Source organism: Capra hircus, chromosome 8, assembly GCF_001704415.2.
Source record: "Capra hircus breed San Clemente chromosome 8, ASM170441v1, whole genome shotgun sequence".
NCBI lineage: Eukaryota > Metazoa > Chordata > Mammalia > Artiodactyla > Bovidae > Capra > Capra hircus.
In genome coordinates, this window is record NC_030815.1 from 41,748,212 (window position 1) to 41,809,159 (window position 60,948).

The 60,948-nt window shown below is 40.4% G+C and overlaps 1 long non-coding RNA gene across 1 annotated transcript; it reads left to right on the plus strand.

Annotated features, from left to right (window-relative positions):
- On the plus strand, positions 49,782-60,269 carry LOC108636637. The gene is made up of 3 exons (XR_001918501.1): positions 49,782-49,879; positions 58,070-58,170; positions 59,311-60,269. It is a non-coding gene; the product is annotated as an uncharacterized LOC108636637 (long non-coding RNA).

Consider the following 60,948-nt stretch of genomic DNA (forward strand, 5'->3'; position numbering starts at 1 on the left):
AGCAGCGGATGGTGTATGGTTAAGGGTTTAGAGGCAAATGGCTTTCAAAGGTTTCCACTAAGCACTTTGAAAGCATATTTAACATATTATTGATATGACTGTTTGTGATTAGCATATGTATTTGGTCTTTACAGTCAGGCTTCTTCAGGATCACAAACAAGAAAGAAGAGGATAGACTGGTTTCAATTACACACCTTGGCTTCATAGAACTTTTTAATCTCAAATATTTGGGATTCTCCTCCTGTAGCCTAAAATTTTACTGTACAATATAGCTTGCTTTCCAAAAGAGCTAAGCACAGCCTGACAGTTATTACATGATTATTTAATAATTAGAGTTCTTTCAACCATAACCTGCTTTTTAAACATATTATGAACTATGATAAACATACAGAAAACTACACTAACCATGAAAATATATAGTTCAGTGATTAATCATGGGGCAAATATCTGTAAGCACATCAAGGTCAAGAAGTAAAATATCAACAGCAGCCCTTAGGGCCTCCTCTTGTCTCTTCCCAGTCATTCCTTTTTCCTCTCAAAAGGCGCCTATACTACGTGTGTGCTCAGTCATGTCCGACTCTTTGCAACCCCATGGACTGTGGCCCACCAGGCTCCTCTGTCGTGGGATTTTCCAGACAAGAATCCTGGAGTGGGTTGCCATTTTCTTCTCCAGGGGATCTTCCTGACCCAGGGATTGAACAAGTCTTCTGCATGGTGGATTCTTTACCAACTGCGCCACCTGGGAAGCACCAAAAGGCACCTACCTTGAAGAAATTTCACTTGGTATTCATTTTCATGTTTTGAGAAGATGGTTGTTGGTCTCACTGCTTCTTTAAAAGCAGTTTTCTTTGTACCCTGAAAGTGGAAGTGTTAGTTGCTCAGCCCTGTCCAACTCTTTGCAACCCCATGGACTATAGCTGACCAGGCTCCTCTGTTCATAGAATTCTCCAGGCAAGAATACTGGAGTGGGTTGCCATTCCCTTCTCCAGGGGATCTTCCTGATCTAGGGATTGAACTGGGGCTCCTACATGAGCCACCTACACTAACTGCATTTAAAATATCTCTTTGTTTTTGGTTTTCAGCAGTTTTACTGTGGTTTGGCTAGTAAAGCCTACGTGAGGACTTCTATACCCTATTTGGAATTTGTAGGACTTCTTGAATCCTCAATTTATTGTTTTTCATCATTTGGGAAAATTCTTAGCCACTGTTTCTTAATATGTTGTTTTTGACTCATTTATTGCTTTCCTTTCTCTCTAGGATTCCAGAAGTATATTGGAGCTTCTCAATATTTTCCTACCCTATTTGAAAAATATTTTCCAACTTTTTGCCTCTTTAAGTATTTTTCTTATGTCACTAGTTTTAGTTCATTAAGTCTGATTTCAGTTGTGCATAAATTGCTCTAAACTGAGCCACTGAGGTCTTCACTTCGGCTATTGTATTTTTCATTTCTAGAATTTCTACTTAGTTGCGCTTCAATTTGAAATGCCCTTTAAAAGTAAATGCTATTCTGTGCTGAATTCACAATCTGGCCTTTTATTTCCTTGAAAGAGTAAATATAGTTTTGTCTTTCTACTTTCAGTATTTCATTGCTGTTCATGACTTACCAAACTTTGATGAATGTCAGAAAGAGGATGTGATGTTTCCCTTGACAGTGGTGTTCAGTGTGTTCCTGATGTGGTGATGACAAAAGAGCCAACTAGGATTCTCTTTGGATTGATTCACAGAATTTTTTTCTTTTCATCATGGAAAAAAAAAAAATCACAATATATCCTGTAAAGTGGAGGAAAATATATGAGAACCCACAAAAATCCATCACCCAATTTCAATAGTTATCATCACTTAGCAACTATAGTTATCTTAAAATTCATGCCTGATAAGTCTAGTATCTGGATCTACTGTGAGTCTCTTTCCATCATCTGTTGGCTCTATGTTTCTTGTTCTTGTCTTCTTGCTGTTATTTTATTGGGTTTCAGAAGCTGTATCGAAAAATTATGTGTAGAAATAACTTGATGTGTAAGATAAGTTCTTTCTTTGGGGAAGACTTATGTTTTCTTCTACCACAGGGCTGGCAGCTCTTAAATTTGAAATCATCTTAATCCAATTTTGGGGATGAAGATGATTCAGAGCTCAACTTCAATAGCTGTAAGAGCCAGTCTCCTTCTGGTTTACTCTGTTAGGGTGACTTAGACTTTCTTGGGCTTGCTTGGTGGCTCAGATGGTAAAGAATCCACCTGCAATGCAGGAGACCTGGGTTTGATCCCTGAGTCAGGAAGATCCCCTGGAATAGGGAATGGCTATCCACGTCAGTATTTTTGCCTGGAGAATTCCATAGACAGAGGAGCCTGGCAGGCTACAGTCTATGAGGCGGAAAGTGTTGGACATGACTGAGGAACTAACACTTTTGTTTTAGACTCTCTTACCAAGCCTAAGACTACAACATTTGTGATTTTATCTCCATGAAGCTGCGGAACGGTACTGCATAGCCCTTTGGCTGCCTCTTCCTGAGTCAGTAAATTCTATCAGAGGAAAAATCCAAACACTGGATCGTTACTATCTTGCTCAGTATCCAGTGCTTCCAAGCAGAATGTGTATATGTATTGTGTGTATGTACATTAGTTATCCTCAGAAAGAAGATTGGTCCAAATCTCCTGATCTCCCATTGCTAAAAGCAAGACTACTCTATACACATCTTAACCTTTCATCCTGTAGTCTTTCATACTAATCATTTTAAAAGGGAAACTCAAGTTGTAATAAATGATGGTTCCTTATGGATTAATTGATTTCTGTATCTACCATAAGAATTTGTTAATCCCTGTTTCTTTAAGCTGCTTGTTTACTCTCTGATTCTTTTCTCATTCTGGTTTATGTCACAGATACACTCTCTTTTACTCTTTGGCCCCTAAGTAGGTACACTCAAGGCATGGTAGGAAATTGGGGGGTGAGAGTAAGACAGAGAAGTCAGAGTTTTCTTACCCCTCCTTTTGCTTCCTTCGGTGTCTCTGGCAGTAGCTGGGTCTTCTGCATGGTTCCAGCTCTTACTGAAAGGCTCTGGCTTCTGGGCTGTGGTAACACCTCCTCCCATCGTTTGCACCTCCCTCACCTCTCCCCCTCTCACCCCCTCCCCCCGGCCCCAACAGTGATAGGACTTCGAACTGTTGCTGACTTGTGGGCTGCCTTACAGTTTTTTGGCTTTTCAACCCTTCTACCACTGTGTAATCAGTGATACCACTAAATTTACCTCTAAATTCCATATAGTAATACCTGCTACTTTTAAGACCTAGTGCTGTTACTTTATCTGTCTGTAGGGCTTTGTTACAGTATGAAATATGTAATACGCAGTCCTTATCCTCAGGGAAGGAACAAAAGACAGGGAACAATGACGTACATGTGAAGAAATGACAGATGAACATGGATTAAGTGCCAACCTTGATGATTTACACAAGGCCAAAGCAACTCAAGGAAGAGTGAGACCCCTGGAATCTTTCATGGAGGTAAGTCAGATTGTTTGGTAGAATAGGATAGAAAAATTCTCCAGGTGGAGCTGAAATAAATCTCTGGGAAACAAAATTCTTGTTCAAAATATCCATGGAAAAGTAGCATTTGAAATTATTTTCCATTTAAACTAATGACACATATGAGTAGCTTGGTGATTCTTCTTTATGCTTTGAAGAATCTTTAAACTCTGAAAAGCTGATGCGATGGTGTTTTCAATCTCACTTTACACATTTGCTGTAACTTCAAGTTCATAAACTTGAGCTTCACTGAAAATTACCGTGTCATTCACTGCAAACAAGCTCTGTCATTCTGATTGAAAACTGAGGGATGAATGACAGTCGAAGAACTTTTGAGTAAATGCTATGTAGTTTTCCAGTGAATAAGGGTTCATGATGGGTGCGTGATGAAATGCTCTTTCCAAACCAGAATGTCATTGTAATTTTGGGTGGATTGAGGCATTGGAAATAAGCTGGGAGCTAGACGGTGTGGTGTGAAACCAGTTCTTTGGATGTGGATTGTTACTCTGGAGCTAATTTTTATTGTGTTGCCAGGCTGTGGTCAAGCCCAGTGCTGGGGGATGCACATGCCTCTTGTTTGGTTTATATGGTTGCTGTGTAGTCAGGGAAAAGAGCTTTGAATTTGGAGTCAGATCTAAGTTGGGGACCCACCTTTGATCCTGCTTGACTATTTGATCTTGGGAAAGCATTTAACTTCTTGAGTTCTGCCTTCCTTATCTACAAATTATTAAGAGTAATGAAATCTCACAGGAGACTGCTATAATAATTTAGGTGACACTGCTTAGGAAACTTACAAATGTAGCTGTTTCTTGCACAGACATTTAAGCTGCCCCATTGTGTCCAAGCTACTGTGCTTGGCCAAGTTAGAAAATTTGCTGGAGGAGAGATAGTAGGCACTTAATGGCATTTCCACACAGGGCCCTGTGCTTATAACACAGGCAAGGGAGAATCACATAATTTTCTTTCTTGCTTTTTCACTTTTAATTTTTCAGTTGCAGCTCCTAAAGTCCTAGCCTCTGGCTTAGAAAATATTTGCATTCATTGTACATAGTACCCACTTGATGCACCTGGCTCTGCATCCAAGGTGGAAGTTGAAATAAGTCAATGTTCTTCTTTATTTACTTTATAACTAAGCTCTATTTCCTTTCCTCTTTTATATCCAGGAATCATCATAATATATACACGGCATAAAATGTACATGAAATAACAAGTCATTACTTGCAAAGTACATTTTTTTCTTCTTCAGGGCCTTGTTAGCAACTGATAATCTTAAAATCTTATCTCCTAAGAAGGTTCCTCATCAAGTATTCCTTGTCCCCATTCTGTTAAGCATCTTCATCACTCATTATTAAATTACTAAAAAACAGAAAAAACCAACTCAAGGGAGTCCCAACTCCTACTGCAAACTAGTAGCTTTCCTTATCTAGAACAAATGCTAAATTGGTCAGAAATTACATTATTTACTCTCAGAATAATAGTCTTTTGCAGTTTATGCTTACCTTGTCACCCAACCACAGTAATAATATGTTTGACGTAAACTGCATACTAATTACTTTTATTATTCCAGAAGTTTCATTGGCAATAGTCCTCCCTTACCCTCAATTCTCCCAAACTCCCAAATGTCTAAAAATACCATCTTAACTATATCCCTAAAGACAATATAAATTCTACATATACAGTTTCTATTTGTTTCTCCATCTCACTCCCACCCTTGCCAAATCTTTCATCCATTCACACCAAAAATGCTAAAAGTCAGAAAGAATATCATCATGATTTCTCAAAGAGAACATGTCTCTGAACTTAGAGGGGCTTTGAGAATCTTTTCTTAACTCAGATTTGAGATAATTAAACATTTTCCCCGCCTTCCTTAAAAAAATAATAAATTACTATCAGTACAGATTTTTAACTTTATTAACCAGTTTTCAGCTATTAGCCTAGAAAAGAAATGTAAACACTGAACTTCGGAATGCCAAAATTTAACTTGGAATTTGAGAGTAGATGATGAAGACAGTTGAGCAGTCAAAACAAATGAAATAGCCTCCATGGATAACATTCAAACAAGCAAACTTTGGTCAAGTGGTTCATAGTAGATGAGAAGTGTTGTTGTTATTGTTTTGTTGCTTTGTCATGTTTGACTCTTTTGTGATCCTAGGGACTGCAGGCTGCCAGGCTCCTCTGCCCATGGGATTTCCCAAGCAAGAATACTGGAGTGGGTTTCCATTTCCTTCTCCAGGGCATCTTCCCGACCCAAAGATGGAACCTGCATCTCCTGCACTGGCAGGCGGGTTCTTTGCCACTGCACCACCAAGGAAGTCCAGGTTAGAAGTAGTGACTCAGAAGTGGAAATGTGGTTGCATTGTGTTTTAGTCAGTTTGAGCTGCCATAACAAAATACAATAGATGAGGTGACCTAAGCAAGGCATTTATTCCTCTCAATTCTGGAAGCTTGGAAGAAAAAGATCAAGGTACAGTCCAGTTTGGTTCCTAGCCCTCTTACTGGCTTGCAGAGTTAGCTTTTCAGTGGCCTTTTCTCAGAGCGTGCATGCGAGGAGAGAGAGAAAGTAAAAGTCTCTGCTGTGTTTTCTTATGGGGCTTCTCTGGTGGATCAGACAGTAAAGAATCCGCCTGCAATGCAAGGGACCCAGGTTTGATCCCTGGGTCGGGAGGATCCCCTGGAGAAGGAAATAGCTACCCACTCTTGTATTCTTGCCTGGAGAATTCTTGCCTAAAGAATTCCCCAGGAGCCTAGCAGGTTATAGTCCATGGGGTTGCAGAGAGTCGGACACGACTGAGTGAAGTGTTTTCTTAAAACGACACTAATCCCATTATGAAGGGCCCATCCTTATGACCTCATCTAAACCTATTATCCTTCCAAAGGCCCCATGTTCAAATGCCATAACACTGAGTGTTAGGATTTCAGCATAACAATTTTAGGGGGATAAAATTCAGTGCATAGCTTTCTGGAAAAGTCAGACATACTGGCAGTAGCCAAAACAGAAAGTAATTCTTTGATAGAGAGGGGCCAAAGGAAAACTATTGTAATAGTTCATTTTTCAGAGGGACCATTTAGTTCAAGAACATATCACTCTTTGGAGGTCAGTGGTTTCTGAGGCCTTCATGATTGCTCATGTTCATAGTAATGAATCTGATTCATTAAGAAAAGGATGAAATATTTTCAATGTCCTCTATTTAAGAGGGCACTGAACAGAGTGTAATCTATTTTAGAGTTATTTTTTTGTCAACATACTTAAAATATTTGTGGGTCTGTGGGCTGTAATCAATCCTGTGAAATATCCATTTACATGGAATGGTAGGGTTTCCAAAACCTGGTAAATCTCATGCAGCAATAAACAATAAGTACTTTTTAGGGTCAATCAGTAGGATACCATTTCCAAAGAACAATTTTCTTTTAAACTGAATTATGCAAGAGCTAACAAAATTTAGTGTTGATATTTTAGCTGTTGAAAATAATTCATCAAGTTCTTCACTACTTAGCACCAAGGTTGAAAAAATTTGTCATGGTGCTTTTTTATCCAAGCATGTCTACGCATGGCAAATATTACTGCCCTTTAATTTAAAGGTGGTAATAGAGATTGGGGGTTCTATAGAAGAGAGAACTTTATGTTTGACCACAATTCTTCACCTGGGCCAAGGAACAGTGATTTTTTGACTTGTCTGCCTTTGTCTTAGAGCCTTCTATCCTGTTAATGGTCGTTTTCTGGACTCTATTGTGACTGTGATAGCCAGGTTTCCCTTTTTACTGCCTGCCGTACAAGCAATCAGCATCCATCTCCGCAATGAGACGTATCTTGCCAAAAGCTGAGGATACTCGAAGTCCGTTGGCTGCAGTTCCCTGTATCAATCCCTGCAATAGAGGTGGCCTTGCCAATGGGACCATAATAACTGACATCACTTGGCAAGGCTTCCCATACTCTGGATGGTGTTTGGAAAGGTACAGTCAGCTTCTGCCTCTGTAATTCCCTTTTTATGTATGTTTTCATGTATAAAACCCCCATTTGGCTGATATATCCCTTCTTTAGCTATATTAAAACCTTTGAGGTCTGGTCTTATCTTGCTGGCAGTAGTACTGGGCTGTCTTGTTAAGGTGACACTGCAGATCTCAGTTTTGAGCCTTTATGTCCTGATTGTAGAGCTGATGCTTGGATGTAGTCTTACCCTTCTAGATCTGTGTTTTGAGGATGCCTCCACTGTAGCCCCCCAGATCGAAAGGTTCTGAATAACACTATATACCGGGTGCTTTATCTGCTGTCCACATCTAATCTGGAGAAAGAAATAGCAACCCACTCCAGGTTTCTTGCCTGGAAGATCCCATGGACAGAGGAGCCTGGCAGGCTATAGTCCATGAGGTCACAAAGAGCTGGACGTGACTGAGCGAATAAACGACAACAGCAACCTAGCGCTTTATCTGCTATCCACATCCAATCTATTAGCAAAGCCTAGTAGGTCCACCAAAAAAATACACCCCGATATTACTTCTCTTGCTTGCACGGCTGTCAGTCTAGCCCAAGCCTTGACTCTTATTCACCTAGACACTTCCATGGTCTCCTAACCAGTCTCCCTTCTTCCAACCTTGTCTATTGGGCTTTTTTAACACAGCAGCCACAGTGGTCCTTTAGAACACAGGTAGACTCATATCATTCTTCTGCTCAGATCATCCAGCTGCTTCCTATGCGAGAATAAAATCCAAATGTTGATTCACTGGGTACAAGGCTCTACCTGGTACAAGGCAACCTTCTTGACCTCATCTTCTACCATCTTGTCCTTGCTCACCCGTTTCACCTATGCTAGCCTCCAGATGCCCCCTTCAATATGTCAAGCACAGTCCTGCCTCAGGCCCTCTGCTCTTGCTGTATCCTTGGGGAGAGGGGTTGGAGGGAGGCCTGTTCTTTCCCCAAGTGTGTGTGTGTCTCCGTCTCTTGCTTCATTCTGAGGGCTATGCATATGTCCTCTTTCAAATGAGAACCTTTTACTCTATACTGTATTACTCCTTGTCTCTCCTTGCCCTACTCTTTTATTTGCTCTTTGATTTTTTTTGTCCAGTTCTCTCCACTAAAAGATATGCCACACTAGGGCTGGTTCACAGCTGACCCCTAGTTCCTAGAGCAGTGTCTAGCCACTACAGTGCCTTCAGTAAATATTTGTTGGCTAATTGACAGAATGATTCCTTATCTTATTGAATCCTCACGGCACTTCTTTTAGGGGTTAGGTGCCTGTATTCTGATTTTGTAAATAAACTGGAAAGGCAGGCGTAGTAACTTGTTTAGAGAATGTAGATACTGCAGAGCTGAGTGTTTTCTTTCTTTTGAACTTTTTATATTGTACTGGGGTATAGCTGATTAATAATTAATTATTAAGGATTAATTAATACTAGCTGACCTATTAGGTGAACTGCAAAGGACTCAGCCATACATATACATGTATCGATTACAGAGCTGAGTTTTGAATTTTGGTCCTCATGATGTGGAATTCAGTGTCAAACCCCATCTAGTGATGTCCTGGAAGTTATAGGGCAGTGTCAGTGAGTGCTGGAAGGTGGCCTTTCAGGACTTGGCTACTGGTTTTCAGCGGCAGCATAGAATCATTAGGTTATAACTGATTTTACAACTGATGATGAAATTTCTCAAGAAGCTAAATTGTGGCCCATCCATATATCTATCAATCAGGACTCCTCAGCCTCAACATAGAGGATGTGGATTTTATTTTCTGTTTTCTTGATATTCTGTTTTGAATTGACAGGTCAGAAACTTGATGACTGGTCACTGTGTTGTAGTAGTTATTATTCATTTCCTCATCCTTACCACAACAGATAACCTCATCCTTTTCCCAACAGATAGCCATAACAGGAGCTAGAGTATATGCAGACTTGAAGCCAGAAGACAGGAAGTTAACCAGATCAGAATCATTCATTCAAGGATCAGAGTCAAATAACCAGCTACAGGCCCAAGATACAGAAGGTTAGAAGTGATGTTTCCAAGATTTTCAACAGTAAGGTCTACTGATTGATGGATTTCTTCCCTGTCACATGAATGTCTAGAGATTGATATGTGTTAGACAAGGAGGACTCTAGAAATAACCAAGTGCCCATGGTTGCCTCTTGATGCTGCCTTTTAAACCAGGGCAAAGGCAAGGTCAGGAGCCAGACTGACCTGACAGGTGTGTGCCTATTGACCAAACTGCCCCAGCAGTTGGGAGTCGTGTGCTCCATGGCTGGTTGCCGGTCTGTGAATCAGTGGGGTTCATCTCTGAATGGATCATACTATCTCATAGGTTGATGCCATTTGGTTTTTGTTCTTTTGTAAATAAATCCTAAAGTCTTCTAGCCCCTGTTTTACTTTAAACAGCTGCAAACACAAGTCTGCTGAAACTCCAGGAAATAAATGACTTTACATAAGTATGTTTTTTAAAAAGTAAGGTACAATGGACTCAGCATGAGTCAGCATGTGGGAATATCGCTTAGGGGGCAAATGTGACTCTGGAACTTGAAAACAGGAACCTAGCAAGAAATCTTTTTTCCTACATACATCATTTTAACCATATATTTTTAGAACACCTATTATTAGCCAGGTAATGTGTTATATGCTGTGATACACAGATGCAAGGCCAGTCCTCAGGAAGGATCTAGTGACTTCACTGTGGGTCACTACGAGACTCGTATGAAGTTCCTATTTCTGTCAGATTTCAAGAATTATTAAAGGAGACATGAAAAATTGAGATCAATGAAAAAGAAATTGATTAATCTGAAAGTGATTTAATGAGCAATTAGAGGAAAGACACAGACAATATACCTTGCAGTTCATCTCCCTTCATGCTTAATGAGGGCTTGATGCAGTGAGAGAGAAGATACTGAGGTAGAATGGATGGAAAGAGCCTCTCTTCCTGACCCTAAAGCTATGAAAATGTTTACATATATATATAACGTATATATTGTGTGTTTGTGTATGTGTGTACACATATATACAGGTATACCTTGCTTTTGCACTTTATAGATATTTTTACAAGTTGAAGATTTCATGGCAACCCTGTGATGATTAAGTTTGTCAGAAACATTTTTTTAAACATTTGTTCACTTCACGTCTCTGTGTCACTTTTTGGTAATTCTTGCAATATTTCAAACTGTTTCATTAGCGTTCTGTTTGTTATGATCAGTGATCTTTCGTGTCACAATGTTGTACCATGAACCGTGTTCGTACAAGACAGGGAATGAAATTCATAAACGTTGTGAGTGTTCTGACTATACCGCTGACCAGTGTTCCCCCATCTCTCTCTCTCCTTGGACCTCCCTAGTCCCTGAGACTCCACAGTATTGAAACTAGGTCAATTAATAACCTTACAATGGCCTGTAAGTGTTAAGGAATAGCTTCACATCTCCCACTTTAAATCAAATGCTAAAGATGATTAAACTTAGTGAGAAAAGCATGTGGAAAGCTGAGACAGGTTAGAGGCTAGACCTCTTGTGCCAAGCAGTTAGCCAAGTTGTGAATGGAGAGGAAAAGTTCTTGGGAGAAATTGAAAGTGCTATTCCAGTGAAGACAGAAATGCTTAAAAAGATGAAATGGCCATATTGCTGGAATGGAGGCAATTTCAGTGCCCTGAATAGATCAAACCAGCCACAACATTCCCTTAAGCCAGAACCTAATTTGCAGCAAGGACCCAGCTCTCTTCTATGAAGGCTGATTCAGGTGAGGAAGCTGTGGAAGAAAAGTTTGAAGCTGGCAGAAGTCGGTTCATAAAGTTTAAGGAAAGGAGTCATCTCCATAACATTCAAGTGCCAGGCAAAGCAGCAAGTACTGATGTAGAAGCTGCAGAAGTTATCGAGAAGATCTAACTAAGATAATTCACAAAGGTAGCTACAATAAACAACAGATTTTCTAGATGAAACAGCCTTACATTGGAAGGAGATGCCACCTAGGACTTTCATAGCTAGAGAGGAGAGTCAATTCCTGGCTTCAAAGTTTCAAGGACAGACTGACCCTCTTGTTAGGGGCTAATGCAGCTGGTGCCTTGAAGTTGAAGCCAGTGCTCATGTATCATTCAAAAAATCCTATGACCCTTAAAAATTATGCTGAATCTACTGTGCCTTTGCCCTGTAAATGGAACAACAAAACCTGGTAGCACATCTGTTTACAACATGGTTTAAGCCTACTTTTGAGACCTACTACTTAGAAAAAATTATTCCTTTCAAAATATTACTGCTCATTATAGCACAGCTGCTCACCCAAGAGATCCAGTGGAGATATACAACGAGATTAGTGTTGTCTTCATGCTTGTTGAGACATTCCTTCTGCCCAATAAACAAGGAGTCATTTAGATTTTCAAGTCTCCTTATTTAAGAAATACAGTATTTCATAAGGCTATGACTGCCATAAATACTGATCCCTTTGGTGGATCTGGGCAAAGTCAATTGAAAATCTTCTGGAAAAGATTCACCATTCTAGATGCCATTATGCACATTTATGATTCATGCTGCTGCTGCTGCTAAGTCGCTTCAGTCGTGTCCGACTTTGTGCGACCCCATAGACGGCAGCCCACCAGGCTCCTCTGTCCATGGGATTCTCCAGGCAAGAGTACTGGAGTGGGGTGCCATTGCCTTCTCCTTATTGATTCATGGGAAGAAGTCAAAATATCAGCATTAACAGGATGAGACTTGTATCTCATTAACAGCAGTGAGACTTGATTTGAACCTTCATGGATGACTTGGAGAAGTTCTAGACTTTAATGGAGGAAGTAGCTGCAGATAGTGTGGAAAACAACAAGAGAACTTGAAGTGGAGCCTGAAGATGTGGCTGAATTGCTGCAATCTCATAGTGCTGCAAACTCACAGTAAAACTTTGGGGCTTCCCAGATGGCGCTAGTGGTAAAGAACCCATTTGCCAATGCAGGAGATGTAAGAGGTGCAGGTTCGATCCCTGGGTCTGAAAGATCCAATGAAAGAAACAGTACCCCACTCCAGTATTCTTGCCTGGGAAATCTCATGGATGGGGGAGCCTGGCAGGCTACAGTCCATTGGGTTGCAAAGGAGTCGGACAGGACTGAAGCAGTGCACACAAGCGTAGTAAAACTTGAATGGATGAAGAGCTGCTTCTTAAGGATGAACGAAAAAGTAGTTGCTTGAAACGGAATCTACTCCTGGTGAAGATGCTGTGAAGATGTTGTAATGATAAATTTTAGAATAGTGCATAACCATAGTTGATTAAGCAGTGGCAAGTCTTGAGAAGATTGTCTCCAATTGTGAAAGAAGTTCTACTGTGTGTAAAATGCTATCAGTCTTCCATGCCACAGAGAAACCATTCATAAAAAGACAAGTCAATCAATGAGGCAAACTTCATTGCTGTCCTACTTTGAGAAATTGGCACCATCACAGCAAATTTTTGCAACCACCACTCTGATCAGTGAGCAACCATCAGCATGGAAGCAAGACCCCCCACTAGCAAAAAGATTAGGGCTCCCTGAAGGCTCATATGATGGTTAGCATTTTTTAGCAATAAAGTGTTTTTAAATTAAGGTGTGTACTTTACATTTTTAGACATAACGCTATTATTGCACCCTGAATATAGTATAGTATCAACATAACTTTTATATGCACTGGGAAACCAAAAAATATCATGTGACTCACTTTGTTGGGATATACGCTTTATAGCTGTGGTCTGGAACCAAACCCGCAAGATCTCTGAGCTAAGCCCGTATTTGCGTGTCCCTTCACCACTCAAATTCATATGCTGAAACCCTAACCCCTAGTGCCTCAGAATGTGACTATATTTGGAGATAGGGCCTTTAAAGTAATTAAATTTGGTCATTGGGTTTGGCCCTAAATCATTAAGACTGGTATTCTTATAAGAAGAGACGATTAGGATGCAGACAGGCAGAGAGGAAAAACCACATGAAGACAAAAGAGAAGACAGCCATTTCTCTTGTAAGCCTAAGGGAGAGGCTCGCCTCAGAAGAAATCAGCCCTATCAATACCTTGATCTCAGACTTAGCCTCTAAAACTGTGAGCAAATACATCTCTGTTGGTGAAGTTATCTGGTCTGTGGTCCTTTGTTATGCCAGCCCCAGATAAATAACACAATGCACCAATTAAAAGGACTCCAGCCCTAGAGACTGTAAGAACTCAAAAACTGCATGTATGTACTAGGGCAAGCTTAGAAAGACATAGTATCAGGTGCAGGATCATGCCAGGCTTCTAAGAGCATTCATGGAATGGGAAATAATCCTGGCTGGATTCTCTAGCTCTGTGGATGTGAAGTGCTTTATGTCTTTACTAGCTCATTCACTCCGTGAGTCTGTTTTAAGTTCCTGCTATGTACCATGCATTGAACTAGGCGCGGGAAATACAGGATGGATGGGCACGAGAATCTGTCCGCAAGGAGTAGTTATGGCCAGTGCTACAGTGTGGCAAGTCTTCTGATGAATATTTGAACCTGGCGCCTAACCTTGCAGGGTGGTTGTTCCCTACACTTAGTCTTTTCCTTACTGATTCCTCCTTTTTTAAAATCCTCTTTTTTAAAATTGATCTCTGGTTCTCTTCTTTCTTTTTCTAAATAGATAAGTCTTAGATATCAGCTCAGGATTTGTAGTGGTTCAGTTAGGCTCCCAGGAAGTCAAGATGAGATGCAATAAATCAGACTTGGTGTTAACTCTGACCTGGAGTGTTATCATCTGTCTGACTCAATTCCAGAAGAGAGAACCACCTCCGGTGACTTCCTCCCCTGTATTTCAGGCTATAAATAGGTGCTGGGGCCCTGCCAAGTTGGGTCCCTGTGGCTCATGAGGGACTGTCAGTTCCTCACAAACATTACACAGCTGTGAAATGACTATACCACCCAAGGTGACTCATAAAATCTGCCCCCCTTAAAAAGGGAATATTAGAAATGTCACCTCCTGGCTATCACTGTAATGCAATTATGAGCTCTAGTTCTCAGCTGACTATCCAGAAGAGTCCTCACAGGAACCAAATAAGAAATCTGGGAAACCGAACACTTTGATTTGCCCAGGGCAGGTACTAGGAAGCAGTCAGGGTAGAAGTTTTAGAGGCTGACTCTAATCTAGGATTGTGATAAAATATAAATGATGTTTGATATCTGACTGTATTTAGTCTGAGTTCTCCAGAGAAACAGAAGTACAGAGAGAGAGAGAGAGAGAGAAGAGAAGATAGAAGAGAGAGAAAAGAGATTGATCAATTGACTGATTCTAAGGAACTGGCTTATATGATTATGGGGCTCACAAATCCACGAGGCAGACCAGCAGGCTGTAAACTCAGGCACTGTTTTTATGTTACAGTCTTAAGTAGAATTTCTCTTTTATAGGAAGTTTCAGTCTTTGCTCTTAAGGCCCTCCACTGATTAAGTGGGACCCACCCACAGGATGGAGAGTAATCTGCTTATTTAAATATTGCTTATTATGAATGTTAACCACATCTGCAAAATATCTTCTCAGTAACACCTAGGCCAGTGTTTGATCAAGTTGACACATAAAAGTGACTATCTTACTACTTTTAACTGATAGAAGTAATCTGAATTTTTGAGCGTGTTACTGAATTAGAACCTTAAGGTAACTAGTAATCACAAAAATTTACTGAACTTCATTTGTTTCTCTTTGAATGCTTTCAGTTTTGAGCCACTGTTTCACAAGGCAGGCAAGTCCATCTTTGGATTGAAGAATCAAAGCTACTCCATTTTGTAAGGTTCCGGGAAAAGAGCCTTTGGAAATCCCCTGACCTCACCCCACCACCTGCGAACCAATCAGAACCCTTGGCCAGCCCGGGGAAATTCGAGTCAAGCCGGGGAAAGGAGAACCAATCAGAACTCAACACCTAACCCTTCACCAGAAGGTGACCAATCAGACCCAGAGACTCCCATTTTTTGAAATTTTGGCACGATAATACCCTATATAAGCAATGTAACCCCTATAGCTGCTGCGTCGGTATCAGTGGGAGCCCCAGCTCAAGCTTGGTAATAAAAACTCTCTTGCTTTTGCATCGGATATCGGCTCCCTGGTGGTCATTGGGAGATTTCGCGACTTGGGCATAACATTTGGGAGTTCGTCCGGGATCTCCCACTGGCTCCACGGGAAGACCGATCCGGAGAGTCATCTGCAGCCGGTAAGCTTTTTTCTGTCTTTCTTTTCACTCCTGGTAGGGCCTGGTATCTGAGACCGGTATATGACTCAGGCAGACGTGCCGGAGAGTCACCGGTGGGGGTCGTTGGGAGACGTCCCCGACCCCGGCGTGGGGGGACGGAGTGCCCCTGTTCTCTGTAGATGATAGCGGGTTGCTCCCGCTGAACGGCCGGAGGCCGTCGTCATACGGTTTTACCTCCGGATTCCCGGAGGTGTATATCTCCTGTCTCTCTTTCTGTTTGTGTGGCTGTTCGTATTGTCTGTGTTAACTTACCAACATCTGACTGATCCAGGAATGATGGGGCAACACCATTCTAGCCCCACACCTCTATCCTTGGTTGCTGATAATTTTAAGGAGGTCAAGATGCGCGCTCATGACCTCAGTGTAGAAATTAAAAGGAATAAATTAATCACTTTTTGCAGCACAGAATGGCCGACCTTCCATGTAGGCTGGCCCTCAGAAGGCACCTCTGACTTGGGAACTTTACACCGAGTCCGAGATATCATCTTCTGACCACAGATCGGACACCCTGACCAAGTTCCCTTTGTCAGCACATGTGTCTCCTCGGACAATTCATTTCCAAGTGTTAGACAAGAGCCCAGTTTTGGGCCCTGGAAGGGGTCCCTCTTCCTGCAACAAATGGCGACTCTGGCGGGGACTCTTCTTCGCTGAGACTGACATCCTGACCACTCGGGGTACTCAGGGGCCAGCTTGCCTGCCAAAGGACCAGACCCAGTGGCCCAACTGGGACCCTTTTGTCCCTGGTCTCCTCCTGACGCGGACAACTGGCCAGAGTGCCCCGACTGGTAAGGAACAAGAGACTTTATTGATCTCTCTCCCCTTCCCTCTCTGTCTCCTCTCCTTAACCCTTCCTATCCTTCCCTGTTTTTCTAGTCCCCCGGTCCTGGACACAAGAATCTGGTCGAAGGGCCCTCAGCCTGAGCTGAGGATTGGAGACTGATCACCTCCTCTTGGCAGAGAACTCGAATTCTGGTTCTGATTTCTGGTAGGGCCGAGTTCCAGTCCTCCCTTCTCTGGAGGCCCAGGGAAAAGTCCCGTAACGCCTGGGTATCTGTAGGTGGCAGGAGATGTCTGTAAGGCCACCCCTTTTGCCCCCCCCTCCTGCCTCCTCTCCCTTCTTTTTCAACCTGGCTTCCTTTCCTTCCTTGAAATCTTTGATGTTAGTACTTGGATCTGAAGTTCTGTGTCTCTATAGGAGGTTTTCTGAGAGACTGTATTTTTGTATTTAATGGCTTCTCTGGTGGAGCTGAAGTTAAAGCGTCTGCCTGCAATTGGGAGACCTGGGGGTTCGATCCCTGGGTCGAGAAGATCCCCTGGAAAAGGAAATTTTGCTTTGTCTGGCAACCATGTGGTTTAGACCTGCCGCCATTTTGTTAAAACTTGATTTTCTTTCCCTGTGCCTTGAGACCAGGGCTCTCAGGAACACTTATCTAGACCATCTCTAACTCCTGACACTGAAAAAAAAAAAAAAAAGACTTAGAGCTAGGTCTCACACTGTGTCTGTCTAAATATGTCTTGGTAATATTTTTGTATATGATCTCTATTTATTTGGCTTAAAAAAGGTAAGCGCTTACAAACCAAGTAATTCTAAATTAAACAATAAATTCCAGGTTTATGTGAACTGGGAAATATTCAGTGTTAAATACCTGATATTAATGTTTGTTTGTTGACCTATTTAATATAAACATGTCTTAGAGTACTTTAAGTAAAATATTTTCATTGTACCTAGGTTTAATATGAGTTAAATATTATATCTGTTACAAGTTTGTCAACAAGAAAATTACCTCAAGTAAAAAAACCTTCTAAAAAATGTTAATGAGATATGAGCATTTAGATAAACTCTATTAAGAATAATTATGCTTTAGGAATGTCTGTCTGAAATAGTCTGTCCAAATTGGGGTAACTTGAATTGGGTTGTGCTAAACTAAGTGATGGAAGTTCACTGACTAGCTAGCTCATTTCCAAATAGAGTAAAATTTTGAAACATTTATTACTGAACATTAGTTTCCTCTTACAAAGAAGCTAAAGAAATTTGGGACTGTTAATGACTAAAAATAAGCTGGCGCAAAAACTTGAATTTGGCTTTTCTCTCTGTTAAAAGGACACACTTTCTTCGATGTTGAACTGCATTTGACAATAGATTTAAGTTCATTTGCTTCTTAAATGGTCTGTTCTGTATTTGCTTCTGAAATCCCATATTGTTACTTTCGCTGAGTGAATAGCTATTGTTTCACAGTGACCTATAGTCCCATCTGGCTGAGTGCTCGAAACCTTTCTGATATTTGTTGACAAAACTTCCTAAATCATTCTATGAAGCACTTTTGGCTTCTAGCTAACTTTGGGGTGCTTCAGAGGGCCCCTGAAGCATCCCAAAGAGAGATATTAAACTGTGTTTATTTGGTTGGTTAAATTACATTAAAAAAAGATTATCAAATGAGTAATAAATCTGCTCATATTATAATGTAGGGTAAAGTTACTAATACAGATATCCTAAAAATTATATGGAGTTTTTAACATTCTGATATGTCCTGGTATTTTAATGGAAAACCTGATGACTTCACAAAAGTTAGCAAAAGGACTAAATGAACCAGTGAATATGCTTATAACTTTTATGGTTTCTATCTGAAAAATTATGGGGTTGAATCTTATGTTTTCAGGGAGTAGCGGAAATCTTCCTCTCAAACTAATTATGACAATACTTTGGTAAAATTAAACGTTATAAACAAAACAATTATATTTTCTGTCTGACTCCTCCAAAAATTAAAAGTTCTTAGGTTTCCAGTAAGTTTATCAAATGAGTTAGGAAGGTTTTCTAATGGATACAAAATCTCAAGAAATTTTTGAGACCTTAAAAAGGGAAAAATTCACCTGGCTTTGTTATGCAAAATCTGTGATAAGCCTTTGGTGTGAGTTTCCCAGCCCTGTTTTATTTTAAAAGTTCAATCTGAGACTCTATAAATGTTTCAGGAAAATAAAAAGCCTATAATCAATTATGGTTATAGAAATCAGACCAAAATCAGTGAGAACAGACCTATTTTGCAAACAAACTAGCCTTAATTTGATTATATTTAATAAAAATAAGGGTAACTAAGGAAAAAAAATATTTCAAAATGTTAAATACCAGTTTGTTAATGGAGGTCTGCATCTAGTAAGACTCATCTCTTAGATAGTTCTTTGCTGTTATGTAATGTTAATGTAAAATTTAATTGAATTCTTGAAGAACACCCTAAGTTTGTTTCTGAAGCTTATCTCAGTAATCTATCTTTGGATGAAGATCAGATGCCTCATGACCTGCAACCAGGACTGGAAAAAGACATAATTTAAGGGACTGTCATCTCCAACATGGATGGAAGGACTTTTTTTTTTAATCAGGAGAAACTACACTACACCAGGATGAGAAGACGACGACATCAGAGGGAGACAGCTTCCCCAAGATGCTGGACCTGATTCGATGTTTTCTTGACTTCTTAGACCTTTGCATATAAGTCAAATGCTTTTCTGTCATAGGCCTGATCCTATGCTAGTTTCAAAATCAATCCAATTGTTGGGTTTGTGGCCAATAACCTGTGTCTAGTTCTGGGTTACCTTGGTAAATTTCTCTATTACCAGACTCTAACTGGTTGGCCCTGAGAAAATTTGCTTAAAAAATTAAATCATACTAAAGATAATCAGTCTAGTGACACTAGAAAACTGGGCTATGTTCCTTATAGATGGTGCCAATATATAATTTCCCTGGAAGATAAAGACTCTATAGGGCAGACTAAGTCAGATAACCTGAAGATATACTGGGCTACATCTAATGGAAGTTCTTAACATAAGTCTTACTTGTGACTTTACTAATACTGCTGGCTATGTTATTTGTATTTCACCTGTTTTACAAAATTGCTGTTTCTTACACTGTATGTGTGTGAGGCCTCTAATAGAATAATATATAGTCCCGTATGAGATCAATGATGGTAACAGTGTAACTCTAGATATGGCAAGAAGCAACAAGAAGAAATATTTTCCTGGACCAAAAAGCTAGTAAGACAGGTGGTCCAGAAAATTTTAGATACTGTTTTATGGCCTAGTCCAGTAACAGCACATTCAGTGGCCTGTTTACCTGAGAATGGACACTCTCAGCACCATGGGATAAAATGGTCATGAACTGCCCCCCTCATAATCATGATCAAGTTTATGAGCAAAAAGGGTCTCTGCCAACTGAAGACTGACACTCACCATCTGCATCTACAAAGATTAAACCATGGCCGCTGCAACTGCTGACTTTCAACGCCCCTGAAAAAGGAGTTCAGGGTGAAAATCAGGAATGAGGCACTCTGTGCTCTGGGAAAAACTGGCAGAACAGGCCTTCAGATAGTTAGATCTTTTCAGGAAAAGATTTTATGAGTCCCAATTCTTGCATCTTCTCATACCTAGAGAAACACTGACGTCATTGACAGTGAAATCTGCTTTGGCTATTAAGGAAAAGTTTACAATTAAAAGTCAAAATAGAGTAGCTATGGTTCAGATATCCTGCAAAATAACTAGGTGATGCTATGGGTGTACTTTCAGATTAGACCTTGTATTGCTAAACCCTTGAGTTTTCTGAGTCGTGTCAGGCTTGGATGCCACCATTTTCAAAACAATGTCTGCTGGAAGCTAGTAACCTTACTTTTTATAAAACTAGGCAACTGGCTACATGGCTACAAGTTTCCCTGAAGTGCCAGGTCCAGACTGGGTTTCAGACCTATTCTTCTAAAAAGAAATGAGATTAAGATTTTAATCATACAAGACTCAGATCTAAAACTTGGAACTCAGAAATACTTCCAATTCAGTGTCTATACTCCAAGCTGGGGCAGTCCTATGCCCCATTTTGACAGGAAGTTATCACAGTCATAGTTGCCTAGTTCCCTAAAATTAAAACTGAGCGAGACTCTGTAGGGCTCTGGAGTGCAGATCTGTTCTGTGTTCTCCATTTCTTATCTGTAAGATATAGACTTTGTTCAGCCTCCTTGGCCTTTGCTGAATTCCAAAGCATGGATTCAAACAATTGCTAATCAGGGAAGGGAGGGTCTACAAAAACAGAAACAATCAAAGGTTGGTACAGCCTCCAGACAGAGTCCCGGTTCCTACTCAAAGAAATATGCATAACAATGTCTTTGAGCCCCCATTCAGGTGGAAGATGGTAACTTCAGACTGAACACAAGATTCCTGGAGCACAGCTCTGTTGCCTCACCACCAACCCATCAGAAGGGGTCACAAAGCCTGCAACCCTCACCCCAAATGTTGCCTTCTGTTTCTGGGGACCAGAGCTGACCATCCTGTTAGGTCTCCTGTTTGGCCCTTGTCTATTTCATCTCTGAGAGGGGCCAACTAAATTGCTGTTACTACAAGGGTAGAAGCTTGTTTCAGATGTGGAAAACCCCAACTTAGATCAGGTAGAGAGAGACTTCTGCTCTATTAGGCAGGCCTACGCCCATGCACAGCAGGAAGAAGTTACAGAAGAAAGAGACCTCCGCCCCAATTCCCAAAAAGTATCTTGAATATGAAATCTCTCAGAGGGCCTATGTGCTGCGTTAGGGGAAGAACGTTGTTTTTATGTAAATCACTCAGGGGTAGTCAAGGAGTCCCTGGCCAAGATAAGAAAAGGACTGAGTCAAAAAAAAAAAAAAAAAAGAGAAATGTCTCAAAATTGGTTTAAATCCTGGTTCAACTCATCCCCCTGGTTCACAACTCTCATATCCTCCTTGGTGGGGCCCCTGATTATCTTGTTACTGCTACTCACCCTCAGGCCATGCTTACTAAACTAACTAGTGGCCTTCATTAAAAACTGCATCAACACAGTGCAGCTCATGGTACTCAGATCCCAACATGCGGCCCTACCAACGGTCCCCTTAGCAGGAGACAACATAGAGCTGACCTCAGACCCATGATTGGGTCTGTCCTGGATCCTAGAGAAGGGGGGGATGAAGAATCAAAGCTACTCCATTTTGTAAGGTTCCGGGAAAAGAGCCTTTGGAAATCCCCTGACCTCACCCCACCACCTGCGAACCAATCAGAACCCTTGGCCAGCCCGGGGAAATTCGAGTCAAGCCGGGGAAAGGAGAACCAATCAGAACTCAACACCTAACCCTTCACCAGAAGGTGACCAATCAGACCCAGAGACTCCCATGTTTTGAAATTTTCCCGCGATTGTACCGTGTATAAGCAATGTAACCCAGAGCTCAGGGCTCCTCCCTATAGCTGCTGAGTCGGTATCGGTGGGAGCCCCAGCTCGAGCTTGGTAATAAAAACTCTCTTGCTTTTGCATTGGATATCGGCTCCCTGGTGGTCATTGGGAGATTTCGCGACTTGGGCATAACAGGATCACTGTCACTGTTGACGAGCCCTTGCTTGAATTTATTTAGTCCCCATCCTGCTCCATGTAGCTGTTGTGCCTTAAGTGCAGTTCTACCCTCTGAAACAACACTGAAACAAGACAAAGACCAATTCATCTTATATCATATCCGAAGTGTGCTTTATATGGGATATTCATTTTGTGTGATGCTCAGCATGGGGATGGGGGTGTAGGGAAAGGTCTGTGGTCAAGTTAAGTTTGGGAAACATTGCTTAAAAGCTCTTCCTTTGGAAGATTTGTCATGACTCATTTGAAAGGCTTTGAAATTCTTCAGGAAGGAAACCAGCTAAATGTAACTTAGCGTTTCTCAGAAACCTGACCTTGGAAAACCCCTTTCTTCTTTTTAGCAACATCCTACAGAATATTCATGGAAAAGTTCTGCAAGATTCTCTGGCACTATCAGTGCCCAGCCTTTAATTTAGATGCTCTGTCCTCCGATTATTCTGCACCACCATTGTGTATCAAGGACAGGTTGTGGAACACACCACTCCAGTCCTTAGTGGCTTAATGTAATAGCCATTTATTATTTCCCCCGTGTTTATAGCTCACTGGATGATTTTGCTGACCTGGGCTGCTTGTGATTGATCTTAGCTGGACTTACTTATGCATCTGTGCTGTTAAGTAGAGGGTGATGGCTGGCCTAGCCTAGCCTTGGCTGGAATGACTCAGCTTTATTCCACAGGCCCCTCCTATCCTTCCAGCAGGCTAGCCTAGGATGTTCATTGTGGTGACAGAGTTGAAGAGAAGAAACGTGCAAGCATACAGTTATCCATGCATCAGGTTGCTAAAAACACTTGTTTGCATCAAGTTTGTGAAAATCCTGTTGGTCAAGTGATTTAGGCCAGCTCAAAGTGGCAGTGTGTTGCAGAGTTATAGGGCAAAGACAAGGATGTGTGTGGCCGTTAACTGGGGCTATTGGTTATATTCATTAATGTAGCTCTCAGATGCGAATCTGAGGAATGGTATGAAGACAGCTGAAGCAGAATTGCCAGGGTGAGCGTAGTGAAATTTCATGTCTTCAATCCCTATCCCTCAGAGATGATCAAGATGGGGCTGTTGTTGTTCAGGCACTTAGGTGTGTCTGACTCTGTGACCCCATGGACTGCAACATGCCAGGCTTCCCTATCCTTCACTATCTCCCAGAGTTTGTTCAGATTCATGTTCATTAAGTTGATGATGCCATCCAACCATCTCATTCTCTGTCACCACCTCTCCTCCTACCCCCAGTCTTTCCCAGTGAGTCAGCTGTTCACATCAGGTGCCTAAAGTATTGGAGCTTCAGCTTTAGCATTACTTCTTCCAGTGAATATTCAGGGTTGAATTCCTTTAGGATTGACTGGTTTGATTTCCTTCTTGTCCAAGAGACTCTCAAGAGTCTTCTCCAGCACCACAGTTTGAAAGCATCAGTTCTTTGGCACTCAGCCTTCTTTATGGTTCAACTCTCACACCCATACCTGACTATTGGAAAAACCATTGCTTTGACTAGATGGACGTTTTTGGGCAAAGTGATGTCTCTGCTTTTTAATATGCTGTCTAGATTTGTCATAGCTTTTCTTCCAAGGAGCAAGTGCTTTTGAGTTTCATGGCTGCAGTCATGGTCCGCAGTGATTTTGGAGCCCAAGAAAATAAAGTCTGTCACTGTTTCAATTGTTCCCCCATCTATTTGCCATGAAGAGATGGGACAAGATGCCATGATCATAGTTTTTTGCATGTTGAGTTTTAAGGCACTTTTTCTTTTTCTTTTTTTTGTTTGTTTGTTTACTGCATTTTGCTTTATTCATTTATTAGTTTTAACAGATTTTTTGGGGGGGAGGGAATCTTTGGGGTTTTCTGCATAAAAGATCGTGCTATCTACAAAAATAGATAGTTTACTTCTCCTTTGCCATTAGGATGCATTTTATTTCCTTCTCTTGCTTAATTGCTCTGACTATAACTTCTAGTACTAGTTTGAATGAATATGAAAAGAATGCGCAGACTTGCTTGCCCTTTTCCTGATCTTAGAGGAAAACATTTCATCTTCAACCACTGAGTATGATGTAAGGTGTGGACTTTTCACACGTGGACTTTATTATGTTGAAAGAATTTCCTCTGTACCTAGTTTGGTGAACATTTTTTTTTCTTTAATCACAAAATGGTATTAAATTTGTCAAGTACATGATTTTAATCAATTGAGATGACCAGGAGATTTTTCTCTTTCATTCCATTTGTGTGGTGTATTACATTGATTGTTTTTCATATGTTAAAGCATAGTTATAGCTTTCTTTTTTTCTTGTTGTATCATTGACTTTGATACCAGAGTAATTGTGACCTCATATAATGAGTTTGGAAGTATTTCCTCCTTTTCTATTTTTCTGAAGAGTTAGAAGGATTGTTGTAAATTCTTCTTTCAATATTTGGCAGAATTCTCCAGTGAACCACCTGTTTCTGGGCTTTACTTTTTGAGAGGCTTCTGACTACTGATTCAATCTCTTTACTAGTCTTTTTTTTTTTTTGAGGTTAATTACTTTACAATATTGTATTGGTTTTGCCATACATCAACATGAATCCGCCAAAGGTATACACGTGTTCCCCATCCTGAACCCCCTCCCTCCTCCCTCCCCGTCGTGTCCCTCTGGGTTGTCCCAGTGCACCAGCCCCAAGCATCCAGTATCATGCATCAAACCTGGACTGGCGATTCGTTTCATATATATGCCATTCTCCCGAATCACTTTTTCACACTCCTCTTTCACCTTCATCAAGAGCCTCGTTAGTTCCTCTTTGCTTTCTGCTATTAGGGTGGTGTCATCTGCATATCTGAGGTTATTGATATTTCTTCCAGCAATCTTGATTCCAGCTTGTGCTTCATCCAGCCTGGCATTTCACATGATGTATCATGTGAAGTAATAAATTATTATAAGTTAAATAAGCAGGTGACAATATGCAGCCTTGACATACTTCCTTCCCAGTTTTGAACCAGTCTGTTATCGTGTCCCCTTCTAACTGTTGATATGCATATAGGTTTCTCAGGAGGCAGGTAAGGTGATCTGATAGTCCCATCTACTTCAGAATTTTCCACACTTTGTTGTGATCCACACAGTCAAAAGCTTTAGCGTAGTCCATGAAGCAGAAGTAAATGTTTTTCTGGAGTTCCCTTGCTTTTTCTATGATCCCACAGATGCTGGCAATTTGATCTCTGGTTCCTCTGCCTTTTATAAATCCAACTTGTATGTCTGGCAGTTCTGGGTTCACATACTGTTGAAGCCTAGCTTTTAGAATTTTGAGCATTGCCTTGCTAGCATGTGAAATGAGTGCAATTGTGCAGTAGTTTGAACATTCTTTAGCACTGCTCTTCTTTGGGATTGGGATGAAAACTGACCTTTTCCAGTCCTGTGGCCACTGCTGAGTTTTCCAAATTTGCTGGCATACTGAGTGCAGCACTTTTCCACTTGACTTCACACTCCAGAATGTCTGGCTCTAGGTGAGTGACCACACCATCATGGTTATCTGGGTCATTAGATCTTTTTTTGTTTGGTTATTCTGTGTATTCTTGCCACCTCTTCTTAATATCTTCTGCTTCTGTTAGGTCCTTACTTTTTCTGTCCTTTATTGTGCCCATCTTTGTCTGAAGTATTCCCTTGGTATCTCCAATTTTCTTGAAGAGATCTCAAGTCTTTCCCATTCTACTGTTTTCCTCTATTTCTTTGCATTGTTCAGTTAAAAATGTTTTCCTATCTGTCCTTGCTATTCTTTGGAACTATGCATTGAGATGAGTTTATCTTTTCTTTTCTCTTCTTTGTAACATTGTACTGGAGATGGTGACAAATACCATCCCCAAGAAAAAGAAATGCAACAAGGCAAAATGGTTGTCTGAGGAGATCTTACAAATAACTGAGAAAAGAAAAGAACCAAAAGGTAAATGAGAAAAGGATGGGGTTGAGTACCCATAGTTTTAGAAGCTCCTTAGGTAATACTGATGATGAATCAGGTTTGGAAACCCTTGGTCTAGACCCTTCTTCTGTTTCACAATATTGATTAAGGTGTTATAATGGTAAATGCCACAAGGGGTAGAGGTAGAGTTGTAAGATGGAGATGTTGTTGCTTCTCATTGAATTTCTAATCTTGGGCAAATAACATTGATGGTTTAAGTTACATAGCAACAGGTCAGCTTTCAACCCCATAGCTGTCATGGTTGTTGCGTGGCCTAAAATCTGACCTTCTCTTGGGAGCCCTGCAATTAGGCCATTTTCTCAGACTGTAACTGACACGTCATTCTGTGTGTGCCATGGCCTCAGTCAGGAGGCAGCTGAGAGAGAGAGAGAATCAGAGCCAAGGGTAGTGCAAATTTAGCCAGACTTAAATTTTTTTTTAGCTGGTTTCTTTGATGCAGAATTTCAAGGCCTTTTGTATGAGTCATAATAAATTTTCCAAAGGAAGAGTTTGTAAGCAGTGTTCCTCAAACTTAATTAAAAGGGTCTGGGAATAGATGATTCCTACCCAAAAGAACAAAGATGCCAGGAGGTCAATGTTACTACTCCACCAACATTGAGTTACTATTGTAGGGAGTTGACTGTGAAAACATGTCAGTGTTGAACATTATCTGTAGCCTGACTAAAAGAATATCTCCTAAATGTGTATACAACTTTTTCTCCAAAGCCTTTTATATACTGTTATGATGAGTTCAGTAGTGCTTGTTACTAGTAGCATCAAATTATTTTTGTGCAAAGAACTAAAGCATCTCTTGATGAAATTGAAAGAGGAGAGTGAAAAAGTTGGCTTAAAACTCAACATTCAGAAAACTAAGATCATGGCAGGTGGAGAAACAATGGAAACAGTGATAGATTTTATTTTGGGGAGTTCAAAAAATCACTGCAGATTGTGACCGCCATGAAATTGAAAGACGCTTGCTCCTTGGAAGAAAAGTTATGACCAAGAGCTAGACAACATATTAAAAAGCAGAGACATTACTTTGCCAACAAAGGTCCGTCTAGTCAAAGCTATGGTTTTTCCAGTAGTCAGGTATGGATGTGAGAGTTGGACCATAAAGACAGCTGAGTGCTGAGGGATTGGTGCTTTTGAACTGTGGTGTTGGAGAAGACTCTCGAGAGTCCCTTGGACTGCAAGGAGATTTAACCAGTCGGTCCTAAAGGAAATCAGTCCTGAATATTCATTGGCAGGACTGATGCTGAAGCTGAAACTCCAATCCTTTGGCCACCTAATGTGAAGAACTGACTTATTGGAAAAGACCCTGATGCTGGGAAAGATTGAAGGATGGAGGAGAAGTGGATGACAGAGGATGAGATGGTTGGATGGCATCACCGACTCGATGGACATGAGTTTGAGTGAACTCCAGGAGTTGGTGGTGGACAGGGAAGCATAGAACGCTGCAGTTCATGGGGTCACAAAGAGTCAGACACGATTGAGTGACTGAAGTGAACTGAACTGATATATGTATTTATATATAATCTCAGTCAACAGATAGTGAGTGTTCAGCCAATTAATACTTTGTGGAAATTGGTGTAATTTTTTTACATTATAAATTAGGAACTTTGTTAGTCTGCTGGGGCCACTATAATGAAAACCACAGACCAGGTGGCTTAAACAGTGAACACTTCTTTTCTCAGAGTTCTGGAGGCTCAAAGGCCATGCTCAAGGTGCCAGCAGGATTGGTTTCTAATGAGAGCCCTTTCCTCACTTGCAGATGGCTGTCTTCTTGTTGTGTGTGGCCTTTTCTCTGCCACATGAAGAGTACACAGACTCTGATGACTCTTCTTATAAGGACCTCAGGCCTACCAGAGGAGGGCCCTACCCTATGACTTTATTTAACTTTGATTACTTCAGTAGAGGCTCTGTTTCCAGATGTAGTCACATTGGAGTGTAGGGATTTGGGGCAGGAGTAGGGGGCACAATTCATAATAGGAACCATTGAGTTAAACTGGTGCTGACTGTAATAAAATGCCCTCATTCCTCATGGTAACCATTTGGGATCTCCTCCCACATAGCTGAGTCTCAGAAGCTTCCCTTGCTCAGTTCTTTAGAGTGATGACTCTCAAACACTTTTGGACTATAGCCATTCTAGGGAGCTCAGAAGATCCTTTGGCCTCTCTACTTCATGTGTTCCACCTGTATTATATAAAGCCATTGACTCCAAAATATGTGGATCATAAGTTTACTTTAAAACCGAATGATAAGCTTATGTATAGATTTTTACATCACCATTACAAACTAGACCATGGACTTAATCAAATAGTCTTATTATGCTCATCTTGATCACATGTGCAGTTCAAGAAAAAAAATTTCCTATCTCCAATGAATGTAGAAACACATATTTTATATCTTTATTAATAAAGGCATAAATGATTAATATTTGAATTGTAATGCCTTTGTGCAACCTAGATAGCATATTCAAAAGCAGAGACATTACTTTGCCAACAAAGGTCCATCTAGTCCAGGCTATGGTTTTTCCAGTGATCATGTATGAATGTGAGAGTTGGACTGTGAAGAAAGCTGAACCCTGAAGAATTGATGCTTTTGAACTGTGGTGTTGGAGAAGACTCTTGAGAGTCCCTTGGACTGTGAGGAGATCCAACCAGTCCATTCTGAAGGAGATCAGCCCTGGGATTTCTTTGGAAGGACTGATGCTAAAGCTGAAACTCCAATATTTTGGCCACCTCGTACAAAGAGTTGACTCAATAGTTGACTCTTTCCAATGATGGAAAAGACTCTGAGGCTGGCAGGAATTGGGGGCAGGAGGAGAAGGGGACAACAGAGGATGAGATGGCTGGATGACATCACCGACTTGATGGACATGAGTTTGGGTGAACTCCGGGAGTTGGTGATGGACAGGGAGTCCTGGTGTGCTGCAATTCATGGGGTCGCAAAGAGTCGGACATGGCTGAGCAACTGAACTGAACTGCGTGTCTCAGTATAGCTATTAGAATATTTTAGTCTCCTGAACTCATGTGTACTTCAGTGGAAGCCAAGAAAGCATATGGTAATGGTATAGCGGTCAACAGTGAGGGATCTAAAGGAAACAAACTATGGCCCATAGGCCAAATTCTGCATGCTGCCTGTTATTATACATAAAGTTTTATTGGAACACAGCCATGCCCGTTTGTTTACATAGTGTGTCTGGCTGCTTTGGAGCTATAGTAGCATGGATGAGAAGAGACCATATGACCTATGAACCCTAAGATACTTACCATCTGGCCCTTTCCTGAAAAAGTTTTCTGACCTCCCCCAATCTAGAGTAGAAATCCTTGAGTTCAAATTCTGTCTCTGTGGTTTCCAGCTCTGTGATGCCATGCAATATATTTAGCCTCTCTGTGCTTTAGTTTAATATTTGTAAAATGAGTACAGTACTATTATCTGTCTCAAAGGGGTCTTAAGAGCAATAAATGAGATGTAAAGATTCTAGCATAGGGCCCGGACTGAAAACACTTTAAAATGGTAGATGTTATTAGCCAAACCACCCACGACAAACTAAATTTGTAATGAAGATACTAAACTAAGAGCATTTATAGTTAAAGAGGAAAATTAACAATAATTAAAAACCTGACCAGCTCAAATCTACAGTGGTGTGTCTTCCTGAAATATCCTTTCTAAAAGTGTACAGGGATTTTATTTCTTTGTGGAGCATCCCTGGTGGGAGTTTTTGAATATTGGCCAGGGTTGCCTGGCACAAAGCCATCTTAGCTGAATGTAGAATAAATCCATAGTGAATTCTGGCAGTATACTAAGTTTAGTTTATTAATAACACATTCAGCAACTCTTAATAATATTCTTAATAATTTACCAATAAATAGCCTCTAGTCATTCATAAAAATAAAAGTTGCTGGAATTATTCTTTGCAACTGACTCACCCTAATCTGTACCCTTTCCAACAGATGGGCAGCTATCTAGTTCATAGAGTTAATGAAACCAAGTCATGGACTCAATCCCTAGTTTTATTGTCATTCTTGATTCTCTCCTGTGGTTACAGGGTGAAACTTTCATCAGGGACAGATTGTTTCCTGGGGAAGATTGAGTAGTCATGGGTATGGCTGAGTAAGCATAAATAACTTACTCTCACTGGAAAATGCATCTCAGTGATGAGCAGTAGATCGGTAGCATCATGTTTTGTTAAAGGAAATTCATAATCCAAGATAAGGGCAGTAGAGGTTACTCTTTAGTCTACCTTGCTACCCTAGTCATACCTAGTTATGTGAGGCCATTGGCAGTTCCACAAGGGGTGAGTTTTATGGTTGTGTAGATAATACACTGGGAACCCTGGTCATGAAGAATAAACTGGACATTTAATTAGGACTGAGCAACTTCACTTTCCCTTTTCACTTTCATGCATTGGAGAAGGAAATGTCAACCCACTCCAGTGTTCTTGCCTGGAGAATCCCAGGGACAGGGGAGCCTGGTGGGCTGCCGTCTATGGGGTCACAGAGTCGGACACGACTGACGTGACTTAGCAGCAGCAGCAGCAGCAGCAGAAAGGGTGAGTAGAAAGCTTCTTGTCTAACCTGTTGGTTGTTTGAATACTTAACACTGTCAGAAGTGTCTTCACAAAATTTTTTATACATTTCTAGTTGTATTTTATTTAGAAATATTCATTTATAAAAAATATTCTTGCATAATCTGGTATATTCTGGAAATTTCTTCAGGAAAAAAGTCAACAAAAGGGAAATAGACTCACAAGAAAGATTTTTGCTAACCATACATTTGTAAAGCTGTTCATCTTAAATGATTTTGGTAGACTTTAAGAAAGTTGGAAAGCTGGTAAAATAAGAATATTGGCTTCCTTAATTCACAAATGTGGTAACTGAATAATCCTTGCAAATCTAATTCCAGACACTTCTTCGCTGACTGTTGAGAACCTTGGTGGTCACAGATAGTCAACCCAGGTTGAAGCAGTCTGAATCCTTGTTTCTCCATTTTTTCCCCCCTCCATTTGCATCCTTAGGCAATTTATACCATTAACATTGCCATAACTCATCACAAAATTTTGAAATGAAATACAAATAACCATTAACCTGTGAGCATGATCGGAAAAGAGCCATCGAGAATGGTTACTCCGTGGCATGGCATGGCAAGGGTCATTCGCCACAGTAGGCTCTCCTTTTCCTTTTAAGATATCCAATAGGTTAAAAACAATCCTGATGGATAACTGTTGCATAGAGACACTCCGCACTAAGTATCTAGTCTTTTCTTGCTTCTGATGCTCTGTTGGCAGCCTCTCTGGTCTGTGAGAATTTTGGCAGTGTTCCTTCTCTTAGTTCATCCTCTCCTGTTTCTGTTTCTTCAAGATCTGATGCTCCCCGGATCTCTCCACCTTCTCCCATCGATTTTTATCATTTCACTCCTATCCTTGAAGACTCCTTATATCCCAGCTTAATTATGATCAAGTGGAAGTGAGCTGTCCATACCCAACTTTGTTCCTCATTCAAATGGCTAGGTAATATATTATTGAAAAGGAAGAAGGACATAAAGGAATGTATATGTCAATTTACAGGTCTTGTTCACTGTATTTGGTTTTTAAGACGACATGAGTTTCCTGAGTATAGAAGAAACACTAGGAAATTTGGCAGAATAACACTAATAAAGGAAAATATAATCACCCATAACCCTACCATGCAGGAAAACCACTGTTAATACTTTGCTGTATTTCTTTCCTGTCTTCTTCATCTATATGTTAATTATATATATATACCTGCATCTAATTTCTCTATAAAAAGTTGCATTATAATAGCTTATATTTACACTATGTACTGGATCTATGCCAAGCATTTTATGCACATAATTTCACTTAATCTTCATTACAATCCTATGAAGTATGACCCATTGTTCTCATGTTAAATGAGGAAATAAGGCTCAGAGAATGAAATTACTTGACCAAAGTAAGTAAGAATGAAAATGCAAGCAGAGAGGAACCCACGATATTAATGATATATTATTCTGGCTACTGTTCTACTTCATTAGATTTCATTATTTTAATTAAATTTATTAGCAATTAGAGGATTAATTTTTTTAAAGCTAGGTTATCTTTGAGAAAAATAATGTGTATTAATAATGGTTCAAACACATAAATTTTAATTTCTCAACAGTACCTTTTTTGCTTTCTATAAAATGGATCAGGGAATTATAACCCATACAAAATGCCATAGACTGAACTCCATTCTAGTCACTTTCCTCATTTTTCATTCCTTCTTTAACCGTCTAAGTGAGCTGATGAATTTTCAGGTCGAAAGGGAAGAAGAGAAATCTCATTAACCCATGAAGGAGTCATGTTCAACTTCTCTTTCCACTCACTCCTATTGCCCTGTAAAAGTGGCCGTTACACACTCATGAATATCAAATCCATTGTTTTCTATCTCATTTCTGTCTCCTAATATTTCCCCAACGGTATTAACTATGACGTGACCAGAAGTCAAAGTTCTCAGCCAATTTGGCAACATCTGACAAAACTATTTCCTTTATAATAGAAAGTAGATTCAAGGTATATAAATATTTTATTGTTTGTTCTGAATGTTATATTTTATCAGTATATAAAGTGTATTTCTTTCTGTTAGTGACTCATGTCTTCCAAAATAATATTCTTCTGGACTATAATTAGAAGGTCTACCTTATGTCCATCTAAAAATATTTATGTTGGAAAATGTTACCTGAAATCATTATCACATTTATAATCTGCTTTTCTATATAATGGTTTAGTGACTTACACATTTTAGAGGGCTGCATAATTCTTGATTCTTTAGATATATTTACATTGTTTGTGAACATGTAAACTATATCTGTTTTCTAAATGGGCTTTGGGGAGCACGTCTGCAGAATTTCTTCAAACTGTTGCCATTTAATTCCTGTATTTCTTGTGAGATGTCACCACTGCTACTTATTACTAAGAAAGCAGAATAAATAGGCATTCTTAAAGGATATTCTTACAGTATATGATTTGAAATGCTAAATAACAAGATTAATTTAGAATAATAAGACTTTATTATACAACAGACATAAGAATAAGATTATTCATTTTAGCCCTTTCATTAATGGAAGAAGAAACTACGTTTGTGGCTTGCCCAAGGTCAACAGCTGAGAATGAAGTCTCCCGTCTTAGAAGAACCAAATCTTGTTAATATTGTAAAGCAGGAAGGTATTTATTGTCTCCACCATTCCCCAAAGGATTTTCAATCTAGAAAGACTCTGAAAAATTGAACACTTTCCTATATATAGTCTCTGAGATGCTGTTTCTCCCAACTCTCCAACTTGCTCACCCAATGGGTATGCAAGACCATCCAATGGTCAACTTTTGAATTACTTTTAGATTTACAGAAAAATTACAAGAATAGTACAGAGAATTCCTGTATGTCCCTGTCTTAGCATACCCCAATGTTAGCATCTTACATGTATAATTATAATTATACTGTATAATTATCATAACCAGGAAATTAACAGCAGGATAGTATCATGAACTAAAGACTGCATTTGGACTTCACATTGAAGTGTCCAGCTAATGTCTTTATGATCTTGTGCTTGTTCCCAAGATCCAATTTAAGATTCCACACCTTTATTTCTCCCTGGTCTCCTACAGTCTGCAATAGTTCCTCAGTCTTTCCTTGTCTTTTATGACCTTGACACCTCCAAAGAGTATTGATCATTTTGTGGCATGACACTTGATTCAGGCCTGTCTGGAATCTTATGACTAGACTGATGTCCCCATCAAGAATACCACAGAAATGGTTCCTCATCTCTCTCAGTACATCAGATTGCACCATGCATTCAACATCACAACAACTGCGATGTTGATTGATGATTGATCATCACCAATCAAGATCAAGGTGATGTTGATCGTGATTGCCTGGCCAAGAGAGTCACTATTAGACTTTTCCATTTTAAAGTTACTCTCCCAATAGCTAAGGATGGAACAGTTTGAGCAATAAATTAATGATAGTGTTAGATTGTAACCCATAATATAACTATCCGTGGGTACATAGTGATATATTAAATAAATAACTGGTAAAATAGATGCATTCAAGTCTTGTTATTCACAGTAGTTATGCCCTATAAAATCCCTTAACTGTTGCTCCCTGGGGAAATACAGGGTTAGTTTCCTGTAGTTCTCTGGTCAAAACCTTTTTATCAATTGGTCAATACATAATCTGTTTTTATTTGTGTTTCTGCTTAAAAATACCATATTTAATGTATTTTGTTGATTCATTAACAGTAAGTTCATAGACAATAGCACTATGTTGTTCAGTTGCTAAGTCGTTTCCAACTTTGTGACCCCATGAATACTGAAGCACTCCAGGCTTCCCTATTCTTCACTATCTCTGGAGTTTACTTAGACTCAATGTCCATTGAGTCGCTGGTGCCATCCAACCATCTCATCTTCTGTTGCCCCCTTCTTCTCCTGCCTTCAATCTTTCCCAGTACCAGGTTCTTTTCCAATGAGTCTGCTCTTCACGTCAGGTGCCCAAAGTATTGGAGCTTGAGCCTCAGCTTCAGCATCAGTCCTTCCAATGAATATTCAGGGTTGATCTCCTTTAGGATTAACTGGTTTGATCTCCTTGCTGTCCAAGAGACTCTCAAGAGTCTTCTCCAGCACCACAATTTGAGAGCATCAATTCTTTGGTGCTCAGCCTTCTTTATGGTCCAACTTTCACATCTGCACATGACTATTGGTAAAACCATAATGTTGGCAAAGTGATGTCTCTGCTTTTTAATATGCTGTCTAGGTTTGTCATAGTTTTTTTTTTTTTTTTCAAGAAGCAAGCATCTTTTAATTTTGTGGCTTCAGTCACTGGGCACAGTGTTTCTGGAGCCCAAGAAAGTAAACTGTGTCACTGTTTCCACCTCTTCCCCATCTTATTGCCATGAAATGATCGGACTGGATGCCATCAACTTTGTTTTTTGAAAGTTGAGTTTTAAGCCAGTTTTTTCACTCTCCTCCTTCAATCTCATCAAGAGGCTGTTTAGTTCCTCTTCACTTTCTGCCATTAAGGTGGTGTCATTTGCATATTGTATTTTCATATCTGGATAATTAGCTAGTGTTCAGTCAAGGCTGTTAATTTATATATAATTGGAGTCAAGTCAAAGAAGCTTCCACTTCAAGGGAGGGGTGCTAAGGACACTTGAGGAACATTGCCTGTGGGAAGTCACCCCAGGTAGTGGTAAGCACTGATTTTTGGTTATCACTATAGACTCTGATGCTGGGAGGGATTGCGGGCAGGAGGAGAAGGGGACGACCGAGGATGAGATGGCTGAATGGCATCATGGACTCGATGGATGTGAGTCTGAGTAAACTCCGGGAGATGGTGATGAGCGGGGTGGCCTGGCGTGCTGCGATTCATGGGGTCGCAAAGAGTCGGACACGACTGAGCGACTGAACTGAACTGAATGCCCTATTTGGATAGACTAGAAATGTCTGTTTCACACTGTAGAACTGATTATGTACACAGTTGTCTCCTGAACAGAGTATCTCCTGAGTACAGCAGCTGCCTCCTCCATGTCCTTGGTGACAGGCACAGTGACTCACACACAGTAGGTGCTCAATAAGCCTTAATTGGAAATGGGATGGCATGGGATAGGACAGGGTGGCATCTAGGTTAAATGCTCTGGGTCTGGTGGGCAACCATGATTCATATTTTCTCACAGACAAGTTTTTGTTCTTGCTGTATTTCTGGATGTTAATGTTTATCTCTACCCATTGTGAAAACAAGCATGCTCTTTGTCGTATTTAAACATACATGGATGTGAAGACAGGTTTTTTTTGTTTTTTTTGTTTTGTTTTGTTTTGTTTTTTTTGGTAAAGTGTTTCATTCCCTTCAACCAAAATTCCCTTGAACAGTTGGTTCAAAGGAATTTTCTTATCCCACAATCTTATTTCAGGTGTGACCTTTGTATTTTATTCATATACTTCAGTTCAGTTCAGTCGCTCAGTCATGTCCGACTCTTTGCGACCCCATGAATCACAGCACCCCAGGCCTCCCTGTTCATCACCATCTCCCGGAGTTCACTCAGACTCACGTCCATCGAGTCAGTGAGGCCATCCAGCCATCTCATCCTCTGTCGTCCCCTTCTCCTCCTGCACCCAAACCCTCCCGGCATCAGGGTCTTTTCCAATGAGTCAAGTCTTTGCATGAGGTGGCCAAAGTACTGGAGTCTCAGCTTTAGCATCATTCCTTCCAAAGAACACCCAGGACTGATCTCCTTTAGAATGGACTGGTTGGATCTCCTTGCAGTCCAAGGGACTCTCAGGAGTCTTCTCCAACACCACAGTTCAAAAGCATCAATTCTTCAGCGCCCAGCTTTCTTCAACTGTATCCTAATAACAGTGGTACTGTTGTCTCTAGAGGCAGAACAGAGGCAATATTAGTTAGAAATTTTATGAAGCAGCTTATCTGAAAAAGATTTTAGTGTCATGGTTTGTTTTGAGCACTGGGGTGGCTTCACGTTGCACCAAATGTATTAGTCAGGGTAGCTAACGAAAACAACAAAGAGCTCCCAAATTCCTGTGACCTAATATAACACATATTTTTCTTCCCCATGAACTGTCCACAGCACTGTTGCTGATTGGGCAGTTTTCCTCCAGGTAATATTTCAGGGAGCCTGGCTACTTGTAGCTAGTGGCTCCACCTATACAAGTTCTCAAAATCCTCTCCTCTCAGTCAATTTGTTTTATGGACCAAGTTGAGTAATGGTCCTACCTTCTGACCACATTTTCTTGAATGTAAAGCAATCATATTTCTACTCCTAAGTGCAAGGCATGCTGGGAAATCTCCAACTTTATGTGACCTGGAGGAAAAAAAGAGAAATTTTTTAGTGAACAATTAGCCAGTCCATCTCATCAACTCACCCTGGAGTCTCTCCTCTGAATTCTCATATCATTTGTTTTCTTATTCTTTTCAAGATTCTTTCTTCATTGTACTCATTAACTATTAATAAACCCATTAATATCATAAAGGGTTTGTATACCATGCCTGTTTCTAGGGGATATAAAGGAAAATGAGAGGCAGAACCCACTCTGGAAATCAATCTAGTTTAATCTTATTTAGTATTTGGAAGTCATGAACTACTCATATTTAATTCTATCATATAAACAGGAAATAATATAATTGCATGACTAGCTTGTCCACAAAATACTTTAAGTACATTAAGCTACTCAGTCTCCAAATTTTGATCCAAATGTTTATTTCCTATCCATTCATTTGTTCATATTTTTTCTTTTTGTAGTTTTATTAGAAACAAGAAAAGGCAGATATCCAACACTTAAGGACAATGTAAAAGCAAAAATACTTTAAATTCTCTCTCTAAATTAAATTATCCTTGAAAATTTGGAAATGGTTATTCAGTCTTATTAGAGAATTAGAGTTTTGAGAACCACCAGTCTAATCTCCAATTAACTGTGGACATGGTATTTCTCTTCTGCTAATGTGTAAGCAGTTTGAATTTAGGGACCTTGTTGAACAACACTGTTGAATGTAAATTCATACAGTCACTATGAAAAACAGTGTGGAAGTTCCTTAGAAACTAAAAATAGAACTGCTGTATCACCCAGCAATGCCATTCATGGATATATATCAGGAAAAAAAAAGATAGCACTAATTCAAAAAGATACATGTACCCCGATGTTTATAGCAGCATTACTTACAATACCCAGGATATGAAAGCAACCCATGTGTCCATCAACAGATGAATGGATAAAGAAGATGTGGTGTGTGTATATACATAAAATGGAAACTTCCATTTGCAGCAACTTCTGGGTTTAAATTCAAAGTCAACATTATAATCATAATGTAGATTATTTTCCATGAACCAAATAGTTATACTTGGGTCAATAGTTTAAACACTTCTTTGTGGAGCCTGGTGAGCTGCAGTCCATGGGGTCGCTAAGAGTTGGACATGACTGAGCGACTTCACTTTCACTTTTCACTTTCATGCATTAGAGAAGGAAATGGCAACCCACTCCAGTGTTCTTGCCTGGAGAATCCCAGGGATGGGGGAGCCTGATGGGCTGCCATCTATGGGGTCTCACAGAGTCAGACATGACTGAAATGACTTAGCAGCAGCGGCAGCAGCAGTGATATAAGTGCAATTCCAGCATCTACATATCCTAGTTTCACAGTTTACTGACTATAGTTCTTCCAAGTTGTTTTTCTTATTGTGAAACAGGCATGGTGGACGCTACTCTCCACTCCATAGCATTAATGGAGGAATAAAGGAGTCAGTATGTATGAAATAACTGGTATTTTGGTAAAGCTCCATAGCTGTTAGCTCTCATGACAATAAAAACAGTAGATGGTAGTCTCTTTTTATCAATAGGCTTTAAATAAGTGATTCTCAGCCAGGAGTGATTTCCCCACCCGGTTCCCCAGGGGGCATTTGGGTTGTCCCCACTGGTGGATGTGGTGGTGGAGGGGATGTTACTGAGTTGAAGCCAGGGATGCTGTTCAACAGCCTACATTGCAGAGGAAAGTCTTCTGCAACAAAGAATTATCCTGCCCCAAACGTCAGTAGTGCTGAGGTTGAGGAGCCCTGCTCTAAAGAAATATATGAGCTGTACTGTCATAGATGGAGTGGGAACTGGCCACCACACTTGCACAATAAGGAAGGAAGCTCCCTGATCATCAATTTACATATCTGGAAAAGAGGTTGCTTGTACCCAGTTCACTTGGATTTGTGGAGATTAAATGAAAGACTGTCTTTAATGCTTTAGTAAACTAAGCTATACAGGTATAGGTTTTCCTCAACCTTTAAAATTTTTTAAAGAATTATTTCCCCACTGAGGTGCCTTTGCAGACACTTTTTTCCTTAACTGCTTTCTCCCACCATGAAATTTTAATGCTACAGGTGTGCTGTATATCTGTTTATGTAGTTAAAGAGGGTCAGGGTTGGGAGGGCCACAAACCACTGTGATATCTAAGCTGATTTTTTGCCGCATGAGTCAGTTTTCATCCTCTTGGGATAATATCATCATTGAGAAGGCATGTTCTAAATAAAAGAGGAATGAATTCTAAAATTAAAAGATGTTTTTATGATGTTTTCATTACTTATTAAACTAAAAGTAGCTTTATATCACTTGCTGTCCATTTTGGATTGTACTGAGATAGCAATAGAAAACTCAAAAACAGACAACTTTACTGTAGTGCTTTGAAGTGGTTGCCTTCAATACAGCGGGTTCAGGTTGGATCCCTAGTTGGGGAATTAAGATCCCACATGCCTTAGGGCCACAAGAAACAAAACATAAAACAGAAACAATATTGTAACAAATTCAATAAAGCCTTTAAACACAGTCCACATCAAAAAAGATCTTTTAAAAAAGGAACTCAAAAGCAACACCGAGAAGTGAAAGTGAAAGTCGCTCAGTCGTGTCTGACTCTTTGTGATCCATGGAATTCTCCAGGCCAGAATTCTGGAGTGGGTAGCCCTTCCTTTCTCCTGGGGATCTTCCCAACCCAGGGATCGAACCCAGGTCTCCTGCATTACAGACAGATTCTTTACCAGCTGAGCCATAATGGAAGTCCTGATAGCCTGTATAAGGCTCAAATATCTATAGCCCTTTAAAGGGACAGCAATGCTCATGCAAATGAACGGAGGTTTAGTGAAGTCTGAAAAGGCAAAAATAAAATCTAATAGAGGACAATAATTCAAGAAACTGAAGAGAAGATGAAAGCTTTCCAGAGAGACAGCTAATTTGAATTTAAGCTTTTCATGAAAAGAAAACATGAAAGAAAGGTTTGAGAGGCAATAGGAGGGAAGGGAAAATTGGGCTGGATAAGGAAGCCAAAGGAAATAATATTAACATTTCTTTTTATAGGTGAAAGTTACTACATTAACTAGGTAGCTTTTTTTTCCTTTTTGTTTGAAAAAGAAAGACTGAGCACAACTCAACCTGCAAAGAGAGAGCCACGTTACGCATGGGGAAATTGGAAGCTCATGGCCTATGGGTTAGCTGTCTGGTCATCAGACATTGGTCTGGAAGGAATCTTTATGTGGCCTGGACCACTTTTCTCTTCCCTTTGTTCCTCATTCCTATTTGGACTGCCTTCTCAGTGCTTCATTTTCTACCTTCTTACTCTTCCTTTTAATTCCTACTTCCCTCTGCTGCCATTGTTAGGGAGGTAAGAGCCTCACTTTACAGGTAAAGCTCCTCAGGGTGTGTGGCCCCCTGAGGTCACAGAGCTGGTATGATGAGACATGGGTCTTCCAGCTCAGAATCTGATGTGCTGTCTACACTTGTGGTCCGGGCCTGTCTAGCAACTTGACTTCCAGGCTGTAGATCTTCAATTAACACTTTTTTCTTCTACTGGTACATACATAGATAGATACATTTATCCCTTGAAGATAGATGAATGTTGGTAAATAGAAATGCCAAAGTTATCTGCATTAATAAATTTTTTATTTTATCCTGCTTAGTAGCATCTGACAACAACGGGAAATGGAACTTTAACTCTTTTTTTGTCTGCAAATGTTTTGCTTTTGTCCAAGATGAGCGCTAAATGCTGATTCCGCAGAATGAAATCCTGCATGTGGGTTCCATATAGTACACTGAGCTTTTAGATATGTGGTATAGATTAGTGACCATGTATGGAGACCAGGGTATTCATAGGCAGTGTGGGGTGTTAGACTCCCTGAAGGTGGAATTCGCTGCACTTAGTTTTGCGTCCATGAGCCTAGCCTGCCTCTGGTATGTGACGGGTGCTTAGCACATATTTATTGAAGTAAAGGAGCTATTGTTTCCCTCTTTCTCCACATGGGGTGTCTGCCAAATTCACAACAATTCTTCGTTCTCTGGGAACTCAGAATTGGCATTGGCTATTTGTTCCCTGAATTCTTATACCCACCCACATCCAGTCATAGTTAACTGACCATGGTTGATCACCCGACTCTATCAGGGCCAAGTTCCCCTCCTTGAAATTTGGAATTGGGACACTGAGGGGCAAAGGGTCAGTCTCTGTGGCTAAACCCAGAATATAAAAATATAAGAACTGTAATAGAGCTGTCTTATAGACTGAATGTTGGAGAAAGCTGGACTTTCAAAGTAAGAAGCTGAAGCCAGCATATAGAAAGGAGCAAACAGAATATTGCGTAAAGTTTCCAAGGGATTCCAGCCCATTCTGGAATAGACAGTCTTGGTTGCACTTCTGCATTTGATCTCTGAGGCACCCTCATGTGTTCATAAACCATTCTCTTTTGTATTTGAGTTGATTCAAGGTTGGCTTCCATGTAACTAAGAGTCTTCTACCACTATATTAAAATTCAAATTTATCATTTCAGTAAAGGAAGTTTTACTGAACATAAAAATATTTAAGGGGGAGAGACCAAACTTAGTTTAAGAATTATAACATAAATGGGAATTACATTTTTATTAAAAATAGATTTGGGGGGCTTGGTAGAATAACGCTGAAGGGCTCTGTACATTGTTAGTTTTGAAGTAAGAGGAATTTTCCATTCAAGATGAAGTGAGAACATGCAGAAAGAAAAATAATAAGTGTCTAAAGACCATAGACAATAGTCAAGGATTAAGTTAAGGACCAGATAGTTAAAATGGGATATGTGAGAAACCTGATGCTTTCTGAACATCAACCCTCATATTCAACCCATCCCCCAACATCCTGTCGCTTTTCCCACCCAAAAACCTCTCGAGTCTGTCTCCATCCATCATTTCCTGTGAAGACTCCTGTGGTGACCTTCTGTAAGTAGACTGCTGACCACCAGCAAACTTTTGCCACACTGGGACTAGAGTCATCTTCTAAAAATGCCCAGTTGATCATATTACTCCTTCCACCTTAAAGTGATTTCCTTTTGCTCTTCCCCGTAAAGCCGTACAGGGAGGAGCCCCTGGAGAAGAAAGTGGCAACCCACTCTAGTATTCTTGCCTAGGAAATCTCAAGGACAGACGAGCCTGGTGGGCTACAGTCCATGGGGTTGCAAAGAGTCACATGACTAAGCACAGACACAGCTTAAAGCTGTGTGACATGCAGCTGCCGTGCGCCCATCTGCCTCATCTGTGCCCACCCGCCACCCTGTCTATGCTCCCGCCTGGACATCCTTTCAGCTCCTTGGTGTGCCAGGCTTCCTCCACCATGGGACTTGTGCACAGTTGTTCCCTTTCCTGGAACATTCTTTTCTGCCACCTTTACCCAGCTTTCCTTGGTTTCTCTGAGTAGATCAATTATTCCCAGTGGAGCACTGTGCGTCTACTGTCTTCCTTTTGTCATAGTAGCTATTTAACTTTTTTTAAACTTTTTTTTCATTATTTGGTCATCTCTCTATTCTACTAGACTGTAAGCTTCACAAGGGCAGGAAGTCTCTGCTTTAGCCTATTGTTTTAGTCCTAGCCATTAATATTAATACATAGGATGACCAATAGGAGACTAAGAAACATTTGTAGAAGGAATAATATGTAGAAAGGTAAGAGAAATAAAAAACAAGGAAAAAAAAATAGGAAAACACCCAAAACAAAACAGCCTCCAATTTTCCAACCCTTTTTCAAAGATTCAGTTCAGTCCCTCAGTCATGTCTTTCTCTTAGGGACCCTATGACCAGGTTTCCCTGTCCATCAACAACTCCTGGAGCTTGCTCATACTCATGTGCATTGAGTCAGTGATGCCATCCAACCATCTCATCCTCTGTCATCCCTTTCTCCTCCAGCCTTCAATCTTTCCCAGCATCAGGGTCTTTTCAAATGAGTCAGCTATTTGCACCAAGTGGCCTAAGTATTGGAGTTTCAGCTTCAGCATCAGTCTTTCCAATGAATATTCAGGACTGATTTCCTTTAGGTTTGACTGGTTGGATCTCCTTGCTGTCCAAGGGACTCTCAGGAGTCTTCTCTAACACCACAGTTAAAAGCATCAATTCTTCGGCGCCCAGCTTTCTTTATAATCCGACTCTCAAATCCATGCATGACTACTGGAAAAACCATAGCTTTGACTAAATGGACCTTTGTCGACAAAGTAATGTATCTGCCTTTTAATACGCTGTCTACGTTGGTCATAGCTTTTCTTCCAAGGAGCAAGCATCTTTTAATTTCATGGCTGCAGTCACCATCTGCAGTGATTTTGGAGCCCAAGAAAATAAAATCTGTTACTATCTCCATTGTTTTCCTGTCTATTTGCCATGAAGTGATGGGATTGGATGCCATGATCTTTGTTTCTTGAATGTTGAGTTTTAAGCCAGCTTTTTCACTCTCCTCTTTCACTTTCATCAAGAGGCTCTTTAGTTCCTCTTTGGTTCCTGCCATAAGGGTGGTGTCATCTGCATGTCTGAGGCTATTGATATTTCTCCTGGTAATCTTGATTCAAGTTTGTGGTTCATCCAGTCTGGCATTTCACATGATATACTCTGTATATAAGTTAAATAAGCAGGGTGACAATATACAACCTTGACGTATACAGCCTTTCTCAATTTGGAACTAGTTTGTTGTTCCATGTCCGGTTCTAACTGTTGCTTCTTGACCTGCATACAGATATCTCAGAAGGCAGGTAGGGTGATCTGGTATTCCCATCTGTTTAAGAATTTCCCACAATTTGTCGTGATCTGCACAGTCAAAGGCTTTAGCGTAGTCAATGAAGTAGAAGTAGATATTTTTCTGGAATTCCCTTGCTTTTTCTATAATCCAGAGAATGTTGGCAACTTGATCCCTTATTCCTATGCCTTTTCTAAATCCACCTTGAACATCTGGAAGTTCTTGGTTCATATCCTGTATCAAATTTAGTTGCTTTAATTTCAGAGTTTCTCTTCAGTACTAGGCTACTCATGAACAGTATTAATAATAACACTAAAATCCTTTTTACAAGTAGGTATATGTTTATCAGTAGCTAAAATATAATTAATGTTAGTAGGATGCTTAGGATAGCTCACAAAGGCCTGTTGACTCTAGAAACTACTGTCTCTAAAACAGTAGTTCAAATTTTTAAAATTATTGTTTTGATTATACCATACGTTTCATGTATATGATTTTGACTTCTGTATACACTACAGTGTCCTCACTGCCAAAACTTTAGGTTTCATTTGTCATCATGCTATTGACCCCCTTTACCCATTTGCCCTCCCACTAACTCTTTTCCCTGCTAGTAGCCACTACTGTGTTCTCTGTATCTATGTGTTTGTTTAGTTATTTATATTTTGAATATCCACAAAATCACAAAGTTTTTGTCTTTTTCCATCAGGCTTGTTTCACTTGGCATAATGCCCTCAAGTTCCATCCATGTGTAACAGATGGCAAGATTTCACCTTTTTTAATGACTAAGTTGTTTTCCATTGTGTGCAAAACACATCTTCTTTATCTTTTAATCTGTCAGTGGTCACTTAGGTGGTTTCCATGTTGTGGCTATTGTAATAATGCTGGGTGAACATAGCGGTGGGTATTTTATTTGTTTGATTAGTGTTTTCATATTCTTTGGATGAATACCTGGAAGTGAAGTAGCTGTATTATATGGTAGATGCCATATAGCCACTTGAAACAACCCAATTACAAAATGAGCAAAGGAACGGAAAAGACATTTTTTCCAAAGAAGAAATTAAGATAGCCAACGAACACATGAAAACTGTTCAACATCACTAAATATTAGAGAAATGCAAATCAAAACCACAAAGAGCTATCACTTCATGCCTGTTAGAGTGGATATTATCAAAATGTCCAGAAATAACGGTTGGAGAGAATGTAGGGAAGGGGTAACCCTCACACACCATTGTTTGGAATGTATATTAGTATAGCCACTGTGGAAATTTTTTTGAGGTGCCTCAAAAAATTAATAACAAAACTAAAACAGTAGTTTCAAACCTTGAAATATACCAAGACCCTGTAGCCCTTGAGAGAGACTTAGGGATATGGAAGGAAAAAGGACTCCAATTACTAGCAACTTCCAGAACTTTGTATAAGATGCTCTGACAGGTATGTCCTGAGGTCTGCCATTCTAATAGTGAGCATGGGACTGGGAAGATGGGAATGGAAGGGAGCCTTGGGGACCATTTAGGGGAACAAGAGCCTCACAAGCCAGCTGTTAGGACTGCCTAGCATAAGTCCCTTTCCTTTCTTCTGTGTATGTTCCCTTTGAAAGTATATGCATTTAAGTAGAAGATACAGCTTACTCCACTGGAAGAAGGCATTTTTGCATCTAGACTATGGAAGTAGCTGTAGAATTTCTGCATAAACATTCCACCCTAAGAGAAAGAAGAGGAGATCCAAAGGTAGAAAGATTAGAATGAGCAGGGAAGTGAAGTCAGCTTTATGCAGATGATGTTAGACACTGCTGGAGAGAAGAGTGAAAGGCACTCAGGGAATGAAAAGAGAGAAAACACAGGCTGACTGACTAAGGATAAGGGACGTGAACTTTGTGCTAGTTCAATGACCAGATTTTCTGACAAATATTCCCAGAGTCCATAGCTCAGTAGACGAGCCAATTACTTTAGCTAAACTTTTCTAGAAAATATGTTTTATTTTAGGAAAGATAATCTGGTTGCAAAGTTAAGGAAAACCTGAAATCCCGAAGTTATCAAATTATATAAGCAATTACATGGCAGTAAGTTGTTTTCATGAAATGAGTAGTACACAGTGCTCCGAGAAAAGCTTTTTAAATTAAAATTCCAACAAAGAGGATTGCCTGAATTTAAGTCCCAGCATACTTTCCAAGGTGGCTCGGTGGTGAAGAATCCAGCTGCCAAAACAGGAGATTCAGGAGACACAGGTTTGATCCCTGGGTCAGGAGAAGGACATGGCAAATCAGTCCAGTATTCTTGCCTGGGAAATCCCATGGACAGAGGAGCCTGATGGTCTACAGTCCATGAGGTCAGAGTCAGACATGACTTAGCAACTAAACAGAAAAAAAAAAAAAAAAAACTTTCCAAAGAGTTTTACAGACACCATCCATGCTGTATGAAACACAGGAATTCTGATGAGAACACATTTTTTTCAAGAATTCCTTGCCCCCTTTTCTTTCACTTGGGAGGTAGCCTTTTATTCATGTCTGTTGGCTATAACCAGTGAACCAAACACTTGAAACCAATTTGCTAGTTTGAGAAGTTATTGATTCTCACAGCTTGTATATACTTGGGGAATTTCATTGTTTAACTTTACATGTGGATAATTCTAGCCTCATGCTGCTTTGAGTCAGGCAGACTGGGTAAAGAATGTAGATTCTCTTTCTTCAGTGGAGTTTTCAGGGGTGTTGAAAAATGTTTAACAGATCTGAGTACTGTGTTGAGTTTAAAATACTGTATGTGCTTCTCAGAAAATGTCTGGTTAGGTGAGAGAGTTTTTTTTTTAACATGTGCTTTTATTTTGGGGATAGTTGGGAGGATATTGGGAGAGAAATTGCCTTTGCATTTTTGCCCAGTGCCAAGAAGACAGTAGAAGTGATTGATAATACACCAAATTAAATAACTGTATTTCAGGATCTTGTTTAAGTGATCAGTGCTTGAGCTGTTGGCAATTTACTGCTTTCACGATTGCAAAACCCAATCAATGTTTTATTCATATTGTATAGCATTATTGGTCATATGTATTAAATTTGTTTTTTTGGTCATATGGGCATGTGAGATCTTAGTTCCCTGACCAGTGATTGATTCAAACCTGCACCCCATGCAGAGTAAGCATGGAGTTTTAACCACTGGACCACCAGGAAAGTCCCTTAAATTTGTATTTTTGAAGTAAAAATCTTCCTCCGTTCCTGCTGGAAAGGAGGAACAAAAGGAGTACAGTATCAGCACACACAGACCCCCTGGATGATCTTAGGCTTGTTTTTCACCAATAAAAGTTTGGTTGAATATCAATAGTTAATGTTCAGCTCTGAGTGGGTGAAAAAACTCAGCATATTTGAGGTCAACACCTCTTCTGGGTGTTGTTGAGGAGTAGATGTAAGGTGGTGAAGCCACAAGCTGCTGAATGTTTCCCTTCAGATCCTGGAAGTGTGTGTCTACCCTGCTGCAACTGCTGCTCCCCTCCGCTTTTTCCCTAGAAGGATTTTTATGGGTCCAGAGAAGGTTCATTCTAGCAGGGATTCTGCCATTTTGAACCATATCAAGCAGCCTTTGTAACAGGAATGATTTATTGTTCCCAGCTGTCATTCATAAGATGACCATTATAAGCAAGTCTGCTGATAAACCCATGGCCATAAGGGAGGATTTTAATTTATGACGAGGAAAATCTGTTTCTGCTTTGTGGGAAGAGGCACATCTGACTTTATCTGTGTGGGTTTATGGTGGAAAAAGGCCCTGTGGGTATTTATTGACTTGAACTGAGGGGTCTCTCTAATATGTAGGTAAGTTTCAGAAGTAGAACTTCCTAGGTCCTTACTTAGGGTGAGCAGTTGGTGAAGGAAAGCATCAAGTTGATATTTTTCTCAGACATCTGCATTTTTGACTGATTAAACTGACAGGTTGCTTCTCGTTCAGGCCCCATGATTGATACAGAGGACTGTCATATGAACCAGAGAGGGTAATTGAAACCAAAGAAAGGACTCCACAGTGTAGCCAAAGGCATGCCACCAGGGGTGAGAAGGAGCAGATGTCTTCACAAACAGGGCATGAGACCAACTGTGTGTGGTCAGGTGGGACCATGAGAAATATTTAATTCTCCATGGTGATGACCTGCACAAAAAACTCACAAAGTATATTGCCCTAACTCAAGGATCTTGTGTCAGAATTTTTCAAAGACTGTATGGCAGGCGTACCAGCCATACAACTCACATAAACAAATGGTTCTATTTCAAAACTATTATACACTTTGGTGATGAGTAGTTTGGGAATCCATCTACTGGATTTCTTGAGAAAACCTCCAGAGAGTCACAAGTAACTCTAAGGTGTGAGATGCATCATTTTTAGGGATTGGGCTTCCCTTGGGATTCCATCTGCAGCCTGGTCTAGATCAGGTCACCTGGAACTTAAATTCTTCAGAGACACAAGAACAGGGAGGAGTTATGATTATGAAGGAGGATGCAGAGCGCACTGTGCCCTTTGCTCAAGGGATGAACCAGCTTTAAAGGGTGGTGAGAACACTGGCAGGGTGATATTTTTAACATAGGAATTGACTTACCCCTCTGCACCCTTCTGGCAGCTCCTGTTGCCTTAACCTTTCCCATCAACCTTATTCGGGCATCTTTATTGTATCAGGGAGAAAAGGAGATTCACCAAAGAACTGGGAGGAAAAAAGCTTTTGATTTTCAAAAGTCAAGACTCTAATGGCACTTGGCCTAGAAAGTATAAGATAATTTGGACCACAGCGTCTTGCTTCAGAGAGAACATGCAGTTTTCCAGGTGTGCTGGTAGGGGGTGAGGAGAGGGCTAGATTTAGTGGAGGGGGAAGAGCTCTTAGATGTCGGTGGGAGGTGAGGAGGAGGAAAGTGGGTGGGAGAGGAGATGGGAGCAGAGAAGGGTCTTAGAAGCTGCTGGCCCCTCTCTCTTCCAAAAAAGAGGCTTTGACCCTGCTCCTCAGAGGGAAAGGTGGTAAGTACAGAAGCCCCAGATAGCTTGGGTTGTCATGACTTTCTAAGGAGACTGCAAAACCTCAGGAGAGAAATGGCTAAGCAGTGTCTAACTTGCAGAGAGCCTGAGGCTGCCTCAAGGAGTGGAGTGCACCCTGCAGACAGCTGTTACATGGAGTCCTCTGCGCTCAAAAGTGCCCCCAAAGTATAACAAAGGACTCACAGCCTTCTGTTGGCATCGAAACTGGGGACATTCTTGGAGGGACTGAGCCCTTACCTTGTGGGATCTGACTCTACCTCCAGGAGATAGTGTCAGAATTGAATCCGTTGCAGGACACCCCGGTGGTATCAGAGGACTGGCTGGTGTCAGGGGAAAAAACCCCTGTGTTTGGGGTTGAAAGTGTTGTGAGTAAAAATAGTTCAGACCTTTTGACATCTTTCTTGTTTTCCAAGACACAATTCACATTTAATCTGTTCCCAGGCATCTTTCCCAGACTTCTCAGTTATTATTTTATCTATCTTTATGTTCTTATAGCACTTCCCCTATTCATTACCCCTCTTTATCAAAGTCAGCCTTGTATTGTGGGTTAAGTTAGGGTCAGCTGCTGGCTATGAACCCCAGAATTGTTCTGTCTTCTGTCCTAAAAGCACCTCCCATGAATTCAGCATCCTAGACTGGCAGGTGTTTTGATGCCTGGTACATAGTAAAGCCTCAATACTTATTTGTTAAGCTAAACTGAGTTTAAGATTCTAGAACAAATAGTGAAACACGAGACAGATCCTTGAAGGAAGATTTCGTTGGTTGCGTCTTTGATTCCCTTACTCTCTTTCTTCTTTATCCCCAACACTTGATTTCAGATTTTTTTTTTTTCTAGCATACAAAACATTTTAAAGAATCGTTTGGAGTATACCCATTTAACACAACCTATTTTCTATAATATGTGTTCCATTATATGTTTATATCTATATGGGTTTACGTAGTATTACTTTTGTATCTATCTATCTAGCCATCCTTCCTTCCCTCCATCAATCTATGTTTTCCTCACTGCCTTTCACATACAATGTGTGAGAGACCTTCAACTCTGGAATCAGATCTGAGATTCACTCCTGGATTTGGCCCTTATTGCCTGGCCCTGTGGGTGATGCTTACCCTGCATCTTCTCCCCGCTGTGTAGTCAACTAGGGGCCACTGAAACCTGTTTCACAGGTTGTGGTGAGGAGTAAATGAGATGATGTAGATAAAGGGCCAGGCACAGAGTATGTGTTCAGTACGAAGAAGTAAGAGAAAAAGTACAGTGTCAATATTTATTGCAGCCATCAGCACTGACTTGCAATGATTTGTTTCTCTGTGTTCTTGCTTGTAGCCTCTGATTTGGGCCCAAAAAGGAAAAGAAATTCAGAGGAGACAGTGACTCTCAGACTCTTGTTAATGAGCAAGAGTTCCCTGGATCCAAGAGGTAAGTGAGAGGCGATCTGGGTTTTAATGTGGAAACTGCATTCTGAGTTCTCTGGGCCAAAAAGGCCATGGAGTCAACTGTAGAATCACTGCTTACCTACTTTTATCCACACAAGATGGGGGATCTTCACACTTACCTAAAATTCAGTAGAACCTTTGCTAAAAATGGAGATGATTGGGAGAGAATGTCTCCCAATGGGACTCCCCTGAAGCCCTAAAAACCATTCCCTGGGCCCTTTGGTGCAGGGATTTGTGTATTTCCTGAATGTAGGCCCACACAAGTTCAGTTTTCCACTCTCAGAAGACAGACTGTCCTCAAATCAGGGAACCAGAATTATGCCCAGATCATCTTGCTCCTGAAATGGCCCTGGGAAGCTGTAGCTAGAGTGGAAGACAAGATCTCCTTCCCCGTGGCATCAGTCAGCACTGGAGATTGTGGCAAGAATGGAAAAAGGAAATCTCATCCTCTGTTTCCAGATGTGCTCCCACCATGCACTTCCCCAGTCATCACAAAGCCCTTCATACCCCTTAGTTTAAACATGTTGAATATAGGCTGGTACAAATATTATGGTTCAAATGAATAAAACTAGCCTGCCCATATGAATTGGTTTTTACTGAACACTTAGAGTGAGAGCTCTTGTTTTCAAATTTGTGTTGGTGTTTGCTGAAAGAATTACCCTTGTATACATGAGAAAGTGAAAATGCCTAATGTCCTCTTCATAATTTCCAACCTAGACGATGCACCACATTACTCTGGAGCTCTGTTGAAAATACAAGTGCCTCCTTCCCCTCCCTCCACCCCCGAATTCCCCTCCCAACCCCAAGAATCAGTGGTAGGTCTTGGGATACCCCACTGGAATCGACATTCTAAAAATCTCTACAAAGTATTTTACTTCACAGCAAGACCTAAGAGCTATGTCTTTAAAGCTTTATAGTGCTGCTCAATAAAAACAGGGAGAGATGAAGTGTGTCTTCTTTTGAGATGCAAAATCTTGCCTGACCTTTTCATTTTTGCTTTGTGTTCTATCAGTTGATTGGCATATAATGAAAAACTAACTAAAATGAGAAGATGGGGAATACTTCCAAAGTAGATGAAGTTGGGCATAAAATAGAAATAAGGACAACCCAGGAGAGTACTTGAAGAGACTCTCAGCTACAGGAGCAAGAGCTGGCAGAGGTTATCATGGCCAATAATGAAAGCAGGCAGGGGATTAGTGGGCAAAGGGCATAACCTAGGAAAAAGTAGACAGGGAGGTGGAATTACTGTGTGTTATCCCAAGCCTCCATATGTCACATTTTAACATGCCAGACATCTGTTGGCCGGGTTCCAGCTGGGATGGAGCTGTCATTGCCTACGCAGAGCAAATTTTGTTGTTATTCTTGGTGGCATAACTAGACAGCACTTCCTCATTGTTTCGGTCAGCAAATAACTTAAGGACTATTTGAACAAAGAATAAAATCCTAGTTGTTTTAAAACTTACTCTTGTTGTTTGCTGGTTAGGTCAAAAAAGCAGGAACATCAAAACCTTCAGATCAAGTGTTAGTTGCTTGGGAGAAAATTCCAGAGATAATAGTGGAATGCTTTTAAAAGAAATGCTGCATTTTCAATGTTCTTGATGACAAAGATACTAATATCACGTGAAAATGGGAACAAATTGACAATTTTGAGTTGGCCTAGGGAAGTGGGAATTGAAATGTGAAAAAATTTGGGGGATAGTTAATTGGTAGCATTTTTTTTCTCTCTCTGTTATATAATAGTGATGCATTTTATAATCAATGGTGTCTTTTCATCAGAACTTACTTTATTCAAATATAGTTGATTTACAATGTTGTATTATTTTCTGCTGTACAGTGAAGTTGCTTTGTTATACATATATATAAACATACACACATTCTTTTTCATATTCTTTTCATTATGGTTTATCATGTGATATTGAATGTAGTTCCCTGTGCTATGCAGTAGAGCCTTGTGTTTATCCATCCCATATATAATAGTTTGCATCTGCTGATCTCAAACTCCCTCACTCACCCTTACCTTTGGCAACCACAAGTCTCTTCTCTATATCTGTGAGTCTGTTTTATAGATAAGTTTGTGTCCTATTTTAAATTCTGCATGTAAGTAATATCATATGGCATTTCTCTTTCTAACTTACTTCACTTAGCGTCGTATCTCTAGGTCCATCCATGTTGTTGCAAATGGCATTATTTAATTATTTTTAAGGGGCTTCCCATGGGACTCAGTGGTAAAAGAATCCATCTGCCTGATCCCTGGGTCAGGAAGATCCCCTGGAGCAGGAAATGGCAACTCACTCCAGTAGTCTTGCCTGGGAAATCCCATGGACAGAGGAGCCTGGAGATCCCCCGTCCATAGGGTCACAAACAGTCAGACATGACTGAGCATGCATGCATGCATTATTTTTTATGGCTGAATAGTATTCTGTTGTATATATGAACCACATCTTCTTTATCCATTCATCTCTTGATGCACATTTAGGTTGTTTCCAAGTCCTTGCTATTGTAAATAGTGCTGCTATGGACATAGGCATGGATGTATCTTTTTGAATTATATTAAATAGTTTTGTCTAGTTATATACTCAGGAGTGGGATTTTTAGATCATAGGCAACTCTGTTTTTAGTTTTTTGAGGAATCTCCATACTGTTTTCCATAGTGACTGCTCCAATTTACATCCTCACCAACACTGTAGAAGGGTTCCCTTTTCTCTATACTCTCTCCAACATTTATTATTTGTAGATTTTTTTGATGATGACCATTCTGACTGGTATGAGGTGATACCTCATTGTAGTTTTGACTTGCATTTCTCTATCAGTGATGTTGATCATCTTTATACGTGCATGTTGGTCATCTGTATGTCTTCTTTGGAGAAGTGTCTACTTAGGTCTTCAGCCCACTTTTTTGATTGGATTTTTTTTTTTTTTTTTTGTCTGTTATTGAGTTGTGTGAGCTATTTGTGTATTTTCAAAATTAAACCACTCTGGTTGCATCATTTTCAAATATTTTCTCCCAGGCTGTAGGTTTTCTTTTTATTTATGCTTTCCTTTGCTGTTCAAAGGCTTGTGCATTTGATTAATACCCATTTGCTTGCTTTTGCTTTTGTTTATTTTTGCCTTGAGACTGACCTAAGAAAACATTGGCATGATTTTTGTCAGAATGTCTTGCCTGTATTCTCTTCTAGGAGTTTTACAGCACCGTGTCTTATAGTTAAGTCTTTAAGCCATTTTGAGTTTATCTTTGTGTATGATGTGCAGATGTGTTCTAACTTCATTGATTTACATGTTGCTGTCCAACTTTCCCAACACGACTTGTTGAAGAGATTGTCTTGTTTCCATGGTATGTTCTTACCTCCTTTGTTAGAGATTAATTGGTCACAGGAGTGTGGGTTTATTTCTGGCCTCTCTGTTCTGTTCTGTTAATTCATAGGTCTGTTTTTGTGTCAATATCATGCTGTTTTGATTACTGCAGCTTTGTAGTATTGTCTGAAGTCTAAGAGAGTTAGGCTGCCTGTTTCTTTTTTTCCCCTCAGGAGTGGCAATTTGGGGGTCTTTTATGATTACATATACATTTTAGGGTTACTTGTTGTAGTTCTGTGAAAAATGTCATGGGTAGTTTGATAGGGATCACATTAAATCTGTAGATTGCCTTGGGTAGTATAGCCATTTTAACAATGTGAAATCTTCCAATCCAAGAGCATGGGATATCTTTCCATTTCTTTGCATCATCATCTTGTTCCTTTTTTAATGTTCTATAGTTCTCAGCATATAAGTCTTTCACCTCCTTTTCAGATTTTCCTAAATATTTTATTTTTTGAAATGCAATTTTAAAAGGTATCATGTTTTTCACATTCCCTTTCTGATATTTCATTGTTAGTATAAAGAAATGCAGCCAATTTCTGTATGTTAATCTTGTATCCTACTACTTGCTGAATTCATTTATCGGTTCTAGTAGTTTTTATGTGGAGTCTTTAGGTTTTTCTGTATATAGTACCATGTCATCTGCATATTGGAGAAGGAAATGGCAACCCACTCTAGTGTTCTTGCCTGGAGAATCCCAGGGATGGGGGAGCCTGATGGGCTGCCGTCTATGGGGTCTCACAGAGTCGGACACGACTGAGGCGACTTAGCAGCAGCAGCAGCAGCATCTGCATATAATGACAATTTTACCTCTTCCCTTCCAATTTGGATACTTTTTTTTTGTTGATTGCTATTGCTAGGACTTCCAGTTCAGTTCAGTCCAGTCCCTCAGTCGTGTCCAACTTTGTGACCCCATGAATTGCAGCATACCAGGCCTCCCTGACCATCACCAACTCCCAGAGTTCACTCAGACTCACGTCCATCGAGTCAGTGATGCTATCCAGCCATCTCATCCTCTGTCGTTCCCTTCTCCTCCTGCCCCCAATCCCTGCCAGCATCAGAGTCTTTTCCAATGAGTCAACTCTTCGCATGAGGTGGCCAAAGTACTGGAGTTACAGCTTTAGCATCGGTCCTTCCAAAGAAATCCCAGGGCTGATCTCCTTCAGAATGGACTTGTTGGATCTCCTTGAAGTCCAAGGGACTTCCAATACCATGTTTAATAGAAATGGTGAGCATGAGTGTCCTTGTCTTGTTTCAGATTTTAATGGGAAGGCTTTCAGCTGTTTACTCTTGAGTGTTACATTGGCTGTGGGTTTGTCATAAATAGCTTCTGTTATGTTGCAGTATGTTCCCTCTAAACCCTCAGTGATGTCTTAGATTCAGTGTAATATGGTGTTTGTGTTGGTCTTTACAAAGAAGAATATCTAAGAAAATTCTTTAAATTATATTTTGAAAAAAGCATATATAAAATTATAGAGAGGAGTCCAGGGAATCACAGACCTTGTATGTCTAATTTCCTTAAAAGAAGCTTTCTTTGAGAAAAGAGAGAAGAGCCACCATACATTTAAACTATAACCATATTTTAAAAGAAAAGAAGCTGGATTTCACTAAAAAGGAATGATTCCTATTTCACTGCAATTTGTCTGGAGAACTAACTAGGCACATGAACAGAAACTGATGGATGGACCCAGGTAGGCTTCCAAAATGTTTCTGTAATAAGGCAGTTGTTCATTCCCTCCTCTTGGGTTCAAATACCCCTGAGAAGCAATCATTTTCTGTATAGTTGATGCCTCACAGTAGAATCCCTCAAGACCATAATCCACAAGTCCCACACCTCTTTCATTTGCTGCCCCTTTGAATATCTCAGAGTAGCTTACATATAAACCTCACTTGGCTCTTCCTCAGGCTAAACATTTCTCTTCAAAGATATACCATAATCTCTTCTCTTGAGACCTTCCTCTCCTCCAGTTTCTCCTCTGAATCCCCTCCAATCTGTCCATATCCCTTATAACTAGGTGGGTCCCAGTTTGCCCAAGAGTCATTTTCCAGACCCATTTATCACCTGCAAACCCTTTTATTCTAAAAACTGTCCTGACTAGGATATTATATGTGGTCAACCTACTTACAGCTGAATGCACTACCTAAGGGTGGGCTGGGGAGTAAAAATGAGAGCAGAGCTTTCACTGTCCTCCATCTTGGGTCCTGACACCTGCAGTCAAGCGGACGCATTAGTGACGCGTGAGTCATACATTACACTGTTGCCTCCTGTGAAGCTTGTGGTTGATGGTGCCTCTCAAAGCCATGCTTCCTTATACAGTGCTGATTCTGGTAATTCCATGGCGTTTGTTTCTGCAAAATTTCACGGTGTTAGAAGTCAACCCATTGTCCAGTCTGTTAAGGACTTTGCCATCCAAAATGATGTCTTATTCCTTCCAACATCCAACTATCGGAAGATATAATCTTGCTTTTCTGTATCATTATCTAGGTTCTTGATTAAAATTATTCATAGGATAATCTTGTGGCATATCACCCCATTCCAGTTTTACCTCTGTTTGCATCCTGGGGTCATTTAACATCACAAACTCACTTAATCGTAATATCATGTAGGCCATGTATTTCTTCCTTTTGAATGATAGTATTCTGGGAGAACTTAGTGAATGCCTCTGAAACTTCATGTCTTTTCCTAATCTAAGCATCTAGGTCTTGGAACAGAAAAAAGGAAAGCAAAAACAGAATTAAATCTAATGTGACTTCTTAGTGCACTTCTTGTTACCCCCCATGGGGCCCTGCAAATGTTGACTGACACATAGGCTAGGTCAGTGCTCCATGAATATTTGTTGATCCAGACACAATTTTTCATTGGGAAACAAGCAAAAGATCTTGTTCATGGTTTTTGCTGTTAGAAAAAAAAAAGCAGATTTCTTTACACCTGTCAAGGACATCTGCTTTGGGAAGTCCCACACACAGCTTAGGTCCACACCAGAGTATGAATTGACTATTTGCTAATCATGTAAATATTATTGCTGAAACGAAAACATGATTGAGGCTGGAAGTGTGAACCAAATGCCGAAAGTGCCAGCTCTTTAACGTAAGCAATTAATTAAGCATCATCTTTAAGTCTGGTGATAGGTCCCAGGGTGTTAATCAAATCAAATATCACCAGCTGCAGAGAGAACAGGCTTTCAGGAAGCATTTCCTATACGAAGGGAGAGGGGGAGGTGGCACCGAAATGGATTTCCTGAGACTCCAATAGCTAAGGACAAGGACACCTATAGAGGGATGGTTGTAAACTGCTTTGTGGGCACATCTGTAACAGATCAGATAAGCAGTATGTGCAGTCAGCTGAAATGGTGGAAACAGCCCATATTTGGAAGCCAGACAGGGCTGGGTTCGCCTCTTGGTTCTGCTTGTGTTTTAACCCTGGACAATCACATGATCTGTCTGAGCCTTAGTTTCGTCAGCTTTAAAATGGAGATGACAGCACCTATCTTGTAGGGCTTTTGTACAGGTAAGAAAGATGGCAATGCCCTGGCCACAAAGAGGTTCTGTATGGTGACCGCTAATGACTGAGTAACTTCTGGTGCCCACTCTGCTGCTGAAATCTCTTGTTTGACCTTGGACATAGCCTCAGCTTTTTAGAACTTGTACTTCTCCAGCTCTGAAGAGGTAGAAGTGTACGAGATGGTGTTCCAAGGATAAAAACGCATCATTCTGTGGCAGGGATGGGAATTAGGGCAATTTTGTGATAAGCAGAGTGAGGCAAGGCGTAAATGACTGGTACATGAGAGGGTGGTCTGGTCACCAAGGGTGACAGCCCACAGGGCCTTCATTTCTCCACTCTGATCACCTCCTTACCCCCAGAGCAGGCTGGAGGCCACTGGACCTGAGCTATCATCTCACCTAGGGCCCTCACCACCACACCTGCCTGGCTGTCATCACAGGCAGGGGTTCATGGTGGAGCATGTTTGTGCAGGGCCGGGAGATGCTCAGCTCCACGACAAGGGCAGCTTGAAGTGTTTTTTGTAAAGTGGAGAAGGTCTGTCTTAAACTATCAGGGTTTTTAAAATAACATTTATGTTTCCTTTTTTCCCTTTATTGCAAATTAGTACATGGTCACTGCTGAAAACTATGAACGCACAATAGTTTAAAGCAATTGCTGTTAATTAACCTTCTACCTAAGTTCCTTCTAGTCATTTATATACAAAACACAAATGACCTCACGGTGTTACCCTGTCTTGTAATACACTTCTCTGGGTATCTTTCCTCCTTCCTCATGACTGCTGTTTTAACTTTTACTGATTTCTGTTAATGTAATGGGCTTCCCTAGTGGCTCATATGGTAAAGAATCTGCCTGTAATGCAGGAGACCCGGGTTCGATCCCTGGGTCAGGAAGTTCCGCTGGAGAAGGAAATGATTACCCACTCCAGTATTCTTGCCTGGAGAATTTCATAGACAAAGGAGCCTGGTGGGCTACAGTCCATGGGTTTGCAAAGAGTCAGATAAGACTAACTCTTTCTTTCTTTCATTACTGCTGTTTTAAGTTTTACTGATTTCTGTTAATATAGTAGTGCCTTGGTTATTTAGCAGAGGTCTCCAATATGGGATGCTTGCCTCTCAGGCACATGCAAGATAATCTATCATGAAGAAAACTTCAGAATTCCTATTTATACTTCTATCTCTCCTTTTAAAAATCATATGTGTGTGTATAATTCATAACATATGTGAGTCTGGAGGAGACAATTCAGAGCTGGGATGATGGCTCAAGGATGCCATCAGGGACTAAAATGCTGTCCAACTTTGTACCCTTCTGTCTTCCATGCAGGCCTTTGCCTTCTGGCTTACAGCCTCACATTTGCAGGATGGCTGCTGCACATCTAACCTTTACATCCACATTCCAGGCAGGAATAATGGGAAAGAACAAGGGTAAGTGACTTTCTCCTAGTGAGGCTTTGCTGTTTGTTCAGAAAGGCATGTTTTCCTTCTTGGTCAAATGAGAAAGTTGAGAAATCGAAAATTTGACCTTTTTAGCCTCTTTGACAAAGGAGGTCAAGGGCATGGGGAATTGTGGATTGTGTAGTAGTCCATAGGGTCTGCCACAGTGTGTCTCCCCAGAAAAACACACACACACACGTAAACAACTTTGCCAGGTAATTCCAAGGAGTTTCTCTAAGTGGGGAGTGCTAGGGGAGCCACTCAGTAGGGCCAAACTGAAAGAGAGCAGCTCCAGGGGATTCTCAGCTTGGCCCAAAGCCAGGGAGCATGAGAGAAGCAATTTGTGGGGAGAAGATAGAAGTCAAAAGATAAAGTGAAACTCTGTGAGTGGGAGGGTAGAAAAAGCAGAGTGGCATTGAAGGTTATAAGCACCAGACATGGTACCAACAGTGAAAAGACATACAGTGGTGAAGAGAGGGGGAGAGAAGGATAAAGCAATACCACAGTGAGAAAAAGAGAAACTCTTGTAAGCATCTGAAGTTTAAGGGAGTGCGCTGCTCTACAGGACCAGAAGTCAGCTCTCCAGTGGTGGTGGTGGAGGACATCATTCATTGAAAAGTTGGACCATTTCTATGAACTGTGGAGTCACAGGGCATTCATTAGAAATTCAGGGGTGTTCTCCAAAAGGTCTGGTGACTTGGAGATTTGAAGTCTGATAGGAAACAGTCCAGCCAGATAGAAGTCAGCTCTGCAGAAGGCTGAAACATGGTGTTAAATTAGAGTTTATAAATAATTTCTAGTGGAGTTTATGATGGAAACTTGCCTACAGATTTGTAGTCAATTCCCTACAGATTTGGAGGATCTGACCACGATGTTTGAGATTATATACATTGCCAATAAGATACACACAAGCAGCAAAATAATTAGCATTGTCCCTGAAACCATCCTATAGGACCCATGACAGACTTTCCCCAGTTGGGTAAAGTATAGATCCTTCTAGTATCTTTGGGCCACTGTAAATTACGGAAGCAAAAGATTTTAAGAATAACACAAATGTTGAACACCTTGGTGAATCAGAGGATATCATACTGGAGAATAAGTTTTTGTTTTGTTTTTCGTTTTTTTTTAAAGGAAACTATGTAGCTGAAAAAGAATGCATTGGCTTTTCTGGGGGGAGAAATACCTGATTTCTGAACACAGTCTATATCCTGAACAGTTTCCTAGAGATGATGTACTGATTAATTTTTATAAAGCACTCCAAGCGTCACACAGTAAGTTTTGGTATTTTCAAGTGCCCAAAGAGGTAAGAAATTTAAATGAGCTTAAGATTTTTACCTGTATCTAACCTGGAGGCCCACCTAGGAAAACTGTAAATTTGGGATTCTGGGTAAAAAGTGGTTTTGAGGCTGAGCTCCTGAAGTCAGACAACATAGACTGGGATCCCAGGTTCATCATTTGTCAGTTGTGTGATTTGGAAGCAGGTCATTTCACGCCTTTGCCTTCATTTCCTCGTCCGTAAAGTGGGGATAACCACTTCATAGGATGGTTTAGAGGATTAAATGGGATGATCTGTATAAAGCTCACCATAGGACATGGCACATCACAAACACTCTAGACACACATGGGTGGATAAACAACATTTTTTTCCTAATTAGTTCCATACTTTTTAGTTTTTACATTAGTACCATGAGTTCACCTAGAGATAAGAAGCCTTGTTTATTGTCAGCTCATTGTGAAAAATAGCATTAATTCCTATTAAGGTGTTTACCATCTTTTGTGAGGGATTGAAATTACCTAATATTTAAAAGTGATCAGACTTCTGGGTTTGAATCCCCACTCAGTAGCTCCAAGACTTTTGAAAAGTTGCTTCACCTCTTTGGGCCTCAATGGCCTTAGTTATAAAATGGGGATTCTGTGTAGTTTAATTGAGTTAATAGATATGAAGTGCTCAAGGCTGCCATTGTTATTGACTCTGCTATTAACCAAATATTTTCCAGAAAAGAACATGAGTTGAGAGATGATATCCCAAAGTGGTTTTCTTCATTGTTTAAACATGTATTTGTTTATTTAGTTGGTTGTGTTGTATCTTAGTTGTGGCGTGTGCGCTATGGAGTGTGTGGGCTTCAGTAGTTGTGACACACGGGCTTAGTTTCTCTGCAGCGTGGAGGATCTTAGTTCCCAACCAGGGATTGAACCCACATCCCCTGCATTGCAAGGTAGATTCTGAACAACTGGGCCATCCAGAGAAGTCCCTGGTTTTCTTCATCTTGTAAATAATATACCGAATTATCAGATTCATAATATTCAAGATGAAATTTTGAAGGCTGTCTTCATCAGAAATCTTTTCTTTTTTTTTTTTTTTTCCATAGCCAAGCATTTAAAGGGCTTCCCTGGTGACTCAGATGGTAAAGAATCTGCCTGCAGTGCAGGAGACCTGGGTTCCATCCCTGGGTTGGGGAGATCACCTGGAGGAGGGCATGGCAACCCACTCCGATATTCTTGCCTGGAGAATCCCCATGGATGGAGGAACCTGCTGGGCTACAGCTCATGGGCTCACAAAGAGTTGGACACGACTGAGCAACTAAGCACACGAACATTGAAAATGAAGTGAAGGTCTACACAGACAGAGATGACAAACCTACAGCCTGCCCCACCTGACACCGGGGCTGTGGCAGACCCTGCTTATCCATCCATCATGGCACTTTTATCTACTGAGTTTATACTTACCTTTGCATTTTTCTCAACATGATACTCTACACAACCATTGCC